Source organism: Hibiscus syriacus, unplaced genomic scaffold (genome assembly GCF_006381635.1).
Source record: "Hibiscus syriacus cultivar Baekdansim isolate YM2019G1 unplaced genomic scaffold, ASM638163v2 tig00110202_pilon, whole genome shotgun sequence".
Lineage (NCBI taxonomy): Eukaryota > Viridiplantae > Streptophyta > Magnoliopsida > Malvales > Malvaceae > Hibiscus > Hibiscus syriacus.
The window spans coordinates 207,812-279,624 of record NW_024062625.1 but is presented as its reverse complement, the minus strand read 5'-3'; the positions used below and the strand labels follow the sequence as shown (position 1 = coordinate 279,624).

The following is a 71,813-nucleotide window of genomic DNA, read 5'->3' as shown; positions in this document are numbered from 1 at the left end:
GCAAGTAATAAACGAACGAATCTACAAAATAATATACACAAGAATATAATCATTTAAATGTGAAATGCATGTAACTAACAAAATGAGTCAACAAAATTATATTGATTTACTAACCGTAGCACCAATGGCGATAAACAGCAACTCAAAGTGTCCATCTCTATCTGTTTTGATATGAGTTACCGACCCAGGATTTTTCAGCTTTAAATTGTGACAATAAGCCGGCAGTTGGGCAAACGATGCTTCTGGCGACCCCCTCAACAATTCCAAGGCATAACATTTGGCTCTCCAAGCTTGAGAATATGATATACTAATCTTGAACCGAGCATTCATGTCAGTCATAATTTCATGTCCCCGATATACCCTGCCATTCAAAAACATTAACTCAGCCAGAAAACCACCCAACACCTTTTTGTTTGCCTGTCTATGGTGAGGAAAAACTTGGGTTCTTGAACATGTATGTTTATCAATAAAAGTCCTAACTTGAAACATTTCGCAATCTTTTATTCTCTTTGCAATCATACGCCACGTACAGTTTTTGTCAATCATACACCTTGTTTCGAAACGATCTTTGCTTGATTTGTTAACTTTTAGTTGATAGCCATCTTCCACACATTTCGTATATAAAGCTATCTTCAAGTCTTCCTTTGTATCAAAACAATCATCTTTCTTGATACGAATAACTTTTGTGTAACAATCAACTGCTTTCTTTACCAACTCTTCTTCTGGTATCTGAAGTAATTCTGGCATATTCCAGTTATACGCCCGTGGCATTTTCTTTTCTTCGGGGACTTTTTCTTCTTCTTTTTCTTCTTCAGGATTATATGAATTACAGAATGGATGTTCAACATGTTCATTCACAGTCGTAACTTCCTCCTCATTATCATCAACAATACATTCTTCGACAACGGCTGTTTCATCATCAAAATTCGGGTATTGACCAATATCAAAATCATTACACGCAGGGTCTGTTTCTTCTTCTGAAACATCATCAAAATCCGTGTATTGACCAATATCAAAGTCCGGATATTGACCAAGACCAAATTTCGAATACTGACTAGTACTCACAATTTTTTCTGTTGGCTCATCATCGTCTAACTGGTCAATACGAAAACCGGAATTTGGTGCTGAAAGTTGATTGGGATTTGGATTAGAGAAAGGTTGTGGGTTTTGAGAAAAACTTAGTTGATTACTACCCGCTACTGACCCAACAATACTACTTCTAGGTTCAACAACATACAATGTAACATCATCTTGTGAAACACTAATGTAAGCAATGAATCGTTCAACATCTTCATTGTCGGTTAACAAATAAACTTTACCATTTCTCTGATAAGATAGCCTAAATCCACTTAGGGGCTCTAAATTCAATTTATTTGAAACACGTAGCATTAGAGTTTCATAAGTTAACTTTTGTAAAGACAATTTTAGTTGAAGATTCATGGGTAAAGACATATATTGTAAAACACCTTGAACATTATCCCATGACCCTCCAAAACACAAATCTATCCAAACATGATCAACATTAGATGATTTCATGGTTGTAAATTAATTTACTAAACAGACGAGCTGCGAAACTAAAACCTGTTGCCGGATTGGGAAGGATGTCGTTGGATATAGGAACGGATGTCGCCGGAGAGAGTGATAGATGGAGATGGAATGAGTTGCGATTTAGGGATTTAGTTTATGATTTGCTGCTGTTGCGTAGTTATATACCCAAAATTTCAGTGTTGTGATTTACAGATTCTCGTTGCGATTTACGGATTATCGTTGCGATTTACAGATTCTCGTTGCGATTTACGGATTATCGTTGCGATTTACGGATACGCGTTGCGATATACGGATACGCATTGCGATTTATGGATACGCGTTGCTATTTACGGATACACGTTGCGGTTTACGGATACGCGTTGCGATTTATGTGTTCGCGTTGCGATTTTCATATTCGCGTTGCGATTCTTGAAAATCGCAATGCGAATTTGTACTATCGCATTGCGATTGTCAAGAATCGCGTTGCGATTTTGGAAACTGATTTGCGATTCTGGGGATCGCGTTGCGATTTTTATTTCGCGTTGCGATTTTGTTGGTCATTTTGGCAAATCCAAAAAAAGTTGGTTAAAATCGTATATTATAAGGCATTTTTGGTCACTGAGGCGATTTTCTCATTATATAATACAAACCATAAACTTTAAACCCTAGCTTTTATAATTATTAAAGTGAAATTTGATTGATTTATTGATAAATTTCTCAATGTAAGGAGCTACCAAAGAAAGTGACAAAAGTGGCACGACGATTTTGGATGACTTTATTTGACTTAATTTTACGTATGCATCTTCGTTGTATGATTTAAATATCGGAACAAGTTTGTATTTAATTATGTATGTGTTTTATTTTGGAGTTTAGAAAAATATTTTGAATTGAGTTTGAATTTGTGATTGTAATTTGAATTGTAAATTATGTAGACTAATTTTCTAATTTTTTGTGATCGTTTTTTTATTTTTATGAAAACTACGGTTACTCGATTTTTCTCGAGATCGGGTCGGGTTCGGGGTAAAAAAAATCTCCGACGGAATACCCAATACTTAATCAGCAAGGGGTCAAAAAGTGAAAACTCAATGCTCAAACAATTCAAAAAAGTAAAGGTTGAGATTTGACCCCATCGAAAAACGAATGGCCGCTAAAACTTCCAAACATGTGGGCTTCCACACCATGCGGAGAAGGAATCAATCATACGACCCTAAAAGCCAACCGCTCAACCACATTCCTCCACTTGTTTCCTTTAATTTATTTCTCATATGTTCTTTAATGTGTAATTTTCAAACCCCAAAATTTCAAGGACCATATTGCAAGTTGAGGCCGTCCAGGCTTTTGCGTGGAACCACAACTATCTTAATTCCCGTACCATATAATACAAAACCTAGCCAGTCATTTTAACTCGAAACTTCCTCACCTGCGTTTAGTCCCAACCAATCCCACAAAGGAACATGAAAGATTTCAAAACAAAAAACATATCTTCGTGAATTCCAATTCTGTGGAAAATTATAAGTAACAAATCCAAGGAAATAAAGAAAACACCCAAATTTAGGTGTACAAATACATTTCTTTAATTCTTTGCCGTGAATGAGCCGTTCAACTACTCACAAATACGATTTGCAGGTCTCTGGTTTAAAACTCCGAAATATATATTCTTCTCTCCCCCTTACTGCATGATTTAGTAAACGTGATGGTAACTCCAAAATACATTTACATTGCTTTAACATTGTTTGCATCTATATTTATTATAAAATTATTCATTGAGTGTATATTATAAATTAGTTAATAATTAATACATTTTTATATTATCCTTATATGTGATAAATTTAATGATCATTTTATAATTTTTAAAATTTTAATTATTAAATATAATTATATAAACATTGTTGAATGAAATTTCAGACTCCTGTTTGTTAATGGAAGGAAAGGAAGGGCGAGGGAGAATCTGAAATGGCTGACCGAATATTTTGTTGACCTTGTGGTGTGCTTTGAAAAATGGTTATATTGAGAACATAAATTGTTGAATTTGGAATGAAAATTTTGAGTCCATCGTGGGTGGCTAGTCGGGAACTGTGACCTCGTTAGCTGCATGGTGTTGGGACTTTACATACATCACTTTTTATTTTATTTTTTTATTCCTTTGAAATATTTTTTTGAATTAATCATTGGTATTTGATCTATTGACCGACTAATTTAAATCAGATACAGCAGAGGCGAGGGCGACCCTCCCAACTCAGTTTGCTCCATTCACAAACGTCAAGATTTAAACTCCTAACCTTGCTTAAGGGACTTAATGACTCATCCCAAAAGACCAACTGATTGTTTGTATTCCTTTGGAATATTAGCACTTCATTAATTTAATATTAGCAGGTCAAGGTCGTTTTCTATATATTTATTAAATACCAACTAGTTTGGAATTAAACCGAAAGTATGGAGGAAGTGGAGCCCTTGTTTTAGCGTATAAATTCGTATGCTAGTAATTGTTTTAGTGTACAAAGACACAACATTAGGATCGTTCTTTCTTGTTAGAACCTACAACAAAGTTGAAAAATAAAAAAAGATGGCTATAAAGAAAAGGAAATATACAACATGCATGGATACACAAATAACCACGTGGATATGAAAGGTGAAAGAAACAAATGAAATGCTTAGTTGTGAAGGAATTTAAGGCGGTGGATTGAAGCAAATTCAAGGAGAGAAATTGAGAAGCATCCAGAGCATAAAATTAGGCGGTTTATTACATATATATATATGTGTGTGTAATTTGTAGCAAATCAAGAGTGAGTAGTGAGCGAAAGAAAAATACGAGTGAGAAAAATAGAGAGAATTGAGAGAGAGAGCTTAGCAAAGCTATAAGGTGATTGTAACTAACCGCAGTTAGTATTGTAATATTGAGATATTGTCGTTGTAACGTATTTTGTTTCATATAAATAATAGTTTGAGTTATAAATTACCGAGTGCCCATCTACGCTACCAACAAGTGGTATCAGAGCTTGGTTCGAGTTTAAAGTGGTGGAGAAAATGACCAACATGATTCAACCTCAAATTCCGAAATTGACAAAGACAATTTGTGGCAATTAGAGCATTCAAATGAAGGTGTTACTAGGCTATCAAGATTGTTGAGATATAATCGAGGATGGTTACACCGAGCCTGAAAATGCAGCAGCAGAAGCAACCCTAGCTAATGAAGAAAACAAGGTATTGAAGGAATCCTGGAAAAAAGATAAAAGAGCGTTGTTCTTTATTTTTCAAGGAATAGACGAATCTACCTTTGAAAAAAATTATGTTGCGAAGACTGCAAAACAAGCGTGAGAGATTTTACAAAAATCTCTACAAGGTGCCGAAAAAGCAAAGAATGCACGCTTACAAACTCTCAGAGCTGAGTTTGAGATGTTAAAAATGAAAAATACAGAAAACATTGATGATTATATTAGCCGTGTGAAAGCGGTCGTAAATGAAATGAAAAGAAATGGTGAATCACTCGACGATGTTAGAGTGATGGAAAAAATTTTGCGGTCATTAACAAGAAAATTCGATTACGTAGTTGTGGCAATCGAAGAATCGAAAGATTTATCCCAAATATCGATCGATGAGCTTGTGGGTTCACTTCAAGCCCATGAGCAGAAAATGAAACAAAATGAAGATTCTGAAAATTTGGAGCAAGCTCTACAAAGCAAGATGAATGTCAATGAAAGAGAAGCTAACATCAGCTACACACGAGGCCGAGGAAATTGGGGTGGTCATTGTGGAAGATACATAGGAGGACGAGGAACTTGTGGACGTGGTGGTCGATCATATGGCACCAATCAAATAAGTGAAAACAATCCAATATCAGGTCATGGACGAGGATTCAGAAGCCGAGGCCTAGGTAGAGATAGATATCAACAAGGAAATAAATCCCATGTACAATGTTATAATTGCAATAAGTATGGTCATTATATTTATGAGTGTAGATCTGCTCCTAAACAAAAAGAAATAAATAACGTAACAGCAGCTGAAGAAGAAAAAATTGAAAAAATTGAAAAATCTCTTGTATTCCTCACTTATAAAGGAAATGAAGAATTCAAGAAAAATATTTGATATCTTGATAATTGTGTCAGTAACCATATATGTGGACAAAAGGAACTGTTTGTGAAATTAGATGAAACAGTCAATGGGCGAGTAATTTTCGGAGATGACTCGCACACAGAACTAAAAGGAAAATGCAAAGTCATGATTACTCAGAGAAATGGAGAAAATAAATACATTTCAGATGTTTATTATGTACCTACTTTGAAAAGCAATATCATCAGTCTTGGTCAACTCATGGAAAATGATATGAAGTGCAGATGAAGAATCGCTAGCTTGCCATAAAAAATAAAGAAGGAGAATTGATAGCCCAAGTTGATATGACTCAAAATCGTCTCTTTATCATTGATATCGAGTCGGGAGAATTCAAGTGCACGAAGACCGCGATCAAAGATGATTCATGGCTATGGCATTTAAGATATGAACATCTTGGATTTTCTGGTTTGAAGTTGTTATAAAAAACAAGCATGGTGAAAGGACTACCAGATATTAACCCTCCAAATCAATTATGTGAGGCTTGCATCAAAGGAAAACAACATATACAAAGCTTTGAAGTTGGTAGATCTTGGCGTGCCTGGAGACCGTTGGAGAGAGTACACACAGATATAGCTGGTCCTTTTGACATACCATCGCTTGACAGTAATAGGTACTACCTAACTTTTATTGATATTTTAGTAGAAAATGTTGGGTTTATATCTTGAAAGAAAAGTCGGAAGCACTGGAAAAATTGAAAGAATTCAAAGCAATGGCAGAAAAACAAAGCGGTCAATATTTGAAGATACTCAGATCATATAGAGGAGGCGAATATATATAAAAGTTATTTGAAGAATTCTGCAAAGAGCATGACATCATCCATCAGCTGACAGTTAGATACACACCACAACAAAATGGAGTTGTAGAAAGAAAGAACCGCACAATCCTGGACATGGCAAGAAGCATGATAAAAGGTAAACAACTACCGAGAAATTTCTGGGCTGAAGCAGTTCGATGTGCAGTTTACCTATTGAACAGATTTCCAACAAAAAAAATGTGAAGTATATGACGCCAAACGAAGCATGGAGTGGACAGAAACCAGGAGTTTGGCACCTTAAGATTTTTTGATGCATCGTATATGCCCACGTTCCTGAACAGACCAGAAAGAAGCTTGATGACAGAGGAGAAAAATGTATTTTCGTTGGCTATGATGAAAGAAGCAAAGCTTACATATTATATAATTATCTTACCAAGAAGGTAATAATTTCAAGAGATGTCGAGTTCGATGAAATAGAATATTGGAGATGGAGCAAAGAAGAAAAGAAAGTTGAAGGACTATTTTTTAATGAAGACAAAGATGATGATCTTATTAATCAAGATGAACAAGCTGATGATCAAAGTCATCAACAAAATGTACCATCATCGTCAAGCAGCAGTAGCGATCATATCAACATAATAGAAAATTCTGAAACACATCCCACAGAAGTTCGAAGATCTATAGAAGAATACCAGAAAAATACAACAATTATGAATTAAATAATATTTCACTATTCAGTCTCTTTGCAAAGAGTGATCTCATAGCAAATAAAGAATAGATTGGAGATGACAAGTGGAGAAAAATCGAAATGGAAAATCAAGTTTGAGGGGAATGTTAGAAATCAAACTTGATAAGGAAAGAATTGTGTAGAACCTACAACAAAGTTGAAAAGTAAAAAAAGATGGCTATAAAGCAAAGGTGTTGAAAACATTTTGATGTTTCGATATAACAAACTAAGTATAAATGAATTTTAAGATTCTATAAAATATTTTTATAAGTATATTCGATTCAATTAATCGAATATCAAATTATTACTCCAAGTCTTTCAAGATCAATTTCAAACCTTACTAAATGTGTAAAATTGTGTTTTATACTTAATATATTTTTGAAACAATTTTCACAAAATATTTTGAACCAAAATCAAGCCTAAAATCAATTTTTCAGAAGGATGCACCGATGCACCAATCCATGCATCGATGCACCATTGACTAAATTGAACATCGAATGCATTTTATGCATCGATACACTCAGGGTTTTATAAAAAACATTAAATGCATTTGATGCATCGATGCACTCAGGCTATTTTGAAACATCGAATGCACTTTATGCATCGATGCACTCTTAGTGCACCGATGCACTAAGGCTCCAACGGTAAAAATATTTGAATTTTACACTTGATGCACCAATGCACCTTGTGTATGCATCGATGCACTGACGCTCCCAACTGATTTTATTAATTGTTTTCACACTCAAACGACTCTATTGACTCCACTAATCATCCCCAACGTTCAAAATCAATTGAAGGAGTATTTAAACAAGCTTAAAAGCCATTGATCAACAAGAAGAAACAAATAGAAACAACAAGAAGCTAGAATCAGGAGAGAATCAAAGAGAAAGCATCAAACTCATTGTTTGAGCACTTCAAGCCTATTTTTCATTCAATATTCATTTTGCTTTCAAGAACACTACTTGTACTGAATTATATTCATTCTTGAGTGTTCTTTTCTTTGTTCTAGAATTGAGCAAACAATCTACCTTATGAGGTTTTTCTTGTAAGTTTGCAAATTTGTGTATTTCTCTTTGAAAAAGAGTGTGCTCAAGAATTTGGGGTATAATTCTTGAGGGAGTTGTAAGGTTACTCTTTGTTCTCAAAAGAAAGAACAATTAGTGAATTTGTTGGAAAATCCTTAGTGTGGATAGCTAAGGTAGTGGACGTAGACTTTGGTTGAGAAAGTCGAACCACTCTAAATCGTTGTGCAACTTCTTTCAATTTTCTGCAAAAGCTTCCACCAACTTTTTAATTGCCAATTCACCCCCTCTTGGTCGATTTTGTCGATCAATTAACTCAACAATTGGTATCAGAGTCTCACTCATTTGAAGGTTTAACCACCTCTTGAGTCGATTTGGGAAGAGTTAAATCGATAAAGATGGCGTCCACTTCCGGTTCATTCTCCATAGAAGAATCCAGACCAATTGGCGTGCCTCCACAATTCAATGAAACAAATTATCGTCGTTGGAAGAGGTTTATGATGATATTTATCCAAGCATTTGATATGGAAGCTTGGATGATAATCGAGAAAGGGTATTCATCTCCTACGAAAAAGGCAAAGAAGTGGAGTGATCAAGAACGAAAGATAGCTTAACAAAACACAAAGGTTATGCACATGTTATGTTGTGCAATTGATCCTAATGTATATAAAGGAGTTTCTTCTTGTTCAAGTGCTAAGGTAATGTGGGATAAGCTTGAGGAGATATGTGGAGACAATGAAGAAGAAGAACCAATAAAGGTGATGTCTTTATTAGCTCTCACAGAGCCAAAAGTATCTTCTAACTCAAATAAATTAAATTCAAAATCTTTTAATGAGTTACAAGATGCTTATGATGAATTATTTTCGGAGTTTGAGACCATGAACTCCAAATATAGGAATTTGATTTCTAAATTTATAGCTAAAAATGATCTTCTTTTGAAAGCTAAAACAGACTTGGAAAAACAAAATGAAATGTTGAAAAAAGAGTTAGAGCTTTCAAAACTAAAATCTGAAAATTTTGAAAAAGAAATTTTCAAATTAAACAAAATTCTTCTAGAAACGAAAATGGATTTTGAAAATCAAAATAAACTCTTGAAGAAGGATTTAGAGCTTTCAAAAATGAAATTTGAAAGTATTGAAAAATAAAATTTTGATTTGAAAGTTAAGCTTGAATGCTTAACAAAAGAAAATGAGATCATTTTAAATAATTCATCTAGTTCAATAATGACAATATGTTCACATTTTCATTATCATGGTCATAAGGAACATACTTGTCCTTTAAAGAAAGGAAAAAGATTTAAAATTAGACAAGTATGGGTTCCAAAAGGAACAAGGGGCATTGAAACTAACATTCACGGATCCAAAGCAATTTGGATACCAAAATCTACTTAAATGTCTCTTGTAGGTGTGTGGGAGCAATGGTGATGAAGATGATGATATTCAATATGCTCTAGCCACACATGAAAAAGGAATGAGTAACCTCTAAACTTAATGTATTTATTTTATTTGGTTGTTCATTTAGTTTATGCATGCATGAGGTTTTAAATGTTCTAAATGATTATGTGTTATCTCATGTATGTTGAAATATATTGTATGATGAACATAGTGATTTTTGGTAATATTTTATAAACTCTAGTTCATTATATTAATTTTTGGTCAAAATTGTTTTAAAAATGTAATTGATATCGATTTTTCAAGAACTTTGGTTTTACAAATTTTTGACCTTAAACTTTTTAATGTTTATGCATAGATTTCAAATTTTCAATGATATCAACTTTTAATGCATAACATCTTTAAAACCTTATGCATATGCACTTAATCTCTATAATCATCATTGCATAATGTTTTGTATGTGAACAGGTTAAAAACATAATCTTTTGAAAAATGAATTTGATAAAAGATACAATGTCTTATTTTAAATGATTGCAAAATTGATTTACATTGCATCTATTTTGATTATGCTTGTTGGTCATAAAATAGGGACATATACATAGTGCATTTAGATTTTATTGATATAACTAATTTATGCCTAGTTGCTAGGGATAAGCATGATAGTTGGTTATGGCATAGGAGACTAGGACATGCTAGTATAAGTGTTTTGCAACGGCTAATTCAAGGAGATTTAGTTCGAGGGTTGCCTAGATTAAAATTTGATAATGATGAAATCTGTGATGCTTGTGCTAAAGGAAAACAAAAACGAATTTCTTTTAAATCCATTAATGACGTATCCACTAGTAGAGTATTACAATTGATCCATTTAGATCTTTTTGGGCCATCTAGAACTATTAGCTTGGGTGGAAAACAATATGCATTTGTTTTGGTAGATGACTATTCTAGATATACTTGGGTTCTATTCTTAAGTACTAAAGATGAAGCATTAGAAAAATTCATCACGTTTTCAAAAGTAATCCAAAATGAAAAATGTTACTCTATAACTAGTGTTAAGAGTGATCATGGAACTGAATTTAAAAATCTTGGATTTACTGAATTTTGTAATTCTAATGATATTAGCCATAATTTTTCAACACCTAGAACCCCTCAACAAAATGGAGTTGTTGAGAGGAAAAATCGAACTTTAGAAGAAATGACTAGAACCATGCTTTGTGAAAACAATTTACCAAAATATTTTTGGGCAGAAGCCACAAATACCGCTTGTTATGTTATTAATCGAGTAATGATTAGGCCTATTTTGAAGAAAACTCCATATGAACTTTTTAAAAATAAAAAGCCTAACATTAGCTATTTTCATCATTTTGGATGTAAATGTTTTGTTTTAAACAACGGTAAAGACAATCTTGGCAAATTTGATGCTAAAAGTGATAAAGGAATTTTTCTGGGTTATTCCTTAAATTCTAAAGTTGATCGAGTATTTAATAAAAAAACTTTAGTTGTAGAAGAGTTTATACATGTTGTTTTCGATGATAATCTCCTTCCGAGGAAGGATTATTGTTTGAATGATGATGTAGGTATTATAAATATAAATGACGTTAGACATGACGTTGGAGAACCATCATCAAAGAAAGAAACGAAAGATGAGGAAGCTCATGATCCTCTCGAGAATCCAATCATTAAAGAAAGGGAAGTATATTATCCAAGAGAGTACAACTATGTCAAAGATGGTGAAATTATAGGTGATCCATCAAAAGGGGTAACAACTCGATCTTCTTTTAGAAATATTTGTAATTATGTTGTATTTATCTCATGCATAGAGCCTAAGAATATTAAAGAAGCATTAAATGATGAACATTGGATTATGACTATGCAAGAAGAAGTAAATCATTAGTTGAAAGGTCTAGTAATAAATCTATTATAGGTACTAGATTCGTATTTAGGAATAAGCTTGATGAAAGTGGTAATATAGTGAGAAACAAGGATAGACTTGTTACTCAAGGTTATACTCAAGAAGATGGCATAGATTATGATGAAACATACGCTCCCGTAGCTAGGATGGAAGCAATTAGAATGTTATTAGCATTTGCATGTTTTCATGAATTTAAATTATATCAAATGGATGTTCAAAGTGTATTTTTAAATGGTTTTATAAAGGAAGAACTTTATGTGGAACAACCTCCTGGTTTTGAAAATTTAAAATTTCTAAATCATGTTCTTAAATTGACAAAAGCGCTTTATGGTTTAAAACAAGCTCCTAGAGCTTGGTATGAAAGATTGTCAAACTTTTTAATTGAAAAAGGTTTTTCAAAAGGAAAGGTTGACACTACATTGTTTTTAAAGCATAAAGGTAAAGATTTATTAGTAGTTCAAATTTATGTTGATGACATAATATTTGGTTCTACTAATGATATTTTTTGCCAAGAATTTTCTAAGCTAATGCAAAGTGAATTCGAGATGAGCATGACGGGGGACCTCTCATTTTTCTTGGGACTCCAAATCAATCAAAGAAAAGATGGCATCTTCATCAATCAAGCTAAGTACATCAAAGATATGCTCAAGAAATTTGGACTGGAAAATGGGAAACCTCATGACACTCCAATGAGCTCATCAACAAAGCTTGACATAGATGAAGGAGGTAAATGCGTGGATGTTAAATTATATAGGTCAATGATTGGCTCTTTGCTCTATCTAACTGCAAGTAGACCGGACATTATGTTTAGTGTTTGCTTATGTGTTAGATTTCAATCATGCCCTAAGGAATCACATTTACTAGCTGTTAAGAGAATCTTTAGATACCTTAAGGACACTCCTAGTTTAGGACTTTGGTATCCTAGAGATTCTAACTTTAGCTTGCATGCCTTCTCTGATGCAGATTATGGAGGATGCAAATTAGATAGGAAAAGCACCTTCGGTACTTGCAAATTCCTTGGAAATATGCTTATTTCTTGGTTTTCAAAGAAACAAAATTGTGTTGCATTATCTACCACTGAAGCGGAATACATTTCAGCTGGTAGTTGTTGTGCACAAGTTTTATGGATGAAACAACAACTTTTTGATTATGGAATTGAAGTAGGTACCATTCCTATCAAGTGTGACAATACTAGTGTTATTTGTCTCACTAAAAATCTCATCCAACACTGTAGAACTAAGCACATTGAAATAAGACATCACTTTATTAGAGACCATGTCGCTAAGGAAGATGTAATTCTAGAATTTGTTGATACTTTGCACCAATTAGCGGATATCTTTACAAAACCTTTAGACAAAGAAAGATTTTGGACACTTAGGAGAGAATTAGGTTTAACTGGCATATCTTCACTTAGTGTTTAAAATAATTTTAGCACTTTTAAAAATAAATGAAAAAAATATTTATAATAGTAATTTTTTATTGCATTCATTGCTATTAGTTAGGGAGAGTTTATGTTCTTTGGTGAAAATTAACTTTATGTTCAAATGTAGTTTAAGGATTAATTTGATTGATTGAACATGATTAATTTTCAAAATATGAGTTGCCAATAGCACTAGAGCTAATTAATTTAGCATTTTGAGTGTTTAAAACAGATTTTTGACATTTTTGTGCTTCATGCATCGATACACTTAACAGTGCATCGATCTATCCCTTTGAATGTACATCGATACACCATGAAGGTGCACTGATGCACACCTGGAATGTGCATCGATGCACAAAGCCATGCATCGATGCACAAGGCCATGCATCGATGCATCCGTCGGGTTTTGGGTTTAAAAAAGCTTATTTTCTTATTTGTTTCAAACCCTAAAACTAAACCCTCTCTAGTCGTATGCCTCTCTTCCTCTCTAAATTCTCTTTTTGCTCAAAATCAACAAAAATTTGTCGGATTCTTCGAGCTTTTCATCTCTATATTCTGCTACTATCATTAAATCGTGCAACACAACATCATATTCCTCTCAAATCCAAAATTTTCAAGGTAATATTTCAAAAACCTCTGTTTTATTGATTTTTGAACTTAGAACTAGTTTTGATTAGTTCTAGGATGAACATTATATCGGGCATTGATTGTTTGATGATTACAATTCTAGGATGAACATTATATCGGGCATTGATTGTTTGATGATTACAAACTAGAGTTTACAACTAATTTCATCAAAAACTTACAAATTTTCAAAGAATCTTTTGAATTTTTGAAAAAAAAAATCAAAATTTTAAATTTAAATTTTAAATTTGATGTCTTTGATTTAATTATGTTACATATTATATTTTTCAAACATTGTTTTCTAAATAGTTTTTCAAACCTATGCCCATTAGGATTTGGTTTAGAGAACCTTGAATTATTACGGACTCAATTGAGTTTTGGGATTGATTAAATTGCATACATGTGTTTCAATATTGCAGGTTACATTCCTTATTCTGATTCCTTAATCATGTCAAACCCTAAATGTCCTAGGACTTAATCAAGTCATTCAAACCGGCCTCCTAATCCCGTTCTTCCTCCACCTTCAAGTCTTATAGGATTGTGTTTTAATATGCCTGAACGTCGTAGAGACGACTTGTACCATAGGTACATAAATTCTTTCCAATCTTATAGAATCTGGGAAGAGTGTATTCCTTCTGTTCAAGCCATGATTGATATTGACTTCGAATACCTTCTGATTCTCAAAACATGGAAGTTTGATAAAATGTTTCACCTCAAACCAATCGTCTATCATCAGTTAGTCCGCATTTTCTACTCTAATGTGGTATGTATTCAAAACCAGACTCAATGTGGAACTATAGCAATCAGATCCTACCTTTTAGGACAATATATTAATATTGACCCGAAAACTATAGCTTCACATTTTGGGCTAGATGAGATGGTCTTTATAATGAGAATGAAACTGTGGAATATCCCTATGTTCCAAATGCTAGTGTTAGTACTCTACAATCTCATCATGATTGTCTTCTTCATTTGATAATCTTTTGGTGGTTTAGACCATCCGGAGGTAGGTACTACACTCTTCGTATTAGGGATTTATGGTGGATGCACTATATCAAGAATAAGAACAAAATAAATTTGCCTCACATCATATTTAGTCAACTAGTGAATATCATAAACATTATTCCTTCAAAACATGTTGAAACATTAGTTTATGGATGTCTTCTTAGTAACCTTTTTATCAAACTCAGTCTAAACGTCTATCTTGACAATCGCATTCCTCTCTAAAACCAAATCAATCTCATATCATTGAAGAAAGGTGATTGGAAACAAGACGAGAAACTGGTCAATGGGTCTTTCGACCCTCTAAGAAAACTCTGGGAGCTAGTTCTTCACGAGCTGCTTGCACGTATGGATGCTCTCTCCCTTGAGATGCAAGCACGATTTCCTCCTCCTCCCGATCCTCCGATGAAGTAGATTTTTCCTTGTTATGCTTTCTTGAAATTAAAACTTGGATTGATTTTGATGTTTCTGGATTGTTTATTTTGGATGTTTGAACTTATTTGATGCTTTATGGATTTTGAACTTATTTATTTAGCTCGATTTGAATTTTCTTATTTTTGCATCATTAGACATATATGACCAATTATGCCATTTCACATTTGATTATGAATATTGATTATGAAACTAATGGTTAATCTCTCTTTTGATTGTGATCTTAGCAGCTTAATCTTATTTACTTATTATCAATTGGCTATGCTTTTCAAAACCTTGTTTAAAACGTTTTAGAGTCTTTTGATTTAACAAAAAGGGGAGAAGTGTAAAAGTGTTAAAGGGAGAAGTGTTAAAGTAAGGGGGAGTAATTTCAATTTTGATTTCAAAATTTATTTTCAAAGAAAATCTTAAAATTACACAAATGTTTTGTTATATAACAAAGGGGGAGATTGTTGAAAACATTTTGATGTTTCGATATAACAAACTAAGTATAAATGAATTTTAAGATTTTACAAAAGATTTTTATAAGTATATTCGATTCAATTAATCGAATATCAAATTATTACTCAAAGTCTTTCAAGATCAATTTCAAACCTTACTAAATGTGTAAAATTGTGTTTTATACTTAATATATTTTTAAAACAATTTTCACAAAATATTTTGAACCAAAATCAAGCCTAAAATCAATTTTTCAGAGGGATGCACCGATGCACCAATCCATGCATCGATGCACCATTGAATAAATTGAACATCGAATGCATTTTATGCATAGATGCACATACCATGCATCGATGCACTCAAGGTTTTATGAAAACATCGAATGCATTTGATGCATCGATGCACAAGACATGCATCGATGCACTCAGACTATTTTGAAACATCAAATGCACTTTATGCATCGGTGCACTCTTAGTGCACCGATGCACTAAGGCTCCAACGGTAAAAATATTTGAATTTTACACTTGATGCACCGATGCACCTTGTGTATGCATCGATGCACTGACGCTCCCAACTGATTTTATTAATTGTTTTCACACTTAAACGGCTCTATTGACTCCACTAATCATCCCCAACGTTCAGAATCAATTGAAGGAGTATTTAAACAAGCTTAAAAGCCATTGATCAACAAGAAGAAACAAATAGAAACAACAAGAAGCTAGAATCAAGAGAGAATCAAAGAGAAAACATCAAACTCATTGTTTGAGCACTTCAAGCCTATTTTTCATTCAATATTCATTTTGCTTTCATGAACACTACTTGTACTCAATTTTATTCATTCTTGAGTGTTATTTTCTTTGTTCTAGAATTAGACAAACAATCTACCTTGTGAGGTTTTTCTTGTAAGTTTGCAAATTTGTGTATTTCTCTTTGAAAAAGAGTGTGCTCAAGAATTTGAGGTATAATTCTTGAGGGAGTTGTAAGGTTACTGTTTATCCTCAAAAGAAAGAACAAATTAGTGAATTTGTTGGAAAATCCTTAGTGTGGATAGCTAAGGTAGTGGACGTAGACTTTGATTGAGAAAGTCGAACCACTCTAAATCGCTGTGCAACTTCTTTCAATTTTCTGCAAAAGCTTCCACCAACTTTTTAATTGCCAATTCACCACCCTCTTGGTCGATTCCGTCGATCGATTAACTCAACAAAAGGAAATATACAAGTTGCATGGATACACAAATAACCACGTGGATATGAAAGGTGAAAGAAACAAATGAAATGCTTAGTTGTGAAGAAATTTAAGGCGGCGGATTGAAGCAAATTGAAGGAGAGAAATTGAGAAGCATCCAGGGCATAAAATTAGGCGGTTTATTACATATATATATATATATATATATATGTGTGTGTGTGTGTGTGTGTGTGTAATTTGTAGCAAAGCAAGTGTGAGTAGTGAGCGAAAGAAAAAGTACGAGCGAGAAAAAAATAGAGAGAATTGAGAGAGAGCTTAGCAAAGCTATAAGGTGATTGTAAACTAGCCGCAGCTAGTATTGTAATATCGATATAGTGTCGTTGTAACATATTTTGTTTCGTATAAATAATAGTTTGAGTTATAAATTACCGAGTGTCCATCTACGCTTCCAACACTTCTCCCATGTCATATACACATCCAATTATAAATAACGAATTATTTGTTTATTTATTCGCTTCTTATTGAAAAAAAAACAGTAATAAATATCAAAAGCAACAACAAAATGAAACTAAAGCAGAAGATATTTGTAAAGATCGGGCCCATAGCACAGGGTTGTTTTTATTTATTCACTCAGTGATTTCTCTAATTTCTATGCATTTAATTCAAGTGTAAAGCTGTTTTCGTTCGCATGGTAATATGTTCCAAAAGTTTGCATTTCTTTTTAGGGCCCTTGATTTGCTTCACAATCCCTTTTAGGCATTAAAGAAAGGAAGATGCATGATGACTAATATTTCAGAAATATGTTCCAAATCTATTATCTCCTCCACTAACAAAGCAATAATGATATTAATTTTAAAATGGAACTCTTTTGAGTCACGATGCAACCAAATAAATAAATCTTCAAAGTAGATCTCACGCTAATGGTGGATTCCCATTCCTCGAACCACAATATGGACTCCACCCAATAATCTACAAAAGAAAGAAAGAAAGAGCATTGGAGAATTGGTGGGTGTGGGAATAATGAAGGTGCATGCGTATATAATAATGGTAGATGATCAATGCTTGTAAGAGGCAGACAAGTTTAGGTGTAACAATGAACCTATGATTAATGATTGTTACTTCCAACGTTAACATGCTGCGTATTTGTTGGATTTCAAACCTCCTCTTTGGACTTTTCCTTCATCTTCCTTAAATTAACATTTGTTTGGTTCCCTGCTTTTCCCTGTTGGATTTCAAACCCCAACGAATGCGGGAGACTCGTTATTGTTTAAGGGTTAGTCTAAATATACCAAATATTTTTCTAAACCTACCAAATTTTTATTAAAGCACTAAAAGATTACTAAACCTACCAATTTTTTTTACTAAAACACCAAAAGATTACTAAACCACCCCATTTTTATTAAAACACCAAAAGATTAATGTAATGATTATGTTTTTTATTAAAGTTTTTAATCATTATGTAATAATATGCTTTTTTCATTATTCATTTTTTTATTAAATTTTATTTATTTATTTCTTCAACATGGTAATAATTATTTATTTTTTAAAATTTTGTTATATTTTTTACTTATTTAATTATATATATATTTATAAAAAAACAAATATTAAAATATTCATTGATAAATAAACTAGAATTACAATAAATTTAACGTTATATAATTACTTCGATATGTCAAAAGTTTCAGGAATATGAAAATAATATTCACGAAACTCTTCCTGACGACTAACATATGGGTCTTCCCATGCAGATGAAATGTCACTTTTATATGTGATTCAAAGTGGATGAGTCATCAGCAAATGAAAACCTTCTCGTAAATCTGCTTTAATATAATGGTTATCATTCACATGTGCAATGACGATTGTCCCATGTGGCTCTGATTGTGGTTGACTAGACCAAAGTGGGAAAATCGTAGTACAACCTCCGACGTTTCCTCCATTAGCTAGACTTATAACAACTCTATTGTATGCAGAAGCAATAATCAATCATGTGTTTGGCATTTCCATCCATTTTCCGGCTAATTGTACGGTTTTATAGATTTTTTTATAACTTGTCGTTCCAAATATATACCTATTCTTTTGATGGTTAACATCTAACTCTCGCACCAAGTCTGACCGAATTCGAGGCCATTGATCTTCAGATAGACAAAGAGCGACATCGACTGATCGAAATCCGCAATTTCCATCACCTATTCCAGGCCTGGCAAACGACTGGCTTACATATGAACTGTGTCTCACGGGTTCTTCGTTTAAATCCGGGAACAAGTCGCGTGCGCTTGTTACATATGAACTGTGTCTCGCCGTTTCAATATTTTTTCGGTTCCAATTTCAAGTATATATCAAAAAATCTGGTGGAATAACTACTTTTACCAAGATCTTGATTTTTCGGTTCAACACACTTGTTCTTTTTTTGTTTCTCCAAGCTTGGCCGTCCGCGAGTATTTTTTTAATTGCGGATTCTCTAATAAGATTTGTGCTTGGATTGAATATATCGCCTAGCTTTCTTAAGAAACTCTTCTTTTCAACGTTGGACTGCCTTTTGAATTCTTCTTTGAAAATGTGCAGTTCATCGTCACAATGAATATCTTCATTTTCCAATGGTGTTGACCATGAAACATCTAGTGTCCTCCAAAAAAAATATCAATTGAATCCAAAGAAATATCCTCACCTGAAAAAACAAGTTTTAGTTTCTAAAAAATCAAGACCTCCAAATAATCAAATGATTTTAGTTAAATAAACTGACCCGAATTTAAGTATACTGAAAGTACGCAAGCACAAGGTAATCCACAACTCTTACGAAGTTGACAATCACATGTTGAGTAATTAAACACGAAAATATATTAAATATTTAAAAGAAATATTATTGATCCCAATTAAACAAACATAATAATTCTAAGAAATATTATTGATCATCATTAGATTCACTATCCCACGAAAATAGATTCACTTTGAATATCCCACGAGTTTTTGATTCCCACTAGTTGATCAATAATAGTATATTAGTTTTCTCTAAATGAGTGGAATGGGTTGGAAGGTATTGCCATCTGTGCGTAAGTGGGATGTTTTGCTATTAAAATAAAGTGGTTTGACTGGTACCTTTAGTAGAATCTGGTAGCTTTAGTAGTGTCCTTGTTTAAAATCAAATTAATCAAGCGAAATCTTTTAATTTAATAGTTAAATCATGGTTCCTAAACGCATTTGCATTCGTTTTATTTAATTTTTAGGGAGGAGGTTAACCTAATTGGAATCTTATTTGACGCTTTCCCATAATTGTTGATTATGCCAATTGGCTATCCACATTTGGATTTTGCTTTAGTGCAACCAAGGAAGAAGATACGCCATCCCCTTTCATTAAATTATTTTATTTCTTTGTTTTGAATTTGATTCTCTTTTCAGGTCATATTTCTACTTTTATTTATATTCTTTGATGCTAAAGGAAAAAGCTATGGAAAGTCAATTAACTTGTAGTCAATTTACCTTGCACTTAAAAGCTAAGCATTTTGTATTGTTTATTAGGTCGGGAAATGCTTTTATTTTTAAACGCACTGACAAATTACCCCTAAATGAGTTAAAAAATAAAAATTAAATTTAGAAAAGAAAATAGACGAGTCTACAATGCATCACACATCGATATGTATCATTAAGGACATGCACCGATATATAGTACTAATATTTTTTATAGGATAAAATTTATAAATGATCATTAAATTTTTTTATAATGATTTTATTTGTCATTGATCTTTTAAAAGTTACAAAATAGACATTGAAATTTAGATTTTGATAAAAAAAATAGGGTTACCGAGCATTAAATCTTGTTAAGTGGGTGAGGTAGCATGTTAATTAATAATAATAAAAATCTTATATGATCCCTCAATTATAATTAAAACATCATTTTTGATATATATTTTATCAATATTTTTAAGTAATAATTCTAAAAAAATAGAAAATTCGTATTTTTTTAAAAATATGATAGCAATTAATTTTTTAATATTAAAAAATTAATATATATATATATATTATTTTATAGTTTATCAAATACATCTAAACTTAAATAAATAATCGAAATAGTCTTTTTATCAAATAATTATACGATACAAACTCAATATCTATAATGTAATAAAAAACAATATTTATTTTATTTGCATTTATTTTTTTTCAATTCAAAGAATTTAATAAAATTATTTTTATTACAATTAAATAATCAAATGAGGTTTATTCATTAATTTAATATATTATGCCATCTGTTTAATGGAATATAGTGATATCATGTTCACTTTGTAATAAAATCTAAAATTCAATGTTCATTATAGAAATTTTAAAAATTAAATATTTAAAATTTATTTTAATATATTTAATGATCATTTGCGTACTTTATTTTATAAAATCAACGATGAAAACACATAACATCCATTGTAAAAGTTTCCAAAGAATTAAATGAGAGGAGAAGAGAGGGATATAAAGTCCCATGCGGGAGCTATCATAGTCAAGAATATAAGATGCAGGTAGAATGTGGATAAGAATTAAACAAAAGAAAAAGAAAGGAGTATTGCTAATAATACCTTCTCGCTCAAGAATTGGTCAAAGGCTATGGAAGGAAAATTATTTCTCCTAGATGTTCTTTAAAGATTAATCTCAATAAAGCTTTCGATACCCTTCACTGGGACTTTATTACTATTGTTTTACAAGTCATCGATCTTCCCCAGACATTCATTAATTGGATTGAGACTTGTTTCTCAGAAGCTAGATTCACAATCTCTTTCAATGGTAGCTTGATTGGATATTTTAAGGAAGCTAGAGGCATTCGTCAAGGTGACCCCCTATCTCTTATCCTCTTTGTCATCTCCATGAATATTCTCTCCAGCTTGCTTAACTTGACTGCCGCTAAAGGTTTGTTTAGCTACCACCCTAAATGCAAAAAATTGGGTTCACTCACTTATCCTTTACTGATGATCTTTTAATTTTTTGTAAAGGAAATGTAGAATCTGTTGTAGGAGTCATTTCTGTTCTTGATCTTTTTATGAAATGTCTGGCCTTAATATAAATGCCGGAAAATGTGTCTTCTTCACTGCTGGTATTTCGAATAGCAACACTGATCTCATAAAAAGAGCAACAGGTTTCCACCATGGTTGTTTACCGGTTAGATACCTGGGGCTTCCTTTAATAACTAGAAAACTATCTCAAAACGATTGTGGACCCCTGATTGATAGTCTTAAATCTAGGCTCAACCTCTGGTCTAGTAAACACTTGAGTTATGCTGGCAGACTTGAGCTCGTAAGAGTTGTTCTGTTCAGCATTGCTAACTTATGGTGCAGGTAATTACTGCTTCCTCAGTCTGTAATCAGCATGATAGAACAGCTCTGCTCCCGCTTCTTCTGGAAAGGCTCAGATAATGCTGCTTCAGGTGCACGAGTCTGCTGGAATAAAATCTGCCATCTGAAATCTGAGGGAGGCCTTGGGTTAAAAGACATTAAATCTTGGAATAGAGACTACATAATAAAACTCATAAAAAACATTCTTGCAGGCGAAGGTTCCCGTTGGGTTGCTTGGATCCATGCCTATGTCATCAAGGATAGGGACTTCTGGAACATGGAAGGATGTGCTAGTCTAAGTTGGAGCTTTAATAGAATTCTTAAACTTCGTAATGTAGCACACCCTGTTCTATCGAATGGAGTTTCCACCATTAGGGAAATTTGGCTCGAGACTAGATGCAAAGAATCTAAAGTTCCTTGGCACACCTTGATTTGGTTCCCTCAACACATTCCTTGTAATATCCTCAATACCAGGTTAGTGACTAAATTGGAAAGTTTCAGATTTTGGTGATTAAAATAGAAAGTTTCAGATTTTGGTGATTAAAATAGAATGAATGAATAGTATAAAGATTTATATGTAAATGATTGTGTAGGATTGAATTGAAAGGAATAAGGAAGGAAAGGGCAAAAGAGTCATTTGTAAGGAAAATTAATTAAAGAAGGGATAAGGATATATATGAGTACAAGTGGGTTGAAAATGAGAAAACAACAAAGGCTTCCAGAGTTCTCTTCTTCTTCTTCTTTCTTCCTTGTGCGTGTGAACCAAAGCCAAGGTAAGATTTCTTATTATTGAGTTTCTTGTTAAATTTAATATTGGGTTTTGATTATTAGATTATAACTAAGCTTAAGGAAAGCTTAAGTTATCTTAACATCAAAGGGATTGAGTTAGGAGAGATTTAAGATTTGAAGTTCTTAAATGAAATATTGGAATAGAGTTCATAAATAGAATTGAAAGTTTAATTTGACTTGTCATCAATCTAGTTAAGATATACGAAGTGTTATAAGTGAAATTCAAACATGTTGAAAATTGATGTAATTATTGAATTACATATGAAGGATAGGATTTGGAGGTTTAAGATGAAATAAATAAGTATAGATTGGTTTAAGTATGTGTACTAGAGTTAAGAATGAAAAAGAGGATTAAACATGAAGGATTTAATCCAAAATGAATGGATTTTTGGGTTTAAAAAAAGGATTCTGGGCAGAGTGCATCGATGCATCAAGGTTAAAACCCAGAAATTGTTTGAATGTGTATCGATGCATTAGTAAATGCATCGATGCACTCTTTTAAAATAAAAACATCGAATGCAATTGGTGCATCGATGCATAAGGAGTGCATCGATGCATCCCAGCAATAATAATACATCGAATACCTTTTATGCACCGATGCATCAGTAGTGCATTGATGCATACCTTCATTAAAAGATGAAATTGACTTTTCTCTTAGTCTAAAGAGTGAACCATTAGAATATATTAGTTATAATACTGATATAAATCCAAGTGTGATTATGTAGATACTAAAAGTAAGCTTATTCCGGAACGATCAAAGGATTAGAATCGAATCAAAGCAAAGCTAAGGTGAGTGCATACTATATGTATATTATAATGGAATAAGACTTGTGATAAGTCTAATCCCTATGTTGATTTTTATAATACAGTAGTTGTGAACATGCATACATGATAATTATTGTGATACATGCATAAGACATATATATGTTCATGTGATGATATGTTATATGACATGTGATATGAGAACATGATATGAAGTGATATGAGATACATGATCACAAGAGAAAGGATATGAGTACATGAACATATGAAATATAAGAATAATGCCCATAGTATATGATATGAGAACTATAGGTGTAATTGGCATGTCAAGAGTCGAGGGTATAATAGTCCTTCGGGATGTAGTCCTTCGGGGATGTAGTGGTCCTACGGGACATAGATAATAGTCCTACGGGACGAATACTGAACTAAGGTTCGGTGCCCCATGAGGGAATTGATTCGAGCTGTGGTGACAACATTAGTGCACAACCTCAATGTACTCACATACCTCTATTCTCAATAATATACATGGGCAACAACAACATCAATTGAAATACCGATTCACAGTGAAAGTGATACAAGAAGGTAAGTTTCGTATGTACATTATATGATTATATATGTTATCGTGTGATAGATACATGCATATTGAAATGTCATGATCCAATGGTAAGTATGAACATTCATAAGTTTATTGTTGCATATTCATTTATTGCCTCACTAAGTCTATGACTTAGCGTGTAAGTGATTTACACGTAGGTACCAAGAATCAGGAAAAGTGGAAATAGAAGTAGCACGGACATCAATACTACTAAGAGATCAGATCAGAAGTAATTGACAAAGTATGTACTTGGTTATGTATAGAGTGTTGGCATGTAATAAGTGTTAATTACGAATACTCTGATCGATTTTGTATTTTATGGTCTTATGTAAATTAATGTATTTCGTTTTAATGAAAGTTTTAAAAATTCCCGGGATTTTCTATCAGAGTCAAAGTTTGAAAAGTCAATGTGACACCTCAGACTTGTATTCGGGTCGAATATGAGTTAAGGGTGTTACATTCCTAAGCATAGTCTGATAGCTTGGATGATGTTATTAGACAGACTTCCTACTTGCGATCGTCTTCTTCGTATGGGAATTACCACTAATGGATTTGTGTTTTGTGTAACGAATGCCGGAAAATCAGAATCACTTGTTTTTTGACTGCCCCATCGCTTCTTGTTTGAGAGGAAAAATTATGCTTCTTATCGGTCTAAACAATAACATTTCTTCTTGGGAAGACATGGTAAATTGGGCTTGTAACTCATGGAAAGGTAAATCTCTCATCTCTACTATTCTTAAACTTGCTTGGTGTGCTAACATTTATATTTTATGGGAGGAACGCAATCGAAGAATCTTCAAAGGATGCTCCAAAACTGTCGATGATCTTCTCAACAGCATCAAAGAATATGTTGGAATCAAGCTTAGGGGAAAAACCATTAACATAATTGACTATGTAAACTCCAACCTCTGTACTTGTTGGGGTATTTATTAAATGATCGCTCTTTTGTATATTATCTGTAATTCTTCAATGTGATTGGTAATTGTTTTGTAGCAAACATTGCTTATTTGGGTAATAAAATTTTATTTATCCAAAAAAAAGAAAGGAAATAAATTATTAGTTCTAAGGGAATGAAAGGCAAAGAAATAGGAATTAGGGCTCAACGTTCGAGTCGAGTAAAAGTTTCGAATTGATGATTCTTATTTTATAACTCAAATATGACTTGAAAAATTTTCAAGTCGAGTCGAGACAAGTTGTTTGAGTTTCTATTTAATTTTAATCGTAAATATTTATAATATTATTTAACTCAAATTTAAACGATTTTCTATAACCATATAATATATATATTAATTTTTTTTCATATGTGATATACTTATATTATATAAAGTCGAGAGACTCAATTTAAACTTAAAAATCAATATACTAATTACTAAACATTTTGAGTTATTTGATTTATTCAAGTTTTATTTGATAACTCGATATGTATTTAATTTTTTTAAAATTAAGTCACATTTATAAAAATAGAACTTGAAATTAACTCGAATTGAATCAAGTTTTGTTCATTTCTAAATAAGAAAGGGAAAGGTTAAAATGGTTAATGTAGAGAAGAGATTTAAAAGAGGGTGGAGTGTCAAAGAGATGACTCCACACGTGGCAATTGGCAGTGACACCGATGCTTTTCTGTGTTTCCAATAACCTTAGCTGTCATTTTTGTTGTTTGGTTGTGTGCGTGTTTCTGTTCAAAAGAAATAAAGAAACGGCAGAGCCCATAGCTTCTACCAGAAAACCGTTGGTTGCTTTATCCCTATCTACTCGAAATTCTAAAACCATCTTCACTCTTTAGTCTTAACCAATAAACGGCATCTAACTAACCCTAACCCTAACCCTAACCCTAACCCCAGCTGCAGTTAGCTCTCCCTCCACTGTTCTTTCTCTTTTGCTTTTTTCCTCCTCCCACTTTGCTCTTTTCTTATTTTTCATCTTGCAAACGTTAACGTCTCCTTCTCCATACTCTTCCTTTTTTCACCCTTCAATTTGGATTCTTATTTCTTAAAAAAAACTTTAAAATGTTTTCCGTAATGAAAAAATTCTAAATTCGACGCCTTTTATAAAATCAATTAATTTCAACATAATGAAATTTAATTAAAATATGTTACTTATAAGAAAATATGTCCAATATCATACTATCAAAATGTATTTAAAATTAGTAAATTTTACATTTTTAAATTAATAATAGTTAATTATTACATAAAGAATAAATGCAATGAAATTATAAAAATAATTTATAAAATCAAAGTAAACTAAGTTATATTAACTAGTCATCTTCGTTAAAACCATCAATATACGCAAACTACTCATTAAATAATAAGAATATAATAATTAAAATTTTCTATCGATAAAGAGAATCAATTCAATAATTTAAAGTAGGAATAGATAAATAATATAAATATATAAATGTTAACGGAATAGATTACACCAAATGTAATTTTGAGAAAATAGAATATACGTTACAACTTATAAGAGTATTCAAAAATTTTCTAAAAAACAAAATATTCCATTTATTATTTTCTTACAAAAATACAAAATATAAAATAATATGAGTTATATATTTAAAAATATATATGATAGAAGTTGATTAAATACAGAATTAGAAAGGTGGAGAAAAATGAAAAAACAACTAAATCTGATATTGTCATCAATAATAGAAATAAAAAAAATAAAACACGAGCAATACAAGAGAGAGAGAGAGAAAAAAGAGAATAACCGTTGGGATTTTATGTTTTTAATAATGCTGCTTATTCATAATAGTTATTCAGAAAAAAAAAGGAGAAATTTTTGGTCATGATAGTTGACCTCTTCAAAACTAGTCGACTTGCCTTGCAATTCAGCTCAAATTATTTGTGATTAGACACTCTTTTCTAAAATGTAGGATTGAAAATTCAGATTATATAGAAATGAAATCCATCAAAAACCAATAAATTAATTTGCGGCTTTATTATTATTATTATTATTATATCGCCAACTTATTCGCTTTTCATGAAAAATTATATTTATACATTGAATGAGTTTGGGAAAATAAAATCATAGACGGGACTTGAATTGGGAATATTATTTGTATTATTAATATTGCAGTAGGTCCATTATTTTAAATGCATTTTAATTCGTTGTAAATTGATTGAAATCACTTGATTCAAACGCAATAAATGATACCAGCTGTAACATTAATTTCCTTGTATAGCATAATGTTTAACCTAATGGCACAAAAGCAAAAAGGAAAAGAAAAAGCAACTCATATAAATGCTAATTCATAAATGTCATTATTGTGTTATGAAAATGTTATTTCCAGCGTCCGAATTACAAGAACACATGAAATACAAACACTGACTTTGAAAATACGCGAAATTTCAGAATGACTGACCCCTCCCCTCATCCTATAAATAGATAGCTGGAGTAAAGCTAGGTTTGCCGAACTGAATAGCCAAACACGGTTAGAAATTTAGAAACAAAAAATTTCTCTTTTTTCTTTTCTTCCGCCCTGCAGCACCCTAAAAAAATGGCGGCATCTCCTAGAAAATCGAGTGGACGGGTTCTCCGTTCCCTTTCACCATCAGGCCGGTTCAGTTCTCACTACGCTTCACAGTCTTCGTCGTCGTCTTCCTCGGCTTTTGCTTATTCGAGTTCAAGTTTCTCCTCACGCTCTTCTACTTTCTTTAATCAACAGAGATCTATTTCTCCGCCTCGTGTTAATCTCTATAACCACTCTCCATCATCACCGTCCGTGCGATTCTCGCTTGATAACCGTCCAATCTCGCCGAACCGTTCGATTTCAGCCGTCAGTAGAAACACCGAGGCTTTAAAGAATTTACAAAGCAAACAGCCAAAGCGAACTTGTATGTGTTCGCCTACGACGCATCCTGGATCTTTCCGTTGCAGTCTTCATAAGGGTTTCAATATTCAGCACGCTTCGTCCAGTTACGCGCCTAGTAATCGGCTTAACGCGCGTAGATCTGCGATGACAAATTCACTAGTTAGAATTGGAGGAGTCGAAGGAGATTTGGTTAGGAGAGCTTTGTCGGCTTTGATTAGGCCTTCATCACATCAGCAGCGTCGTCGTGCAGCGTTTCAGCCTAGGCCAAGCCGCCTCTCCGTGATGTCTAAAGCCGAGGATTGATCAAAAGGCATGTTGTGGTATGTATAAATTTTTTCAAGCTTTTTGGTTAAGTCTCAGAGATTTTCCGGTGATTGGAGATCGATCTGGGGAGCAGCGCCCCAGTTGCTGGCGGTGGAGTTAGGATCCGTGATGAGGTTTGAGATCTGGTTGAGATGGATTTGATTTTTAGTTTTCCCTGGGTGGCAGAAACCGTAGACGCAGAGGCTCAGAGCGTCATATTATCATTTAATTTGTTGGTGTAAATACATATCTTTGCAGCCAATGGCAAATTTACGAGGTTTTGAACAAACAAAAAAAATCTTAACACACTTAGAAAAACTAATCTATTCTAATCTAATTGCACTTAATTAAAATCTAAAAATTGGATCCCATGTCTCTTTTTTGATTGGTTTCAAGTTACTTCTTTCATTCGATTTGTTCTCCAAATACTATTAAATTCCATCCCAGCACAAACTTCTCGTTTTCCGTTTCAAAATTCTGCACCTTCTTCAGTTTGCGCCTTTTCTCTTTCGATTCGTACCGTTAATAGGTCTGTATTTTCTTTTCATTTCTTTCATCTCTCTTCAATTTTTCCATCTTTTTGTTAGTTTTATAAAATCTAAAATTTTATTTTGATTTACTGTTATTAACTTTCATTTTGGTTATTTTGTCAGGCATTGGAATTGGACATGGCGGAATTTACACATCTTGACCCCTTCAAAGGAGAACTGAACATATCGTCGGATTTACTTGGTCAAACTATGAAATAAACTGAACGTTGGATAAGATTGAGATGAGCCTTTGGGAAACTGAAAATTAATTGATATTAATGATTAAAACTCTATAATCTTAAATAGAAACTGGAGTGACGGTATGAACCGTTACTCTTAAGTTCGATGGAAATTAAGGGGGAAATTATTGAACTGGACACACTACAAAATCTGATGAACATATTAATATGAAATTGATAATTTTCAAGGGATAAGAAAAATGAGAAAGGAATAAACGAGATTGAGAACATCAAGTGCCAGACCTCCCCTCTCCCTCCTCCCCTCTCTAACAAAGGGTTCATACTAGAAAAGTTATAAAAACAAAACCTATATAGTCATAGGAGGCACGAGGCACGAACCAAAAAGGTTTTAGATTCGACCACTATGAATATTAAGAATATTGAATTTATCTAAAATTAATAAAAGAAACCTTAAAGATGTTGAATTTATCCCAAATTAATAAAATAAACAACAAAGAAGTTCAGAAAAACGCGTCATTAGCAACCACATAAACTCAAATAGCCCACGGGAACTCATAGCCCATAAAAACACTAAACTACTCTTTAATTTATACATTTGAGAAATTAAGTAGATTATAAGTATTGTATAGAAAAATTAGCTGGCATAATTTTCATTTGAAATAGAAATTAAATAAATTATGCACATTGCATAAATAAAACTAACACGAATATCTTTCATTTGAGTTAGAAATTAATTAAATTATAAACATTGTATAATAAAACATAAATAATTTCCATTTGAGTGAGTTAAACTAAAATTTAAAAAACACATACTCGATTTTGTAAATTTGTATAAAACTAAAAGCCATGTATTTTCTGGAAAAGAAAAAGGAAAGAAGAATAAGCAAACAGCTTGAGGAAACCGCCCAACTTTGTTCTCATTATTTCGGTGGCACCGAATTGGGTCCAGAAAGAGAGTACTAACTGCACAGATAGTATGTCATCTATTACAATATATTAAAAATTATGATAAAATATTATTTTAATATATTAAATTTATTATTTTATATTAGCAAGAGCTGTAACGAATTATATAGAAACTCAAATTAAAAATAATTAACTTAGTTATTTTTTAGAGTATTTTTCTATATTTTTTTTCTTGCATTATCTCGACCGTAGATAATGTATAAGCAGCAGCTACCAGTAACTAGGAGACTATGTGCTTGTATTCTTGTCAAAATGGAATTTTTCTCTAAAAACTAGAATCAGCCGGCAATAAATAGGTAAAGACATGAAAGAGCGACAGCTCTCGAGGAATATGAATCCTTTTGCTTTCTTTAAAAATTATAATATTTTATATTTCTATGTTTCCCCCCTCATTTTCTGTAATTGACATTAGTGTTACATGTGTTTTGATTTTTTTTAATTTTTAGAAGAGTCAAAATACTAAAATTTTGTTATTTTAATTTTATAATTTTCTTTATAATTCATTGATAAGTAAATTTTTATTATTAAAGAAAAGGGACACAAATAATTCAATTGAAGATATTATAACTTTCGGCTTAATGCTTCACACCTCACTTGGTGGGGGATTAATATTTTCTTGAATGCTAATCAACTGAAGGGTGAATATTTCGTTAATTTATGTTTTAATTTTATCATTAAATTCAAAAGTTTTAATTTTATCATTAAATTCAAAAGTTTTAATTTTATCACTAAAATTTTAAAATTAATTTATTTTAATCATTTGATCATTAACATTAATAAAAAGATAAAAATGTTTTTTTTTATTTCATCATGTTATATCGTTTATTTTTCATTTATTTTCTATAATAATAAGAAATCATGAATTTGAGAGGTTTGAAGTTTTTGTTTTAAAATCCGAGTGATGAATAACATTGTTTTAAAATGATGGCCAATGTATCTTAAAACTAATTTTTTCGGACGATCATAGGACGGAAAAATTAAAACATTAAACTTTTAGATAAACTTTATCAATTTTGAGCTGAGTTTCAACAAAAACCTAAACAGAAGAAAAATGAATAAAATGTAAACAATTTTATACTAATTTTATTTCGTATGGATGGATGGTTCAAAAGGCCTAAAAACTACAATCACTGACCAACCCTTTGGTGTTGCTTTAGGCTTTTGAACTGCACCTCACTCTCCGATTTCAAAGCCGCCACGCACGACAATGCTATGGTTTAAGCGAATCTATTGATTTTCGTTTTGTTATTAAGGAACACAGATTGTCTTCACGTTTATTTGAATTCTATTGGAGATCTGGGTTTCCCAAGTGTCTTCCTGGGTTCCGATTGAAATGAAAAGGCCGGATTGTAAGTCAAATAGTCTTTGGTGTAGTAATAAATAATCTACATTGTTTACGTTTTTTGTTTTGTTTTCTTTGGAGAAACCAAGACACACGTTGCCCTATTGGCGTTAATGATGAATTTAAGGCTAAGATCACGGAATTCAAGGTAATCAGATCACTGACCCACGATTAAGAAATTACAAGTGCAGAACCAAATGTCTTCAATTTGCTTTCACAGAAATATATTCGTTACTATGCTCTTTCTTTGTTTGATTCAAGCCACACGGCGCATTCAAAACTGATGCTCCAAGCACGGTTCAATGATTCACACTCTTTTTTCATATTTATCGGATATATATTTTTTAAATAATTATATACTCTTAACTATAAGTTCTTAAATATAAAAGAAACAGTAAGCACGTGATTCACTAATCATTCTGGCAACAGAAATTGAACCAAAACAATATGGAATTATATATTGCAGGCAGAAGGCCCACCGAAATCCCTTTGTGTTGCAAGTAGGGGATGTTTCATGATTCGTGTGACTCAAGTATGTTCCATGTGGGACATGCTCCTCTGTTAAAATGTTAAAGTGGTAGTCTCACCGTCACCTGAAAAATAAATTCTAAAATATTTAAATTTTAAAATTTTCAATGGAAATTAAAAGTATGATGATTAAAAGGATTATATTTATAATTGTCATTAATACGCGTTTTTAGTTGCAAATTAAAAATGTAATGTATGATGTTAATTGATTGGTAAGCAAATGCTTACATGCCGAAAATGTATAATGAAATGTCATTTTCTTATCCCATTTCTTAAAATGCATACCTTTGAGTGCAGATCGACGGATTGTAAGAAAGAATCAGAAGGGGGGGGGGGGGAATGAAAACAGAAGCTCAAATTGACATGGAAATATGACGTGTTACACAGTTGCAACTTCAAAGTTGTCCAAATGCCATGTCATCACATTCTCCGACAAGACTTTACCCCTTCCCTACTTCTCCTTCAAACAAGCTCTTCTCTGTGCCGCTCAAAACTGACTTGTCTCTCTCTCATCAGATTCTACACAAGGAATCCACAATTTCCTGTTGAGTTATCAAAACGCCACAATCATCGATGGCGAACCTCAAAGCAGGCACAAGACCACCATGGCTTGGTCTGGGCGCTGCTGTCTGGGTGCAGATAGCATCTGGGAATGCGTACAACTTCCCTCTCTACTCCCATTCCTTGAAATCTGCTCTGGGGTTCAACCAACATCAGCTGACGATGCTTGGTGTCGCTAATGATATTGGTGAAAACGTTGGTCTCCTCCCTGGTATCGCTTGTAACAAGTTCCCGCCTTGGATTGTTCTTTCCATCGGTTCTTTTGCTTGCTTCTTGGGTTATGGTGTTCTTTGGCTCGCACTTAGCCGAACTGTTCTAAATCTTCCTTATTGGTTGGTAAGTTTAATTCTTTATCTGGATTATTTTTTTATATTGTTTACATCTGCACTTCGAGCTGGAATTTGATTTCATCCTTGATTTAGATGAGTTTGTCTTAGATTTTTAACTGATTTGAATGCTTTTAAATATTAATTTTATCTCATGAAAGCCAGATTCTTTTTGAGAGATAAACCTAAAGCTCTTTTAACCAGGATTGATACAAATTGGTAAAGTTGGTTTGAGGTGGCCTTGTTGCTTTGAAATGTTAGGAAAGTTCTTATTTTTTTCCCCAGTGAAAACATTATGCTTATTGTAAATCCATTGTGAAACTTGAGCTTTATCTTGCGTTGCTTGATACTTAAAGTAGGAAATTTCGTTGAGACCTGATGAAAGTGATGGTCCGAAACATACAAGAAGTGGAATGGTAGCATGTAGTTCAAAACTAGTTTCCTAACAATTTTGTTGCATTAAAAGAGTCCAAAATCTTTGGCCGAAAATGCTTCAATTAGAGAAAACTATTCTTACCTTTCGGTTTCTTTCTAGTACATCTCCCATGTACAGAAACATATAGCTGAGGTGTAGTCGTAATGTTTAATAGGTTTTACATGTGAACCTAGACCGCAAAAGACTCCGTTTGAAGAAGGCAAGCGGTGATGGATTAATGAGGAGTATTATTTGATCCTATGAATTTTGCTTTCTATTCCTCTCTTTTTTTCTTTTCTTTTTTTGCTCCTATTGTCTCCAGATGCTTTTTTTGCAATATTTGTCTCCTAGAAATGTTAATAAAATTCATACTTGATAGGTCTCTAGTTAAATTAGAGTCGGGAGTGAGTGTATCCTATTAGTTTACCTATTGTCTGATCATACCTATACATGCAACTAAAATATTAGTTTAATTAAGATTTTAAAATTCATTCTTTTAGATGGTTTGTCAGTGCATTCTCTTTTAATCTTTGTATTCAAGATTTACAAATTTTATCTAGCATACCCATGTTAGAGCAGGGCATGTTCTTTGTTCATCAATGTTGCTCAGAAACATCAGTTTCACCAATGTAAATGATATGTAAAAATTAAAAAATTAAATGTATTCAGTCTGCTATCTCTTGGTAATTTCAATCAGCAATTGGCTAAATATTACGATTTTCATTTTCTACTGTTCTGCAGCTATGGCTTGCACTTTGTGTAGCTACCAACAGTAGTGCTTGGTTGAGCACTGCAGCGCTTGTCACTAATATGAGAAATTTCCCCGTCAGTCGAGGCACAGTTGCTGGTATCCTCAAGGGCTATTCTGGGCTAAGTGCTGCAGTATTTACAGAAATTTACAGCACCATACTTCGGAAGTCCTCTTCTAACCTTCTGATGTTTCTTTCAGTTGGTGTCCCTATTCTTTGCTTTCTCATGATGTACTTTGTTAGGGCTTGTACTCCCACCTTTGGTGCGGACTCCACGGAGCGTGGCCATTTTCTTTTTATCCAAGTTACTAGTGTGGTTCTTGGCTTGTATGTTTTAACGACCACGATACTAGATCCTATTCTTCATTTTGGTGCTGAGATTTCTTCTGCCATACTTGTCGGAATGGTTGTCCTTCTTTTGGCTCCCCTCGCCATTCCCGTAAAGATGACTATCTGTCCCTCGAGGATCAACCAACCAGAGATGCCTAACCAACCAGTTGCGTCTTCAGATGAAAACCTTCAAGGGGAAGGCAATGCAGATAAAACAGAACCACTGTTGAAGTCATCAGAATCCACGACATACCTGGGAAGTTTTCGTGAAGGTGATGAGGCAACGGAGGTGGCCATGCTTCTAGCTGTGGGTGAGGGGGCATTTAAGAAGAAGAGAAGGCCTAAAAGGGGGGAAGATTTCAAATTTACCGAAGCTGTAGTTAAAGCTGATTTCTGGCTTCTTTTCTTGGTTTTCTTCACTGGTGTTGGTTCCGGTGTGACTGTTCTCAACAATCTGGCTCAGATAGGGATTGCACAAGGCGTACACAACACAACCATACTGTTATCTCTTTTCAGTTTTTGCAACTTTATTGGCCGTCTTGGTGGTGGGGTTGTATCGGAACATTTTGTCAGGTAAAGAGAATACATTTGATTTACAAATTTATTTAAAGTTGCCACTTTTATACTGGTTACTTCGCTTCCAGGATATGAACTCTCCGAGCATAAAGTAAATTTGGCATGCACCAATATAACTTTTGTTACTTGGTGCCAAAAGTAGTTGTTTTTCCTTAAAATGTTTTACGGGAATTTTAGTGCCCATAGCCATTTGTTTATGATTGTTGGTTAGAGTTAATAGGTGCAAAGTTGCATTTTATTCTATGTTTTCCTATGTTCATGCCTAGGTCGCCTAATTATAATATATATATTTGTTATTTGCAGGTCAAAACTGGTTCCCCGCACCGTTTGGATGACATGCACTCAAATAATCATGGTCATTACATACCTTCTTTTTGCGTCAGCTATTGAGGGCACATTATATGCTGCAACCGCATTACTAGGAATATGCTATGGTGTTCAATTCTCCATCATGATCCCCACTGTCTCTGAGCTTTTCGGTTTGAAGCATTTTGGTATATTTTACAATTTCATGTCACTAGGAAATCCTCTCGGAGCATTCCTCTTCTCGGGGCTCCTAGCAGGATATATATACGATACTGAGGCCGCAAAACAGCATGGAGTCAATCTGATTAGCTCAAGCATTTCGTGCATCGGTCCAAACTGCTTTAGGCTTACTTTCCTGGTTCTTGCTGGTCTCTGTGGTGTGGGCTCAGTAGCAAGCATCGTTCTTACTAAGCGGATATGGCCTGTTTACGAAATGCTTTACGGCCGGGGTTCTTTTAGGCTGCCCCAAACTTCTAATCACTGAGTGTGGAAGATTTCAATCATTTAGAGGCCTACTTTGGTGCACATCTTGGACTAGGTATTTCCACTCTACGAAGTATGCAAACTCTAATAAATGCAGTTTCTGCCTGGATGCCTGTTTATTACTCAACACGCGCATCCGGCTCTGATTTTTGCAAACCCTTGCTCGAATTATAAAATCTATCTAGAAGAACATTGATGCATAGTTGATAACTGTAATATCCGATCATATTATTGTTAATGATGTTGCAAGTTTGTGTGTACCATGATAGCAGAGCTGCAAATTTTAGCTGGATGTAAAGGCAGTCATTATGTACTTAGAATTGCAATCAACCTATACTTTTTCTTTATTTGGTTGTTTGTGTGAAGTGATAATCGTAAGGTTTCAAACACGAACTTATTGATAATTATCGTAAAGAATTTGTCGCCTTTGAAGATTAGTTGCTGATATCTTAAATTCTCAGCAGGTTGAGAGTTAAACTCCTTTGTTTTTGTAGACAAGAACTTTAAGGAACCTTAAATGTTACGGGATACAATATTTAAGATAACTTGAATAAGGGAGGCTGGTATTCATTGCAACTATTTAAGACTGTGGCTGGCTGTTGTTAAAGAATTCGACGAAGCCGTAACGGCAATATTGAAATGGCGGATGAAAATCATTGAATTCTTTTAAAATGGCAAATGAATCTTGTGTCGTACTTTTTGAAGCAGGTAGTTAATGTCTACACCTTGAAACATTACACTAGCAAAATCTGGTGTGAGAATTAACATCTTTACAATATTGAAACTATCTTTTCGATCGCCTTAGATCAATCAGTTTTCTCAACTATTTTCTTTCAACACACATATATTAGTGTAGAAACTTTAGGATACATGAATCCAGAAAGAATACAAACAGTCCAGTGCTAGCAAGTACTAACCTTATATCAGATTCACATGCATAAAAAAGGCAGTTGTTACCAGACATATAGGGCCTATCCCTATGATTGGAGAAGAAAACTTTTGAATGAGCATGACTCGACTTAGCCAACAAAAGTAAGAAAGATTCCTCAGACATGATCAAGTGGGTTTCATGTCCTGAAAAAGTTCTGCCCACAATGTTTGATCATCATAGTCCTCACCTGCTTTTTCTTGTTTGTAGTGATCGCCGTAAATCTTTGGGCTTGGAGTTCTTACAAAACAAAGAGGTACAGAGAGTTTTGGGCTCCTACAGCCATTTGTGAGCATCAACCTCTCTTGTGCTGCCATTGCAATATCAGCAGGATCAGAAGTGATGGGGCTTCTGTAATTGAATATCACCTTCTCCTGCATTTTTCTATCAAGAGGTCCTGATAATTTCAAGCTTCTAGGAGGGACCAACAACTTGTCTTGTCCTCTGTAATCCAAGGGACCGGATTTTGCAACCTTCCTTGTTCTCACCACTGGCTGCTCTATCTTCATCAGCTCCTTTTTGTTCTTGGCCTTCCGTGACAACGTCAGTGCCACTCTCCATTGATCTTGATGACAAACCGATTCCGGAAACGGCTTAATCGCGTGATTCTCCTGATGAACCAACTTGTTAACATACTTGTTGACGCACTTTCTTGTCTTGTTGATTGCCAAAATGAGCTTGGCAAGGCTGTTAGGGGCTTCTCCGGTTTCCTTCCTAGCGAGCTTGAGAATCTCCAGCCTATGCTTGGCAACTGAAATTCCCATGCTCTGAAGAAACTCATGGTTGAAGGACGCTAAGTCCTCCTTTTCTAGCTCATTTTGAGAAAAGGCAAGGCTATACTCATAGACAAGCGAGGGCTCAAGAGCAGTTTTTGATAACCAAGAGTACCAGTCCATTGCGATGGTGCTTGCCGAAAACCACAGGGTGCTCAGAAAATGGGAGGTTTATATACAGTTATAAACTGGTTGCATGTGAAAAGTGGTCCGTCTCTTAAAGAAAATCTTCAAATTGCAACCACAAATGCTTTTTAGTTCTGTCGTATTTATTGTGTTTGCGGTCATCGTACTTGATCATTTACTATAAATATTTATAGACACAACAGTAAGTAAATAAAAGAAGGTGAAGAGTAAGTAAATGTGAAAGGGGAGGGTGAACATATCTGTTTTGTGACGTAACTGAAAATTGGTTGGTAGTTGAAAGTGAGAGGGACATGAAGCGAAATTGTGGAGTTTACACTCCCTTTGTGTTTTTCATTGCAAGGTTTCCCACTTGACTTCTGTTTAGGGCATATTATCATATGTTTTCATCAACTTTTGTCTTTATTTTGGGCTGCACATGTGCTTGCTATCAGCAAAATCTTCCAATAAAACAAAAACTATATCCAATTCTGATTATGTGTACTAGTGAGTTACAAAATGAAACATCATCACCTAGGCACATACATGTATACAGACTCGAAATGGATAAAAGATAATTCTTCACTAAACGGATCATAATCAAGTCATATCAATTAAAATTCGAATTAATATCTCTAACAAATGTAATTACTAAATTGGAAAAGTATATAGAAGCATTAATTGTCTGTAGGTGTAAGCAATACTAGTGTTGGGAAATGTCAAAGAAGCAATTGCAAGCTTATGGGATTGGCAAAAGGGATAGAAGTGGTGGTGTGTGTTCCTTTTTGACATCAAGAATGAACATGGTAGGGAAGGGTGGCCCATAACATGCATATTTAATTCTATATCCCATTCAAAGTGTTGAGCCAGTCATGAATAGTAGTTGTTGAATCATAATGTGAGGAAACGCTGTTTTTAGTGGGCAGGCATTTATGAAAACGGTGAAAAAGTTCGGAGAGGTTTGGAAATGGAGGGCTTTATGCGATATGAAACCCCACAAGATATGTGTATCAATTCATCAAAATCAAAGCCTGCCTTTCCTACCCTACCATATGCTGTACCTAAGACAACTAATGCTGTACCTAAGTTAGTTTTTTATTTATAAAAATATACATACATTTATATATGAATTATAAACCAACCTTTTTTAAAGAGACCCCTCCCAACACCAACATAACTTCGTCCCTGTATATTATACGATTGTACTCTGATATGGAAGTTATAATTACATAATATGACACTGCAGCAAGTTAGTGTTTCACAGCTGAATTATGGTTAGCCATCTCTTGGTGGGTCTAGAGAGCTTCCATTTCAAATTGAGGGCTGTTGGATGATTAGTCTGGGACTCCTATTCAAACGTTTTCTGTTTTCTATTCGTAGATAAGCACTTACTAAAATGTTATAGAGTAGTGAACCAACCAAATTTACATATATTTACATCATTGTAATAAGTTTTAGCTTTTATCTTAAATGTCTAATTCAATTCTATCCTATCATGGAGTTTATAGAACAAGTTTCCCCCCTAACCATGTAATACTCGAATTAAATTAATTAGATGGTTTCCATACAATGATCAATTTTAACACTGAGCTGTAGACATTGGGCTCAAGGAAACAATCTATAGTTTAGATCTTAGGCCCACGTTGAATGCATGTTAATAGCCTTTTTTACTTCTTAAAATTAAGTTAAAAGTGATTACTGTAATATCTATTTTAAATGCTCTTAGTTAATATGATTACAAAGTAATATGTTCTAAATTTTTAACCATTTAGTAATAAACATTCAATTATTCTTACATTCACTTATGCTCGAACCTATGACCTTTATTAACGCTTATTAATAGCTTTTTATAGTTGGCTTGACTGTATGCCGAATTATATACATGATAAATACATCAATAAATTCCATCTACAACAGATGACTTATTATAATAATAAGTGTGTAAAAAAATCTATATATAACACTAGCGGAATATGAAAATTAAGTCTATTTTACCATTCAAATCCAGTCCATACGCCCTTATAAATCAGATAAAATTCAGCAGTGCAACATACTTGCAGTGTTGGAAATGAACAGAATTGCCAACTACCGCCGGGAGGGGGGGGGGGTATTAAACAAGTTGGATTTACATCAACAAATCTGTTACAAAGGAAAGAAATGCATACAAAAATAGAAGCTCCAGAAACACGTCTAGAAATTTATGTGAATCAAAAGAAATTTGATTCACTAAACTAAGAATGATGCCAATTCCATTAGCGGCTATTAAGAATCCAATAAAACATCTAAGAACATATAAGGCGTAGAGGAATTATGCTGACATGAGAATCACCACTATCATATCCTGCAAAATATGACAGAAAACAAAATCTACACTCTAGAATTCCATCTTCACAATTCATTCGGAACTCTGTGATACTCCACCATACTGAAGCCAATCCTTTGCGCAGATGAGAGCTTCAAGTGTCACTGGATGTAATGAGCTGTGGTAATTATCCATCTTTTTTCTATCCGTGTCAAAAACAAAATCAGAACCAACAGTAGAAAACGGGATTGACAAAATATCAGAAGCCATCCTCCAAAGAATAGGATACTTTTTCTTGTTTAGTTTCCACCAGCTCAGAATATTGAAATCATGTTCTCTAGGCAAAAGTGACTCTTCTAGATATTGATCCAATTCAGATCTTGTTTGCTGGCTAACACTGATCCCGGAGATATATACCTCAAAATCTGAAAGCCCATCTCCAATAGAAATAAGGGGATCCGAGGAAGGTGCTTCTTGAGAGGCTACTTCTTGATGGGGCATTTCATGACAAGTTACTTCTTGATGCGGCATTTCATGACAAGCTACTTCTTGATGCGGCACTTCATGACAAGCTACTTCTTGATGGGGCATTTCCTGACAAGCAACTTCATGGGGCATTTCACGACAAGCACCTTCTTGAGATGGTCCCTCTTGAAGGTATCCTTCTTCGGATAGTCCTTCTTGAAGGAAGCCATTTTCAGGAAGTTCAGTTTTGGGGATGATGCTCCCATTATCTTCAGGGATACCGCTTTCATTCCGTTCTTCCACAAATGTTTCGCGTGGAGGAACTTCATGTATGGTATATTCATGGTAGAGCTCATGAATCCCATCATCAACAATCTTAATCCACATTCCAGCATCATCACCATATATCCTAGAGAAGCTAAACTCAACGAGTTTCATTTTGAACCTTGGATCCATTACCACAGCAATCGCCAAAACTAAGAAGCAGTCACTCCAGTATCTATCAAACTTCTCCTTCAAAGGCTTGGTCAAGTTGCTGATAAATGGGTCATTGCTCATTGAGGCATGTGTCAACTCTAATTGAACTTTTGACACCTCATGATAGAATGCACTGGCAGTTGGGTATGTTTGGGCAGTTAATATACTGACAGCATCAAAGAAAAGCTTCAAGTATGTGCAGAGAATTTCTATTTGCTTCCAATCGTCCATTGATGGGGCTATATTATAATCAAGAAAGGAGGTCTCCAAGCACAGAAATACCTGCTTTAGTTCGCAGGCAGCCACCAACATGTCATACGTTGTGTTCCATTTTGTTTGATCATCGATAAATATGTCTTTCGTGCTAGGCTCCTTAAGTTGTTCCTTAAGATGGAAAAACGTCTCTTCATGAGTATCTGAACTTTTCACAAACTTCGCACTTTCCCGGATTTTATTCACAGTTGCCCCCACAGACCATAGTGCCTCTCGTGCAAGAAGACTTATAACACGAGCAAAGCAATTTCCAATCAATAACTGACCATGAAGCACATAAGGATTCCTGCCAGAAAACAGAGCTCGTAGGCTTTCATTTATGTTCTCATTTGAGAAGGACTGATCAAGAGTAAGGGTAAATAGCCTATTCTCCAAATGCCATTCAGATAGACAAGAAACAACAGTTTGCTGTAAGGCACCATCTGAATCAGGAAACGGTACTGTGACCACATTAAGCAGGCAGCGATGCAAATTCCACTCAGTATCAACGAATTGTCCTGTTAAAAACATAACCCACAGTTTGATTTGAAATCCACAAATCTAATGCAAGGCTGACCCGACCTGGAATTTCATTGATAAAATTGAGAAGGCTCTGCTTCTCTTTCAAGTACATTGCGACACAATCTCCTTGAATAGTGTTGAAACTCACCATATTGAACTGTGGTTGAAGAGTCCGCACAAAATCATTAAAACCAGGGTGTTCTACAATGTGGAGGGGATACTCATGCATTATTATCATCTTAGCTATCTCATGGTTGCAGTTTTCCTGGTTAAAAGGGATGTTTGCAATTCTCTGAGTTGTTCGTTGTCTTTTCCATGATTCGTCAACAGCATTACCAGTTTTAGGGTCTGGTGTCTGTTGATTTCTCTGACTTACGGGGCAGATACCCAATGCAATGTGTCTTTTGAGGTGGCTAGTTCCAGCTAGCTTTGAACCGGTAATGTAAGCAAATGATTTTTTGCACTGATTACAGAAGGCCCTGATACATCCATCTCCAACAGTCTCCACAGTAAAATAATCCCAGACAATAGACTTCTTCCTCCTCCGTTTATTCGGCTGTACTTCAGAACCAAGTGGCTCACCGTTCTCAGTAGGAGTAATAGGTGTATCAGGCATGTTAACAGGAACAATTGCAGTCTCCATCTCAATGTACAGTCCTGCAAATATCAAAGGCACAGCTAATTATAAGTTCTCATTTAGATTATGTTAAAAAAGTCAATGGAAAAACGTGTGGCAGACCACATGAAGACAACACTATTTAGTAGCCAGATAAGAATGATACAAAGTGATTTGATGACATCCAAAGTTTTGATTTTCACATTAGAGCCTAAACTTATTGAATAAGAAAATTCCCTAAACGTCTGCACTACATTATATCTTATGCGCAGTAGGTTCTCCTTCACAAGACAATTGAGATTCATATTTACAAACTAACAAACCATAAGCCCAAGTGATCAGGATCTGGAGTCCAAACTTAAATGAAAACCCACTGCAACATAAAAACGAAATAACTATCATCTTCTCATAAACTAAATGACCAAAAAAACGAGGGCCACACTAAAAAAAAATCATGTGTAGAGGAAGGGGAACAACTTACTAAAAGATGCACATAAAGAGAGAAAAATAGCCAGGAAAGCAGAAAAGCAATACAAGAACTAGGAAGAAATAGGATTTTGAGCAAAACTCATTAACGCCGATCGCAAAGATCCTCGAACAAAAATCTATAATTCCCAGTAAAGTCCATATATATAAACTCAAAAACAAGGCATCGAAACCTAAAATTACGCTGAAATAAACAAAACCCAGTTCATTGATCAAAGATTTAAGTACCTTGTTTCACCAAAGAGCCCGGAAAGCAGATTCGAAACAAAAGTCGTTGATTTATTTGCTTATTATTGCTTTCCTGAAACTGAAGGAAGTAAAAAAATAATGATATTTTGAATATCGGGTAACGGAGGGAAGCGCAGACAAGGAAGAGAAAGGTTAATTGGGCTGGAAAAGAGGCGAAAGAAAGTTCAGAGCTTTCTTTTTGTCCGGTGAGAGAAAAAAGCCAAAACCCTAAATTAGGGCTAAAATAATATCAGAATTTAGGGCGCTTTTCTTTTTCCTTCGGAATTTAGGCCGCATTTATATATAGCAAAGGAGAAAAAAAGTCATAATTGGTTTTGGACTCTCTCAAAGGCCCATTTTTTATTTATTCTCTGAAGGCGGTTCTATCGTAGCTTTCGTGTCCTATACTCATATTCATCCGTATCCAATTATTAAATTACGGTTATATGCTTATTTGTGTATTATTATTTATTTATTTTTGGGTAAAATGTATGAATTCATAGGAACGATTCATATTATTATTTTATCTGAGGTAATTATAAGTAATATATATTCTAAAGATTCTCAATAATTGATAATGAAAGTTCAAACACTCTTTATAATATTTGGTGTTCGAACCTGAACTTCTAGAAACAACAATCGTCCATTTAAACATTAAAATAACTTTGTTCGTACTTCTCTACTCTAATGTCAAAATAGCATAAAAAAATATTGTCACAAACACGCTCATATTATAAAGAGATTATTTCTATGACTCAAATCCAAATCATTTATACAAATAAATGTCCTTATTAAAGATTGAGGATTGAAGTTTAAGAAAACGTTTAAACAAGAAAAAATGATAAATTGATAATTAATTTTAATATAAATATTTTCAACACAACGATTTTGTATGCTTTTTAAAATTAAATATGATTTTTATAATATCTGATATTAATTAATTAATAATAAACCAAATATTAATTGGTTAAAAAAATTTAAAAATCGACCTAACTATTAAAAAAATATTTTTTTTAAGATTACTTCTCTTTCAGTTGAGTTGACTTGACTCACTATTACCATGCCGAATTGCATTTGTTTTAAGATAATAAAATATTGCTTTAGTGGAGGAAACTATAATTGTCACTTTAGTCTTTGAAATTCACAAATTCCAACTTCTATCACTGTGTTTTTAGTTGAAATTATTGTCTAAACAATTATGATTATCGACTATCGTAAATCTCATATGCATCTTAATTAAATAAATATTTAATAATATTATTAAAAAATATTTTTAAATAAGCGAAATATCTATTTTAAATATAGATTGACATAAATAAAAATTTATAAATTTCAGCCATTAATAAGTAATTTCCAATCCAAATTGAATTATGTAATGAAAAACTATATATATTAAAAATATAAAGAAGATGAACCAATCCCATCCACATAGACTTACTAAGAATAATTGGTTTCATGGTTGACTCGCCATAAACCAATAAGTCAAGGTCAAGCAGCGACTATTGTATCCCAAAAAGCAAAAGGAAGAAGGATCATTTCATCGGCATTTTAGTTCCATTCCAATGAGCTGAGGAGAAAAATAAGATGTTTCCCAGGAAAAATATCAATAAAGAAAGTGGGGAAAACGTATGGTAAGTCAGCGATGAGTGGGGCCTTTAATATTTATGAATGAATTTCTTCGAAGCAGGAAGGGTACTTGTTCCTATTGTTGTAATACTACTATATAAAGCCCAAGGTTGCAGTATTGGGTACAAGTGAGAGGATGGAGTACAAATGGGTAGCAATGCTTCTGTTAGCGTTATTAATGTTGGGAGTTGGGTGGAGTGAGGGGTGCGTGGAAGAAGAAAGACTCGTTCTCTTGCGACTCAAACCTTTCTTCCCTTTCATTGATTATAGAACTAAAGATCTGGGGCTACAGCTAGAGTACTACAAAGTGGAGGGAAGTGTGTTTGAGAGAGTAGAGGAAAAAGAGGGTTCACCAGATTGTTGTGAATGGGAAAGGGTTGAGTGCAACCCAACCACTGGACGAATCACTCATCTTTTCCTCAATTTTACATACGCAGGAGCCTATGATGATTACATTTATACAGAATCCAACACGAAAAAGAGGGTTCTACGGTATCTCAATGCCTCTTTGTTTCTTCCATTCCAGGAATTACAGTGTCTTTCCTTGAGTGGAAATTCCATAACTGGTTGTGTTACCAACCAAGGTTTATTGATTTTCAACTTTACTACCAAATACAAACGTCAAAGATTTTTTGTATGTTTTCAATTTTTTTTGTTCATCTTAATCTAACCGTTTGTAGGTTTTGGAAGCCTGTCATCCAAACTGGAGATCCTCGACTTGAGAAACAATTTATTTAATGATAGCATCTTAACATCCATAAGTGAACTTTCATCGCTCAAGTCTTTGAACCTAGCAGAAAATCTGTTTACAGGAACAAATCCTACAGATGGTAAATTAAATATCTAATTGTATATGAAACTTCCCACCAAAGTCATGGTTTAAAGAAGTTTTTTTCTTCTTCATACTATTGGTGACAGGTATTAAGATGTTATCAAACTGAAGAATTTGGAGACTTTGTATTTATCCAGCAACAGTTTAGGAAACAACATTCTATCGCAGCTAGATGTTTTTATCTCTTTAAAATCATTGCTTTTGGAGAATTGTGGACTGAAAGGAACCCTCAATATGTTAAGTAGGTTTCCTTTTTGAATCTCATGCTAAAATATGATAATCAGATTCATTTACATATATTTTCATTGCATATGAGCAGAACTTAGTAATTTGAGAAACTTGAAGGAGTTGCATGTAGGCGAGAATGAAATCGAGAGCCTCGGGTCTCGATTTCATGGTAACTCGTCTGGCTTTATTAATAGCTCCTTGAGCACAGAAGGACTGTCGAGGTTGAACGAACTTGAGGTGCTTGATTTAAGTGGTAATCTCTTTAACAACAGCATATTCGCATCCCTTGCTGGGTTCTCAAAATTGAAATCTTTGAATTTAAACTACAATAAATTGAAGGGGTCGATTCATATGAAAGGTAACATAACTTGTACTATGCCATCTTTTGGTTTTATATGATGAATTCTCCCCTCACTATTCTGTTGAATTTGAGCAGAATTCTGTAGTTTGATCAACTTAAAGAAGTTGTTTCTAGGCGGTAATGAGATTGAAAGCCTGGAACCTTTATTCCAAGGTAAGAAATTGACTTGGCTTTATTAATTGCTATTAAGTAGTTAAAAATATAAGAAAAATAATTAAATATTTTTTACAGATGAATTTACGTTATCCTTCTACATGAAAAGAACAATTGAGGTTGACTAAACTTGAAGAGCTTGGTTTGAATGGTAATTTGCTCGACAACAGCATATTTTCATCCCTAAGTGCACTTCCAAATTTGAAGTTTTTGGATTTAGGCTATAACCGATTGGGAGGGCCGATAAATATTAAAGGTAAATAAAACTTTCTTTTACCGTCTAGTGTAATGTATATAATAATATTATTAATCTAATATTCTAATTTTGTTGACTCGATTCAAATTGAAAATTATTTTATTAAAAAATTAATCAAATCATATTGATCAACATAATCTGACCTTGAATATTCCAAGTTCTAATCATCGATGTTTTGAATATAGTTTTCTGATTTATTTGTAATGTTTTGTTTAGATTTAAATGCATTAAGATATTTAGAGGAGTTGGTCTTATCAGGAAATGAGGTGACAGAATGATGTATATTATAATTTCTGAATCTTTCTCAGAATTAGATGGTTTGAGCAACTTGGAGGAACTGCATATTGGCTGCCATTCAGGTAATGCTAAAATAAAATTGTGGGTTTATGAATTAATTTGTTAGTATTTCAACAAAATGAATGAAGTAAATAAGAATATATTGTTTCATATAGGTTGCAGCCTTCCACAACAATTACTAAGCTCATTCTCCTCATTGAAGGCTCTATCCTTGAGTGGATTAACAACAATGGCTTTTCGTTCTCACAATAGTAAGTTATGATGTTTCCCACAAGTTAAATTCAGCTTCCTACATACATTTGAGACATGATAAATTGGTAGTCCTTTTCATTGAATGGATTGGGAGATTTCGACAAATTTGGAAGAGCTGACATTATACGATTCATCTCTCCCTCTCAACTTTTTTGGAAAGCTATCTTCTTTAAAGAAATTGCTTTTGCTTTCTTGTTACGTCGATGACAACCTCTTCATACCTGGTAATTACATCGTTTATTTACTGAATTCATTTTTTTTTCTTTAATGATTTTATAAGATTGTTTTGTTTGTCATACCATCTACAGAACGGGAAATTTGACAAGTTTGGAAGAGTTGGAGCTGGTATCATCATCTCTACCGGCCGAATTCATTCAACTTATTGGACCGCTCACTTCTCTTAGAAAATTCTATTTAAGTTTTGACATTAACTGCAATCTCTCTCTGCATGGTAAAAGACTAGTTTAGTTGTGTACTTCTCTGGTGAATGATGGTTGTTTATTTATAATACTACTATTCTCGCAGATTTTTGTGAATCCACCAATCTCCAAGAGTTTATCGTCTCCGGAAATGATCTCAGGGGTAGCTTACCGATGTGCTTCTCCAACCTCGCGTTTCTTGAAACATTAGATCTCTCTCGTAATGAATTTTCTGGACATATATCTGCCCTTCAAGGTCTAGCATCCCTCCAATGGTTGGACCTATCGAACAATGAGTTTCGAATCCCAAGCTCATTAGGACCCTTGTTCAACCTTTCAGAGCTCAAGTACATCCGCGCAGATAACAACATCATATATGCTGCTGATGAGATGCATTCTCCGGCCCCAACATTCCAATTGGTTTACATCAGTTTATCTTGTTGTGGACGCGGTGGAACATTTCCTCAATTCCTATATCATCAACATGACTTGAGGTCTGTTACTCTCTCAGACATATATTTCAAGCTGAACCAATTCCCCTTTTGGTTGCTGGAAAACAACACGAAATTGGAGAGTCTACATCTCGTCAACTGCTCTCTATCCGGACCTTTTCAACTGCCATTCCCTCGGCATTTAGTCTTATCAGATTTAGATGTCTCCACCAATTTCTTCATTGGTAGGATTCCGATACAAATCAGAGCTCATCTACCTTCGTTGAAGACTTTGAATATGTCGAAGAATTATTTTAACAGTAGCATCCCCTCTTCTTTTGGTGGTATGAGCTCACTGCTGTCATTGGACTTATCCAACAACCAATTGACTGGAGGGGTTCCTGAGCACTTGGCCGCAGGCTGCTCCTCATTGGAATTCCTTGCATTATCCAATAACACATTACAAGGAGCAATTTTCTCTGGAAATTTTAGCTTAATGAGTCTGTCCGTACTAAAATTAGATGGAAATAACTTCTCTGGAATGATCCCGGTGTCTTATCTAATTGTTCTAACTTGTATAAGCTTGATCTCAGCAATAACTATCTTTTCGGCAAGATACCAAGTTGGATTGAGAGAATGTCTACTTTGTCAGAATTGATGTAAGTAGAAACCAGCTCTCTGGTAGGATACCACAATGGATGGGAAATAATTCAAGTTTGGAACAAATTGCCATGGCAGATAATCATCTTGAAGGTTCAATACCAAGGGCATTTTGCAATCTCAATCTCCAACTTCAGTTTTTGGACCTTTCCATGAACATCTCTGGGACTCTGCCATCTTGTTTCAAGCCGTCACGTATAAAGGAAGTTCATTTGTTTAAGAATATGCTGCAAGGACCGCTCCCGAATGCTTTTCGTGATTGCTCTTTACTGGTGACATTGGATCTCAGCTATAACCACTTTGGCGGTAACATTCCAAATTGGATTGGCAACCTCTCAGAGTTGAGTTATCTTCTATTGAAGAGAAATCACTTTGAGGGTGAAATTCCAATTCAATTATGCATGTTGGCTCATTTAAGCATGATTGATCTTTCTCAAAATAATCTGTCTGGTAGCATTCCTTCTTGCCTAAAAGTTACTCCGCTCGACTTCGGACCAGACGATTATAGTTGGATTTCTTATAATTACTTTGGGTCAAATAGCTCAATATCCATGGAAGAACCAATAGAATACACAATAAAGAGTAGATCATACACTTACAAGAAAAAACGCTTCAATACATGTCTGGAATTGATCTCTCCTGCAACAAGCTAACTGGTGAGATTCCTAATGTAGTTGAAAACATACAGATGCTCTTTGCTTTAAACCTTTCCCACAATAGCTTGACAGGACCAATCCCGCGGGCGTTTTCTAACCTCAAGGACATGGAAAGTCTAGATCTTTCCTACAACAATTTGTCTGGGAATATCCCTCCTGAGTTTGCGGTGTTACATTTCTTGGAGTACTTCAATGTGTCGTACAACAACTTATCTGGAAAGACGACAGAGAGGGCTGGGCAGTTGGGAGCCTTTGATGAAAGCAGCTATTTGGGTAATCCTTTTCTTTGTGGTTCATTGGTAGGAAGGAACTGCTCGCCCATCGACGTTGCACCACCATTGACACCAAAGGCTTCAACTGGCAATGCAGAAGACCATGGTTTAATTGATATGGATGCCTTCTATGCAAGCTTCTTCGCGTGTTACATAGTGGTGGTGTTGTGTATCGCAGGTGTTCTGTACATAAATCCTTATTGGAGGCAAGCATGGTTCTACCATGTACAAACGATCGCTAATTCTTGCTACTATTTTGTGGTAGACAATCTCCCCAGAAAATTTCGTGGTGGATATATGTAGTTTAGTAGTATTCATTTCCCCCAAAAGAAAGTTTCAACTTTTTAGTTTTTGGATATTCTGTTCAGAATTTAACTTTACTGCAACAATGATCCCGTTTCGAAGAAAGAATCGATCACTGTTAATCAATTTAATTAACTTACAATGTATTTATTTTGTGTTTGTTTACATTGTGTTGGATTGCTCCGCTCTCCAATTTCAAGCACGCGAAATCAAACAAAAGATGCCACAAATAATGGGAAATGAGACAAATTGGAAGAACTGCACAACTTGACTAGCTATGGTTGCTGTGTTTGCAGTTAGAAGAATGAACATGGCCACCACGTGCATTGGGGTTGCTGGAATCAACATTTATAGCAAAGTGGCCATTTCCATTAGCCGGACTATGCAAATCACCATTTTCTGACTTTGAATCGCGTGAATCATCACTAACCTCCACGTCTACATTGTAACCTTTGAAAAGGAAATCTGAGCAGTTCTAGCGGCATCCCTGATCATATGGATTTCTGAATAGACCACCGGCATCCCTGAGGTGGCTATAGCGCATTACGTTTGCCATTTCGTTCGTTGTTATATTGTATGATATCTATAGCAAGAATAGAACAAAATGAGTCGATGAGCTAGATATGAAACAATATCCAGATCCAAAACTACAAGCACCACAAAAGGTACAACAAGCATGGCAATTATGCCATAAAGAAAATGCGTAAGGCTATACATATTGCAGATGGTTGGCTTGCTTTAACCCTTGATTGAGGTGTCTTAAACTGTAAATATCGCTGCTGGAATGGTGTATGTTGATTGTGTAACTGAAATATAGTTGACACATTCAGTCAATCCATAATCATTAATAAGCTCCTATGAGTTAAATTAAAATATAAGCCGCAACTTGCATGTATGGTGTCGACGAACTAATCTAGTTTAGGACGACAAATTAGCCCCAAAAAATATTTTTTTTTCTATTGTGGCCAGCCCACGACCATGAAAAGTATTTCCAGAAAGAGACAAGTAGAGATCACAAAATCTCAAGTCATACCTGAGAAGCCTGTACAGCGGTTAACGCTGCCACACCAAAAAAGTGGAAGATATTCACAGCCAAAAATGATATGGCACTGATATGATGTGTACCAGCATGGTTCATCCATGGTAAAAATGAGGATGGAGCCATTGGATCCATCAAGATTCCTGTATATGACAAGAACACATATTAATAGGGTATTCAAGGTGAGAAAGAATTTGTCAAGCTTTCTTTGGAAATGTTTAAATTTGGAACTGATTAAAAGACATACTTGTAATAGTAACTCCACCAGTAATCAACATTGCAGATACTTCCAAGACAAGGAAAAGGAAAAACTCCCATTTGTTTTTCTGCATCACAAGATAACTAAATGGAATTAGCAAGAGATACATCGACTACCAATCAAATGATGAAAATATCAATCCCTTTCCACACAGGAGAATAACACATGACAATATAGTCACCAACAAGCCCCTTTGGTAGTCTTACATGCAACGAATGCAACATCAAAATAATAATATCAGGGGGAAAAACATTTAACCCATCAGCAACAAAGCACCTTGCCAATACAATTTGATACCCAAGGGCAGTGATGGTCAAATTGTTCAACACAACAATTACAAGTGGAGCAGTGTTTAGCGCGAAGAGGCCTGACAATCTGATTATGTTATCAAATAACAAAGCAAAACAATCAGAATAAATAGAATCAAATGAGTAACATAGAAGCAATACAGGCCATATTAGGGGATCACCTTGCATGTTGCACAAAGCTGAAACCAATATCCAGCAGCAGGATTATTTATTTCAATCTTCAATAAGGGTTCCTACAGAACTTACAGGATACATATGCATATAATGTAGTGAGAAAATACATCAATCATAAAAGAAAAAAAAGCATATACAAGATTGGAAGAAATATATTACATAGGACTGACAACAGTTAACTTTCATGAAGGAAAAGATTAACAAGTCAAACAAAAATCAGTTAGGCTTCATAGGGGAAACTGAACGCACATCATCTACCATATTTTGAGGATCATGGACATTCATCCTGATATAACCGGGATCCTTGCTGCAAAGAAATTCAAAATGCAAAATAACTACATAAGTACACTCTTTACTGAATCCAATGCCTAGTTCAATTTATAATGTATCTCATATTATCTTATAGATTCATATACATGATATACAGCCCTTTTTAAATCTTTCAATGCATGATACACTATTTTTTGAAGAATATAACAACCCCCTGCCACTCTAAGCCACCTCATTCCCACTCCTTCAACATAAGATTTGACTAACATAAATAAACATGAGAAAACAGCAGAATTTAATTGCTATCACAAGAAGGAACAAACATTAAGGGTCTGCTTGGTTGAGTGGAAAAGTGGAGAGAGGGAGTTAAAAAGTGGAAAGAAAATAAATTTTGAGTGAGCTTGGTACGTAAGAAAAGTGAGAGGAAAGAGAAAGAGAAGGATGCTTATTTTCCATCCTCATGTGTAAAACAAATCATTCCAATTTGGAATGATAAGATGAGAGAAAATGAGAGAGAGATGCCAGTTAGTCAAAACTGATGTATCTTTAAAAGCTTACGTCAATGAGGTTTCTTTAAAAGCAACATGTGTTATCTGCATCAAATTACAAAACTAAGTATGCACCATATGGAGTTTGAAATAAAAGCAAGAAGCACAACAATTCAGTTATTATCCTGTAAATGCACAATTAAATTGCAAAAGTAAAACGCCACTAGGACAAGGCTTCAGGATATAGAAACCTACCTACCCTCATGGTCTTTTCGTCTAGGAAAATAAAATTTTCCAAAAAAAAAAAAGTGAAGAACAATTCCATTATTTTACGTGATACCATAATGGGGAAAAATGATTAGTGGGCTAAAGTAAACAACAAAGCGAAGAATGAAAGATGCTTTCAGACTGTATAAGGGAATGAATATCATTTCAAGCTACATACATAGCCTTAACTAAAATGCATGACCAAAACATGCCTTTTCTGTTCCTGAAAATAGAAATATGATTCAATTGTTTTATAGAAACCATATATTGCTGAGTTCAGTTGCTCCTCTCCATGTGCCTAAAAAGATGAGGCATATGAAAATATAAACCCACTTCAAGCAGAGAAGAATGTTTAAAACAGCTACTATTGTTTAAACAGTAACTTACTTTACTGATCCCTCATGTCCATATTGAGGAAACATCACTAATTTATTGAATTCAGGAATATGGCACAAGGCACCATAACGAAGACAATCCAACCTGGTAGCCATTATTGTCAGCGGCATCCACTGCAGTACCCTCTTGGAGTAAAACCTCAGCAACCTGTATTGCACCCCGGACTGCACTCCAATGCAAGGCCGTCTGTCCATTATGATCTGCTGCATTTACATCTCCACTATGCTACAAAAACGAGACAACCAAAAACTACTCAGGTTAAACTGAATTTAGCCCAATGACAGCTTCAAGGTCAATGATATAACTAAGCCTGAAACCTAAACAATTCCAATCCAAAATTCAAAATGCATGAGTGTCTAAATCCAGTAAACCCATTAAAAATCCCAACTCTGACGAGAACGCCAGCAGAGCAAAATCATCAAAATAACCACCAAAAGAAAAGAGAAAACCTCGATGATGTAATGAGCAGCGGCTGTTCTATTATTCAAAGCTGTCCACTGGATGGCATAGTAACCAAGGCCATCAGGCTCGGCAAGAGAGCAACCTTCGTATTCAACCAACCTCATGGAGCTTCTCCAAATCCCCATAAGCAGCAGCCGCGTAGACATCGTTCCTCAAGCTCTCATCATTAGCAACCTCATTATTCCTTCCATTATACCCATTTCCATTCGCTACATCATCACCGGATTGCTTCGAGGACAGAACTTCTTGCACCACCTCGATCTCCGACGACATTTCTCAACAGGCTAGCAAAAAAAGCACAATTTTATTCCTTTTTAATGATCCGGGTTCACTTTTTTTCTTTAAAAAAATGAAATCTGGTTTGGCTTTGTTTCGCAATAAATATTTCGGTTGTCGTTTATAGTTTTCGGGAAATAACGTGAGTTTGGGGATCGTTGCGCTTGGCGTCCTCTGCCGTGCTGACTGATGAGGCCGCCCAAGCGAAGCCGACCCTACTTTGCCTAAGTTAATCGATTGTCTTGTCTGTAGGAATTTAACTCATATATTCGACGAGGTGCTCTTCCTGTTTCATGGGGAATTTTAGCTTACAGAAATTTTCAATATTTTCACATAACCCCTTTTAAGTTTACCTTTTTTCCAGCATTGCGCATTTGGATTCAGATGTAGTTAAATTTAATCATGTTTTTCGTTCTAATGACAATTTAGATTTTTATAAATTAAAATATTTAAAATAAATATCAATAATTTCTAAAGTATATAGTTAAAAATTATTAGTTGACACATATCTCTCTTCTAGATTGAACTAAAAAAATTCTCCTCTCCTTGTCTAGGTAAGATTTATTTAAAAAATATATAATTAGATAAATATATAATAAGCTCTTGTATTTTTTAAATTTGATAATTCAACTCCTCTTGATATTTCATCCTTGCTTTATTGTCATTTAGTGACGAAACTAGACATTTTATTTTATAGGGGTCAATTATTAAAAATAATTTTAATAATAGCTTTATCTATTAAATCTTGTATATTTATATGTGATTTCATTAAACAAATATAGATCTATTATATATTTTTTATATAAATTATCCACTAAGATCTTCTCGGAAAGAAAAAAAATGAAATTATAGTAGTTTGTGTTGACACTTAAATTATAGATGAAACACCAAAAATATTAAGAAAACTAAAAGGAATTTACCTTTATTTATAGAATAAGGTAAAAGTCTATAAGTGTTTAAAATATTATTTGAGATTGTTGAAATTTTTTATTTTTCATCCATTAAAATTTTGAAGAAAAAACAAATATTGACCTCTTCTAATGTAATTTTTCTTATTTTATTTTATTTGAAAGTACTATAAAAATAGAGAAAAAGAATAAAATCATGGTTTGATAGATAAAAAATAATATTGAAATAAAAATAAAAATAATTATATTTATAGGTATACTAATTATATATTATTAATATTTTTTTAGTTAAGTAAAAATAATAATATTTCAATAAATAATTTTAAATTCATATATTTATGATTTTTATTTATGAGATTTTAAATTGTATATATAAATTTTATATTTTGATAATATCAATTTAATTTCATTTATAAACATATAAGTATTTATGTATATTAATATGAAATTTTAACAATTTTAAGATAACGACACATTTTTTTTCAAATATTCTAAGCGAGGTAAATAGATTTTATAAACTTTGAAATATATTATAACGATTTCCCAGATTTTGAGGGGTCATGATCCCCGTATAGTTCCGCCTCTGCTGTCACTGACCGAACTAAAATCAAATTAAAATTTTATTAATTTAATTAATGATTTTTTTGGTTTAATGATAAAAATTGAATCGATCTTATAATTTAGTTATCAATAGAATCGTTTATTCTATTTAGTATCATTAATTAGAGTAAGTTTATCTTATAAGGTAACGAGATGAGGATGGATGATTTTTGTTATCCCGATCTTAATTTAAAAAATCAACATCTTTAATTGATTTCGACTTTTGATAATATTTTCTCATCTCGAATCTTAAAAGTAAAAATTAAATATAATTTAATTTGATATGATTTTTTCACTAATCAAATAACTATTTTCAAATCTCTTCAAATTTTCCCAATTAATATCAATTTCTCAGTAACTAAATAAAATTGAGTTAATTGCATTAAATGTCCTAGAAGTATGACCTTCATATTAAATTGGTCCTTAATTTTTTTAAATATTTCAATTTCATCCCTAAACTATGTCTATCATTCTAAATCAGTCATCAAACTTTTGAATATTTTAATTTCATCCCCAAACTATGACCTTCATTCTAAATTGGTTCCAAACTCGTTGAACATTCCAATTTCATCCCGAACTATATGCATATAGTAATCACATCCCTTGTTAATAAAATCGTTAAGCCAAGTTATATTATATATGTTTGAAAAAAAAGGCTAAATTGTGATTGAAACTAATTACATATTCAGATGAATTTGGAATATTCAAAATTTTGGGGGACCAATTTAGAAAGAGATACATAGTTTAGGGATAAAATTAGAATATTCAAAAGTTTGGGGACTAATTTAGAATGAGAATTATAGTTTAGGGATATATGTTGTAATTATCTTAATAAAATCTTATGAACTAAAATTAAATTTTTTGACCTCAACCCCCTAAAAAGAACCATTGATTCAGTATTAAGATGAAAAACATTATTTTAAAAAATAGAGAACTGGAACATGTAAATCCAAAACTAAAATAAAAATATTAATGAATTATAAATTAAAAACGTATAATAAATCATAGCATAAATTAGAATGAAAAATAAAAATATGAAAATAACATAAAACGAAAGTTAAATATAAAAATAAGAAACATGTAAAGGAAAAGTATAGAATGAAAATGAAACATAGAAAAACAAAAATAATGAAAATTAAAAAAGGATAAATTAGAAGGAAACAAGAGAATTAAGCAACAAATGAAAATAAAAAATTAAATTCTAAAAGTGTTTATATAAAATAATATTTTTACAAATATAATAAATATATAATTAAAATCATTTTAAATTAGTACGAACCAAACAACTTTTATTGTTAAAAGTTTTTTTTTAATAATTTTGTAAGGTTTTATTGTCAAATAATTATTGAGGGTGTTTGAGCAAATATTATCTTATATTTAATCTAAATTTATTAAAAAATAATATTTTAAATTAAACGAGATTAAAATATTTTTATTAATTAGAGATTAAATAATATCTATTCAAAGATAACTCTAAAATTTTTGACACTGAATACTTACAAATATGGCATTCATAGTATTTGAATCCAAAACTTCAAAAAATAACTATAATTTTTTACTACCGGGATCATTGCATTAAAATTTTATCTTCTTTTCTTAAAAAATGTTATTATTCACTTTAAAATTTAAATTTTAAAAAGTATATAAATAAAATATAAAATCAATCAAATCCTAATGTTTTCTCATCTGCCATCATGGAATTCCATAGCCTCACGGGTGAAACCGTGAAAGGACAAAAACAATTTAACCAAAATGGCAAAATTCGGTGATTCCAGGATGGCGTCAAGTCAAATTTAATGTACTGTATAAATACTATTTCTAAACCAATTTCTTCTACTTCCATTTCACTTACCTCCTCTCATCCAAATTTGGTAAATATCAAATTTTGAAAACCAAAAGAGAAAATAATTTCAGTGACAAAAAATGCCTTATAATATATGATTTTAATCAATTTTTTTTGAATTTGTCAAAAAGACCAACTAAATCGTAATGCGATCGATAATTCGCAACGCGATCTCCGGTATCGCAAATCAGTTTCCAGATTCGCAACGCGAACTTCGACTATCGCATTGCGATTTACATATTCGCATTGCGATAGTCCAAGTTCGCGTTGTGATAGTCGAAGTTCGTGTTACGATTTTCCAAATTCGTTGCGATAGTCCAAGTTCGCGTTGCGATTTATTCCAAATTTGTTGCGATAGTCCAAGTTCGTGTTGCGATTTATTACAAATTCGTTGCGATAGTCCAAGTTCGTTGTGATAGTCCAAGTTCGTTGCGATAGTCGAAGTTCGCGTTGCGATAAACCAAAATCGCGTTGCGATAGTCAAAGTTCGCGTTGCGATTTTCCAAATTCGTTGCGATAGTCCAAGTTCACGTTGCGATTTATTTCAAATTTGTTGCGATAGTCGAAGTTCGCGTTGCGATTTATTCCAAATTCGTTGCGATAGTCCAAAATCGCAACGACTGGTGGTATTGCATTTGTTTCTTAAGAATTTTCTCTAAAAAGATAGTATTCGCGCGGACGTGTCGAAGATACGTATTACCACGACCACGACCACGAGACGAACGGCGGCGGCGGCGGCGGCGACGCGCGAGAGTCCCCCTTGTTCTCTATCACTCAACAAGGAAGTAGGAAAGCCAAGCCTTAAATACCATTCCCAATAGTGTTTCCAATACTATGTGGGATTGAACATTACCAACACTTGTCTCCAATACTATGTGATTATTCAGGAAACAATTAACAATCATGCACCTTAAAACAACTGAATTAGCAACCAATTGCATTAGTATTATACGATTAAATATGTCATAATTAAAAGTCAATCTACAATCAATCACGATTATTGCAATTTTAAGCAAAACATTAAAAAAAATTGCATCACTCGCGAGAATAAAAAAAATTGTTATCATGAAATTACAATCAATTGAAAATAAATTAGAAATACATGAAAACTAAACGAACTAAAAATACTTTTCATACAAATACTAAAGTCATTAACTATAATTCACAAATAATATCACTATTTAAGGCTCAATCCCACATAATATTAGGAACAAGTGTTGGTAATGCTCAATCCCACATAGTATTGGAAACACTATTGGGAATGGTATTTAAGGCTTGGCTTTCTCACTTCCTTGTTGAGTGATAGAGAACAAGGAGGACTCTCGCGCGCCGCCGCCTCTGCCGCCATCCGTCTCGTCTCGTGGTCGTGGTCGTGGTAATACGTGTCTTCGACACGTCCTCGCGAATACTATCTTTTTAGAGAAAATTCTTAAGAAACAAATGCAATACCACCAGTTGTTGCGATTTTGGACTATCGCAACGAATTTGGAATAAATCGCAACGCGAACTTCGACTATCGCAACGAACTTGGAATAAATCGCAATGCGAACTTCGACTATCGCAACGCGAACTTGGACTATCGCAACAAACTTGGAATAAATCGCAACGCGAACTTCGACTATCGCAATGCGAACTTGGACTATCGCAACGAATTTGGAATAATCGCAACGCGAACTTCGACTATCGCAACGAACTTGGAATAAATCGCAACGCGAACTTCGACTATCGCAACGAACTTGAAATAAATCGCAACGCGAACTTCGACTATCGCAACGAACTTGGAATAAATCGCAACGCGAACTTCGACTATCTTAACGCGAACTTGGACTATCGTAACGAATTTGAAATAAATCGCAACGCGAACTTCGACTATCGCAACGAACTTGGACTATTGCAACGAATTTGGAATAAATCGCAACGCGAGCTTGGACTATCGCAACGAATTTGGAAAATCACATTGCGATAGTCGAAGTTCGCGTTGCGAATCTGGAAACTGATTTGCGATACCGGAGATCGCGTTGCGAATTATCGATCGCATTGCGATTTAGTTGGTCATTTTGGTAAATCCAAAAAAAAATTAGTTAAAATCGTATATTATAAGACATTTTTGGTCACTGAGGTTATTTTCTCAAACCAAAAACCCTATGGTTTACCCTAATCGGACCCAGACCCAGACTGTGCTCAGGTTTTTCTTTTTATCCTTCTTTCTTTGTATTTTCACTATTTTTCAATGTATTTTGCTTTTTGTTAAATGATTTCATTTTTTCCTTTAGGAGTGCTTCTGTTTTTAGAACAGTTAAGTCAGCAATGGACGTGGGTAGTTTCAGTCCATTTGAAAAGAGCATCTGGGTTTGTTCTGTAATGGACGCTTTGTTGGCTGAGACTTTAGTTCTGGCCGGAAAGTCTGTTGCTTGCCTTCTCATGCTGGTATATTTACTCTATTATTTCTAAAGTTTTTCCCCACTTTTAAACTTGTGTTGTTTGCTTCATTTGCTATTTTCTACTTTTTGGGGTTTGCCCCCAAAAAATTACATTTGTTTATTTTTAAGGTTATGCTGCTTGTAGTGTGTTCTCCCCCAACACATTTACTGAATTTGGTGGTTGACTTCACTCTCTTTTTGTCTTCATTGAGTCCTAGAATTATTACATTTCTGTTATGAATTTGTACATTGGTTGTTGTTAAGGGCAAGCTTTTCTTTCAGCTATTGAAACTGTGTGGACCACCTATTGGGGGTCATAAGTTTTCCTCTTATTTTTAGAATAGGCGTTTGTGGAAGCTTCACTTGTTTGCACCTTTTCTTTCTCTTTTAATTGATTTCATTACGTTTTATAGCTTCTCGATTACTGAAATTTTTACTTACCTGAAATGGTGATTTTTAACATATTAGTTTAAGCTTTGGTACGATAATAAATATGATATTGCTACTAGAAAAGAATATGCTTTTTATTGTATTGTTGTCTGCAATTGAACAATTCCATATTCTTTAATGTCTAGCGATGGACATTGTCGTCTGTGGGCCCTGCAAATTTTTATTTTTAGTTAGATTCAGTATGAGATACTGGAATCCTTCTATACCACATCTAATGGTTTCCAACCGTTAACGGACATTTCCCCTGCACCTTGCAGTACTTGGGATCTATCTCTCTGTGTTACAGTGCATCCCAAAACCATAACGTTTATATTGAGTTTCATTGTGTGCTACCATTTATGAATAAGATGGGTAAGATTGCTTTCGTTATCATTTCATACAGGACTGAGTTTGGGAACCCTGGGGCAAACATGAAAGTGTATCTAGATAGCTTATACCCCACCAAATTGATATTAAAGATTTTAGTTTATGATTCTTGATTTGTGGCATTGAAGTTATTTCTGACTCATTTTGGGAAGTCTGAATTTATCTTTGTTTGATGATGAACATGATTATTTTAATCATTTGAATAAGTTGCTAACATGTCAATATAAAAAAATGTTGGCTTGCAAATAATCTCATACCGTGTTGGTTACTGTTGCACCCCTATGTCAATGGACCATTTTTCCTTTTCCTTTTTCTTTGATCTTATGTTCTGGGCGGTAATATTCTTATAATGTCGATCTGCATCATTTAATGTGCGTAGAAGCTTGTTGCCTATGATAAGCCTAAATCATTTATTTGCTTATTTATAGCATTTTGCTCAGTATACTTTCTGACATGATTGAAGATGTTCCAGACAGGAACGGTGTTGAATGATATGAATGCATCACTTAATTTGACTGCAGTGGATCAGAGGTAATGGAATTTCTTCCCTTTTTTATCTTAATTTACCATCCATCAATCATTGGTGAGGAAATCTGACAACTGGTTGGATTGACTTCTTTTTCAGGTTTCCGTTTGACGAACTTCTAAAAAGAGAACAGCCTGGTCCAGAAAACAAAGATGGCAGTGATACAGAGGATGATGACGAAGATGAAGAGGACAAGGTAGATGATGACGATTTCTTAGCCGAAGAAGGTGAGGAAGGGGATCCTGAGGATGACCCTGAAGCCAATGGGAATGGAGGAAGCAGTGACGAGGATGATGACAATGAGGACGATGACGATGCTGATGATGAAGAAGAGGAGGATGAAGAAGACGAGGATGATGAGGTTCCTCAGCCACCTTCTAAGAAGAGGAAATGAAACTAATCATCGGCCTTCAGATATTCTACTATTTCCTGCATTTTTCCTCTGATGAGGAAATTTTAGTAGGGAGGGAGAATTCGTTTCGTTTGTTTTCTTAGAGTAGAAGATTCACTTTTCCGGACAAACCTTATTTCCGGCATTTTTCATGTAGTCATGTTACAGGTGGTTATGATATATATCATTGCATCTCGAACTAACAGTCGGGCCTATTTGTTTAGCAGACCTTGGTATCCTTGCTTGCATGTAGTAGTAGGATTGATGGATTATGTCTTGGGTTTGATCAAGCAATCGACTGTAAGTTGGAAACTGAAGTTTATTCAGTTATGACAAAATTAGCTGGATGGAAATCACTGATCTTGCACGTCAAGACCTGTGGTTTCCAGATCTCGAGATCATGTCTTTCTAAGCTACCTAGCAGTTTTTGCATGTGATGGTACTCGTGTCTGGACTTGATTTCGATACAGAGAAATATGTCAGGAACATATTGGAGTTTGATCTGAAACGAGTGTTGAAAATAGGAGGAATAAGCAACTTTCAGTAGGCGTTACGCTTTTCAAAGATTATTACTGATTACTACCCCCAACAAGCAACTGCACAAAAATTGACAACTGTATTATTTCGAGCACAATATGAGGCCAAGACTGTTACCTGGACACACAAATTATATCAAGAAAATTTAACGATACATGTATTTTTTTTCAAGGTAGGTATATGAGCAACTACAAACTATAATCATCAACCGTGGTGGACTTGTACGAACTGCACAATGGAAAGGTATACCTAGAACACTATTGGTTTGGATGGAGAAAACGATGGAAGGCTCAGAAACAAAGTCAATCACCCGGAAAAGTTTTGTTGTTATCAACATCGAGCAATCGGCACTGTCAACATATGGAATGCATTGATAATTTTCACTAGTTCAGATTGAATGAATTATTTGTTGGAGTTGTCAGCAAGGAAATATAGTTTTACAACTGTAGATAGAACCTTCGACTTCATCAAGTAACCCTAACCTAAGTCAATTCTTAATGATGCTCAAATGTAAGGGTTAATAAAAACATCTCCACTTCTGTGAGCCCCATATTTTAATCATTCTCATCACTATGCACAACCACGTTTTTAGTCTCAGATTCCGAGCTGGCTCGTAGATCAACCAAGCATCAACCCATGATTGTCGGCCACCCACGCGCAGCCCCATCCTATGCCCATGCCTCCACCGAGCAGCCCCATGCATTTGCCCATACACTGCTGCTCCAACACATCTACCAACAACAATTGTTTTTTATTTTTTTATATGTAATGGATTCATAACCCAACGAAAAAGGAAGGTAAATGGGGGTCATTTTGACAGTGTAAAATGGGGGAGTTTCATTTTTTGGAGGGGGAAGATAACCCGAAAGAAAAAAAAAGAATGTAAAAACACTTTTTTCACTGGGAATAAAAAGCACAGAACCAGGCCACTCTGGTAATAAAACTCCCAAGGTTTCTCCAGTGCATGTTAGTTGGCCTAACGGATCTGAGGATCCCCATCGCGTTCAGCGCCTTCATTCTTCTTCCGTATTTTGATTTTCTCCTGTTTATTTCGGTCCCAAATCACTTTCTTGAGCGAACACCCAATGAATTGGAGAGATCTTTTTGGGCGCACAGTGGGTCAAGGCTTAGATTTCTTCCCTCCTTCTGCTCGCGATGGTTCCCCAGTGGTCCATCCTCCCCAGAGGTCCTTCAATATGGGATTTCTGAATGGAACCTCTCGCTCGTGGGTCAATTTCTTGGAGCAGCACCCAGATTCGCATCTATGCAGCGGATTGTGGTGAACCTTTAGAAGAAAGCTTTAGCGGGAAATCACGTAAAGGTTAGCTACGTTGGAAACAATCTTTATGTTTTATCATTTTCTACTGAATCTGATAGAAATTGGGTATTAGAGAACGAACCATGGCACATACTTAACAAGCCCTTGATTCTTAGGAAATGGGAACCAAAACTGTATAGACTGAGCTTTGATATGTCTAGGTTACCTGTTTGGGTACACCTCTATAATGTGCCCCTTGAACTCTTCAACCGTGCTGGCTTAAGTTACATTGCGAGTGCCATTGGAATTCCCCTTTCCATGGACTCTATTACAGCTGCTAAACACACCTGGAATATGCTAAAATTTGCATAGAGATAGGGGTAATTGATGAAATTCCTAAATTCATAGAGGTGATGGTTAATGAAGAAACAAATGTTTCGGTTGCTATAGAGGTGCCTTGGCTTCCACCTCGATGCAAATTCTGTTGTATCTTTGTACATTCAGATAAAAGTTGTAAAAATTCAAAAATTCAAGCTCCAGTCAAGACTCAAATTTGGAGGAAAAAAGAAGAACAACCTCAAATTATTGAGGTTGAGTCTGCTGTTGGGGGAATCGAGTTCTTACAAGAAAATCAGCTTCCCTCTATTCAGGATTCTAAAGAGCAAAACCATAATGATGAAGTCCCTGATCCTGCTAGCAAAGAACTTGATAAGGATCCTAATCTCACTGTGGAGGAACCAGTAGAGGTTCCACAAAACTCTGAACTATTTGCTCCTCCATATACTAATGAGGGTGATAGCTCTCGGACTGTTACTAAGAAAGGCAGGGGTAGGCAAACCAAAGACAAGTTAAATCCATCCCTAGCTGCTTCCTCTAATAGAATTGATGTTCTTAACGGGGTCGATGATTCTAATCTTGTAGCAGCAGTACCTAACCGAAAAACCAGAAAGTCTGCTTTAGGTGTAGCCATCTTAGTAAATGATCTAAAATCAAAGAAGAAAGATAAAATAGTGATGGCTAAGTCCAATGTTGAAGATGGCAATGAGGTTGACATTCCCAAACTTTCTCAATTATTGTTGCTTTTTGGAACGTTAGAAGACTAAATTGTCCTCTAAAACAAGAAAAAGTTCTTAAAAGAGCTATCCAGAATAAAGTTGAAGTTCTTGGTCTTTTAGAAACCAGAGTTAAAGCTGACAAGGCTGGAAATATACTACAAAACAAATTTAGAAATTGGACTACTGCTATAAATTATGATTTTGCTGTAAATGAAAAATTTGGCTTCTTTGGAAAAACTGGTCTGGATTTTTCTGTTATTCATACTTCTGACCAATGTGTGTCTATCAAAGGCTCTCATCTTTGTACATATCTCACTATTACTGCTGTCTATGGGAGTAGAAGATCCCTCTGGCAACAACTTCGACTCATAAATTCCTCCGCTGGTCAATTCCCTTGGATTCTTAGAGGTGATTTTAATGTCACTCTTCACCCCAATGAGAGTTATGACTCTGTTTTTCTAGGTCCTATAATTTCTTCATGTATGCAAGAATTTCAAGATATGATTTCTGACCTCGATCTCCTAGATCACTCTTTTTTGGTCCAACCTTCACCTGGAGTAACAAGCATCAAAATTTTTTTCTTGCTAGGAAGCTTGACAGAGTCTTAGTTAATCCTATCTGGACGTGTAGTTTTAAAAGTTCTTATGTTGAATTCCTTCCTCCAGGAATTTCTGATCATTGCTTATCTTTAGTTTGGCTCTCCAAATATGTTCAAGCTAATAGACCTAAACCTTTAAAGTTCTTCAATTTATAGGCTCATCACCCTAACTTCTTGAATATTGTTCAACAATCTTGGACCATTCCTACTCAAGGAAATCCAATGATGTCCCTTTTTTTTCTAAACTCAAGCGTCTGAAAGTCAGGCTTAGAGAACTCAATCATTCTAATTATAATGATATATCTATAAGGGTTCTTCACAAGAAATATGAATTGGAGTTCCAACAACTTAAAACTCTTAGGGGTGAGGATTCTATTGAAAAGGAAATTCAGCTGCAAAATGATCTTAAATCTCTCGAATCAGCTGAAACTCTATTTTTAAAGAAAAAATCAAAGATACAATGGCTTAAAGAGGGCGATAAATGTTCCAAATTATTTCATTCTACTCTTGCTCTAAAGCATAAAAGGGATACCATTCGAATCCTTGTTGATGACTATGGTAATAGGTTGGAATCTTTTGATTCTATGTCAGTAGAGGTGATTAATTTTTTTACTAAATTGATTGCACTATTGACTATAAGGTGAAAGCTATCGATCATTCCTTGTTGAAAGACATTCAGCACTCCACTATTACTGAGGACAATGCTCATGGTCTTATTAAGGAAATCACTAATGATGAAATTAAGACTGCCTTCTTTTGTCAAGGAAATGACAAGTCTCCTAGGCCAGATGGCTACACTCCTTTCTTTTTCAAAAAAGCTTGGCACATTATAGAAAAAGATGTCGCTGCTGCTGTTAAGTATTTCTTTCTTGAGTCTTCTCTTCTCCCAGATTTTAATGCTACAATAGTAGCATTGGTTCCTAAAATCCCTAACCCAAGCAAAGTTAAGGATTTCAGACCAATTTCATGTTGTTCAGTTTTTTACAAGGCTATATCAAAAATTCTGTTTAGCAGACTACAAAAGCTCATTCCAGATTTAGTCTCCCTAAACCAGACGACTTTTGTTAAAGGAAGAAACATTGTGGATAATACTCTTCTTGCTCAAGAATTGGTCAAAGGTTATAATAGAAAAAATATATCTCTTTGATGCTCTCTTAAGATCGATCTCTATAAAGCCTTTGATGCTCTTCACTGGAATTTCATCTCTGCCATTCTTAAAGCTATTGGTCTGCCTCCAATCTTCATCAAATGGATTGGAATTTGCTTCTCTACTCCAAGATATTCCATAGCCTTCAATGTGACCTTAATTGGTTTCTTTAAAGGAACCAAAGGAATTAGACAAGCAGATCCCCTTTCTCATTTGTTATTTGTTCTTTCAATGAATGTCCTCTCTAGACTTCTTAATCTAGCAGCTGACAGAGGTGTTTTTGGGTACCATCCTAAATGCAAAAGAATAGGCCTCACTCACATATCCTTTGTTGATGACCTCTTAATTTTCTGTAAGGGTTCGATTGATTATATCATTGGGGTCACTAGTGTCTTAGATTTTTTTATGAGATATCTGGCCTAAAGCTTAATGCCTCAAAATGCGACTTTTATGATGTTGGTTTACACTCTTCAATTCTTAAGGAAATTCATCTAGTCACTGGTTTTAATAATGACAGTTTACTTGTGCGTTATTTAGGTATTCCATTAGTCTCTAGAAAAATCTCTGATAAGGACTGCACTACTCTCATTGAAAATATTAGAGCAAGACTTAATCACTAGACTACTATATCTTTAAGCTATACTGGTAGACTAGAGCTTATCAAAACTTTTTTATTTAGCATCACAAACTACTGGTGTAGGCAAATCTTTCTGCCTCAATCGATTTTAAGGAAAGTCGAGCAACTCTGTTCGCGTTTCTTCTGGAGAGGGGCTGATAAATCGGAAACCGGAGCAAGGGTGAGTTGGCAGTAAAATTTTCACCTAAAATCAGAAGGGGGCCTAGGAATTAAAGACTTGAAAACATGGAATAAAGCTTCTATGGTTTTCCTCATCAAAAAAATTTTGGCTGGTGAAGGGTCATTATGGGTGGCTTGGATAATAATATGTTCTCAAAAGCAATGCTTTTAGAGTGTTGATATTTGTTCTTCCTTTAGCTGGAGTCTAAGGCGTATCTTCAAGCTTCGAGCTATGGCTTATCCCATCCTTACTGCTGGAACAGAGAAAATTACTGATATATGAGATACTTTTCGTGATAGAAGACCTCAAGTACCATGTTAAAAAATTATATGGTTCCCTCTTCACATTCCTAAATTTAGTTTAATCACTTTGATGGCTTTACTTGATCGTCTCCCAACTAGAGAAAGACTCTACCATATGGGGCTTATCAGTGACGAAAATGCCTTCTTTGTGATGATCCTTGTGAAACAAGAGAACAGTCCTATGGCTAACCAACTATGGAATGTTGTTTTCTCCTCCTCTGGCCTGCAATTCAATATTTGCTCTTGGGATCTTATCTTGTGGGCAAGCACCAAATGGAAAGGAAACTCCCTTCTAACTTTGATCATTAAAATTGCTCTAACAGCTCTTATCTATACTCTTTGGGATGAAACGCAACAAACGCTTGTTTCAAGCTCGATCCGAAACATCCAGGATTTCCTAATCATTAAGGATACTGTTAGAATTTAATTGAGTGATAGAAATATTAATAGGAATGATAGTGTTAATAATTCTCTTGTACTCATTGGGGTATAGAATGATCTGATTCTTTTGTATATGTTGATCATGTTTTCTGGATTCTGTTGCTTTCTTTTGTATCTGATTATGTTCTTGGATAAATAAAATTACGAATTATCCAAAAAAAAGCACAGAACCATAAATTCTATAAGGTATTTTAGTGTATACTATTTTAATTTATTCTTTCATTTCAGGGAATACTAGGAAATAGAATTTAGTTTTTTTCTCTTCGATTGATGCTAGTTCGAAGCTAAAAAAATAGAGTTAGGGATGTAGAGATACCTTGCTGCCAGGGTGTTCGTCGAAGTAGCCATGTGTGGGTCTCGACGGGAGGAGAATGGCCACCCATACAGGGTGGCCGAGACGTTGCTTGCGCCGGCTCGTCCGAGTGTCGGTTGCCATGGCCACCGCGTACGTAAAAGGGGAAGGGAATAGTGATTGAAGGCTAGGATTTGGTTCACCATCGGGCAGAAATGAATTTTGAAAATGGGAGAGAAGTTGTTATATTAAGTTTTGGGCAAATCACGTTAATGTCCCTATACCTTTAGCGTGTTTTACATTCTGGTCACTAGTTTTAGGTTAAATCACTCTTTTGGTCCTTTCTATTTAAGGTGATTCACATTTTAATAATTTTTAGGGTTAATCGTACCTTAGTCCCTTGAAGTTTAGCATTTTTTGTGATTTGGTCACCATTTATTTTTATTTTATATGATTTGCGAATTGGATACATGGTTTTCTATTATTTTATTTAGTCATATGATGAATGTGTTTTTTTCTTTTCGAGATTGGCTATTGATATTTATGATCTTCCATTTCGGTCCTATATGTATGGTTATTTACGATTCTAGTGCTCCTGTTATGCGATTTTCTTGTTTCATGCCATCATATTTATTTTATTAATGTTTATGATCTCAAATTTACTTTAAACTTATTTTGTGACTATGTTACGAATGAATGCATATAGATATTGTTTTATGTTGTACCATTAAGTATGTTTATGTATTACATTTATTTTTCGTATATATTATATATTACTTTATTATATTTATATAATACTATATGTAATATATATTGTGTAAATGTCATATTTATCTCTTAGTACATTTAAATAAATGTTATGTTCTATGCTAAATGTTATGAAAAAATATATGTATAGATTTTATTAAGTAAAATAAAATTAAATGCTTTTTTTGCTATATTGTATTTTGTCCTTATGTTATGGTATGATTTTATTTTATTTAATCACTATATTGTGTGATAATTATTTTGGTCTTTTTTTTGTGTTTATATTTTTACCATTCTTGTTTAAACTTTCTCATCTAGCATGATTAATATAATTTGGATAAATTAGTTTTTTTTATTTGGTTGAATCAAATTATTTTAATATTGAATTCTTAGGAAAAATTATTATATTCCTTTCATTTCAGCTGGAAAGAGAAATATTCGTAACTTAAATTGGAATATTTTAGGGATTATTTTCTTCGATTAAAATATTGGAATATTTTCTATTTATCTTAGAATTTTTCGTTCAATAAATTGCATTGTTGAATTGGAATAAAGGGATCGTAACTTAAATTTGTATTCAAATTATTAGATTTCCACTATTAGAGACAACTTATAATCGATGGGTACCAATTTTGGGCGTTGTGGGTGCTTATCATCCTCACCCATTTTTTATTTCAAAAGAATGAATCTCTAGTTATACGTAGACTAGTAAATCTTTTAAAATGATGTTTTCTTAAAATCTCTTTTAAAAGAAAATTTTTAGGTATTTGATATAATTGAACAAATAATCAACTAATGAAGAAACTTACTTTGCCCTTGCTCTACGGGAGGGGAAAGAGAAAGGAAGAAGAAGATGAATGCTTTCATCTTCTCATGTTTTTATCTCTTAATAAAGGGATAAAAATATCTTTCATGACAAATTACCATTTTGCCCTTTAATTCTTTAGATAATTACTAACAACTTTCAGGAAATATCCTCAAATAAATCATTGAACTATTCAAGTATTCTACTTTTATTATCAAATTCTGAAATTTACGATTTAGTCACTAACCCGTAGTTTGGGATGTTACACCAACATCAAGGACAATTCGAGTACCTTTTCCTCATAGAGCCGAAACCATGCATATAGTGAACCGTAGAACGGTCACCGTAGGTATAGTCATATCGAACTTCTGTTCGTCAGTAGGTACCTAAATTAAGTGTACACAAAGGAGGAGTGTTTCTTAACCTTTTATCTTTTTGCTTTATGTTCGTAGAATATATTTGTTTTTTTTTCGAATAACAACATGTGAACTAGATACCGTGCGGTTAGGATAAATTTCTTGAATAATTATTGTGGGTAGAAAGCATGTCCGGGTAGGAATGTTATTTAATTAAAGTATGTTCGGGTAGATATCATGATTGGGTAGGTGTTTTATTCATTTTTGAATAACATTTTTATCTGTATCGATTATCTTACATGTACTAACTAATTTCTTTTCTTTTGTTTGTGTATACTAACTTATTTCTTTTGTTTGTGTCATTTTTTTCATCTTCATTTGCATTGCATTGCATCAACATAACATAATGCAAAAGTGTTGATTCACAAGTGGAAATTTTACACAAGAAGAGATAAAAAATTTCAATAAAGCATTCGCATACACAAACATGCACCGAGGGATAAGAGAAGTCCAGAATACCAGAATGAGACTTGTTCGAAGATCGTGCAACATTTGAGATTGGAAAGCTGATCCTTTGATCCAAGAAGTAATCCAACAGTAGATTCTTATCTACAATCATCTCATAACTAGCCTTCAAGGAGCGATGTACTGACTTCAGCACCGCCGAGACAGTAATAGAGTTAGTTTACAAAGTATTGAGGGGCATCAATTCCAAAGACGAAGAAGTGAGCTCGAAGATCGTGCAACATTCGAGACTAAAATAACGATCTATCGATCCGAGGAGTAACCAGTAGTAGATTCTCATCTACGATCATATTGTAATACCCCAGCCTGTACCCGACTCGAATACGAGTCTGAGATGTCACATTGACTTTTTAAAACGATATTTTTATAAAATATCAAAACATTTGAACTTGTTTTAAGAAAATAAAATAATATTATATTAAATTATACTTCATTATAATTATCTGAAAAAAAATATGTATCTATGAACAGTACTATATGGTATGAACAGTCATGAACAGTACCATGAACAATGAAAACTTTCGAATATCAATTGTTCTTGGAACCTACGTGTGAAACAATCACACACTAAGTCTATGAATTAGTGAGGCATATAAAACATATAATAAAAATAATGCATTTCATATCCATATTAACATATCTTATATTCATTCAATCATGTCACATATGATTCCATGTAAATAATAATAACATGATAACATGTAATAATGCAAACATTTTTATACCTTTTTGTAAGCCCATGTACATTACTGAGAAGTCAAGGTATTCAAGTACATTGAGGTTGTGCACTATTGCTGTCACCACAGCTCGTACGGGGTCCTATTAGGGGTTATGAAATTTTGTCCCGAAGGACCTATGTACTGTATTTGTCCCGAATGACCACTCCTTAAGAACCATATACATATTCCAATTGATCAAATATGTCTCAAAAGACCATGTAAATATTCCAAATGATACATATACGTCCCGAAGGACCACGTAGAACCCTCGACTCTTGGCATGCCAACTATACCACTAGCTCTCATATCATATAACATGGGCATTATTTTATACATTTCATATCACTTGTTCTTTCTTTTCTGTCACATACCACATGTATGTGTAACCATATATTTCATATCATATCACATGTATCATGTATTACATATTCATCTGTCACATACCACATGTATGTGTAACCATATATTTCATATCATATCACATGTATCATGTATTGCATGTTCATATGTCACATAACTCACATGTAGAAATGCACTTACTCTATAGACATGTGCATGTATTCATTTTATTGCTCTTGCACATATAATAACATACACATATTTCTATGTACTAATGCACAAATCATAATTACATAACATGTTAGAAGTTACTTCTTACCATAGTAACTCCGTCACTGGCTTATCGCAAGCCAATGTCTATTCTATAAGCACAAATGAAATTGCACTCACCTTAGCCTTGCTTTGATTCGATCCTAATTCTTTGATTGTTCCGGAACTTGTTTAGGCTCAATACATACATAAACATAATTTCTGAGACGATTTTCAGAAGCTTAAACCTTATAACTTGATATTACTAACTTAAGCTAATTAATGAACCAAAAATTCACTTTTCCTTTAGGAGTATATCGATGCACTATGGGTGCATCGTTACACAAAATAGCTTCAAAATATCCATGCATCGATGCACCCCTTAATGCATCGATGCACCTTCAAAATTTATCTTAGTGTATCGATACATACTCATAGTGCATCGATGCACCTGCCCAGAATAGGCCATTTCATCCAAAAATCCTCAACACTTCATCCAAATTTTCATGTATAAAATCCTTATATGCTACTAAATTCATCTATAACAACTTAACAAATTCCTATCATTCCAACACCTTAAAATCTTCCATATTTCATCCAAATTCTTAAGGCTAAGAATCATACCAAATTTTCCATGTTATCCAAACTTAATTCTAACACTTCTAACTTCTTATTCTCATAGATGACAAGTCAAAATCATCATCCAAATTCACTTAAACATTCTTATTCAAAATTCCACCTAAAAACCCATTTTCTTTAATCTTTCATAACTTCTTCATCTTTTGATTTTAAGACAAATTAAGTTTTCCTTAAGCTTAATTATCATCTAAGGATCAAAACCCAAACTTTAAATCAACAAATAATCAACTAAT

At 33.9% G+C, this 71,813-nt stretch overlaps 7 protein-coding genes, 1 long non-coding RNA gene and 1 pseudogene across 10 annotated transcripts; 6 read left to right on the top strand and 3 right to left on the bottom strand.

Moving 5' to 3' along the window:
- Positions 1-27,391: 27,391 nt before the first annotated feature.
- LOC120218996 lies at positions 27,392-28,793 on the top strand. Its single transcript, XM_039215861.1, has 2 exons — positions 27,392-28,118; positions 28,755-28,793. The coding sequence occupies exon 1, from the start codon at positions 27,484-27,486 to the stop codon at positions 28,099-28,101; it is 618 nt and encodes a 205-aa protein (XP_039071792.1). The 5' UTR covers positions 27,392-27,483; the 3' UTR covers positions 28,102-28,118; positions 28,755-28,793.
- Positions 28,794-32,008: 3,215 nt separating this feature from the next.
- On the top strand, positions 32,009-35,673 carry LOC120218995 (protein NUCLEAR FUSION DEFECTIVE 4-like). Its single transcript, XM_039215860.1, has 3 exons — positions 32,009-32,564; positions 33,711-34,621; positions 34,928-35,673. Exons 1-3 carry the CDS (start codon positions 32,241-32,243, stop codon positions 35,412-35,414), a joined length of 1,722 nt encoding a protein of 573 aa, XP_039071791.1. The 5' UTR covers positions 32,009-32,240; the 3' UTR covers positions 35,415-35,673.
- Positions 35,674-36,266: 593 nt separating this feature from the next.
- On the bottom strand, positions 36,267-37,366 carry LOC120218994. Its single transcript, XM_039215859.1, has 2 exons — positions 36,412-37,366; positions 36,267-36,371 (listed from the first exon to the last, which is right to left on the bottom strand). The coding sequence occupies exon 1, from the start codon at positions 37,235-37,237 to the stop codon at positions 36,470-36,472; it is 768 nt and encodes a 255-aa protein (XP_039071790.1). The 5' UTR covers positions 37,238-37,366; the 3' UTR covers positions 36,267-36,371; positions 36,412-36,469.
- Positions 37,367-39,434: 2,068 nt separating this feature from the next.
- Positions 39,435-42,827, bottom strand: LOC120218993 (zinc finger BED domain-containing protein DAYSLEEPER-like). 3 transcript variants are annotated; one of them, XM_039215857.1, is made up of 3 exons: positions 42,586-42,827; positions 40,172-41,912; positions 39,435-40,114 (listed from the first exon to the last, which is right to left on the bottom strand). In XM_039215857.1, the coding sequence occupies exons 2-3, from the start codon at positions 41,262-41,264 to the stop codon at positions 39,633-39,635; spliced, it is 1,575 nt and encodes a 524-aa protein (XP_039071788.1). In that variant the 5' UTR covers positions 41,265-41,912; positions 42,586-42,827; the 3' UTR covers positions 39,435-39,632. The 3 variants fall into 3 exon arrangements, with proteins under 3 accessions (XP_039071788.1, XP_039071789.1, XP_039071787.1); XM_039215858.1 differs by having other exon boundaries at positions 39,435-40,054; XM_039215856.1 differs by having other exon boundaries at positions 39,435-41,912; positions 42,586-42,826.
- Positions 42,828-44,319: 1,492 nt separating this feature from the next.
- Positions 44,320-48,779, top strand: LOC120218950 (receptor-like protein 13). Its single transcript, XM_039215824.1, has 9 exons — positions 44,320-44,795; positions 44,892-45,041; positions 45,363-45,629; positions 45,708-45,785; positions 45,895-46,041; positions 46,350-46,400; positions 46,494-46,589; positions 47,116-47,990; positions 48,076-48,779. The coding sequence occupies exons 1-9, from the start codon at positions 44,348-44,350 to the stop codon at positions 48,751-48,753; spliced, it is 2,790 nt and encodes a 929-aa protein (XP_039071755.1). The 5' UTR covers positions 44,320-44,347; the 3' UTR covers positions 48,754-48,779.
- On the top strand, positions 45,872-46,595 carry LOC120218992. Its single transcript, XR_005525274.1, has 3 exons — positions 45,872-46,041; positions 46,350-46,400; positions 46,494-46,595. It is a non-coding gene; the product is annotated as an uncharacterized LOC120218992 (long non-coding RNA).
- Positions 48,780-48,788: 9 nt separating the features above from the next.
- On the top strand, positions 48,789-49,331 carry LOC120218948 (receptor-like protein 9a). The gene has a single exon (XM_039215823.1). It carries the CDS (start codon positions 48,789-48,791, stop codon positions 49,329-49,331), a length of 543 nt encoding a protein of 180 aa, XP_039071754.1.
- Positions 49,332-49,560: 229 nt separating this feature from the next.
- LOC120218947 lies at positions 49,561-53,267 on the bottom strand (annotated as a pseudogene).
- A 5,646-nt stretch (positions 53,268-58,913) lies between these two features.
- On the top strand, positions 58,914-60,941 carry LOC120218968 (nucleolin-like). Its single transcript, XM_039215831.1, has 3 exons — positions 58,914-59,048; positions 60,330-60,388; positions 60,483-60,941. Exons 1-3 carry the CDS (start codon positions 58,929-58,931, stop codon positions 60,775-60,777), a joined length of 474 nt encoding a protein of 157 aa, XP_039071762.1. The 5' UTR covers positions 58,914-58,928; the 3' UTR covers positions 60,778-60,941.
- The last annotated feature ends 10,872 nt before the right edge of the window (positions 60,942-71,813 follow it).

Bases quoted from the DNA above. Each gene is read 5' to 3' on its own strand.
- LOC120218996 (XM_039215861.1), top strand. From the start codon at position 27,484: ATGGCGGCATCTCCTAGAAAATCGAGTGGACGGGTTCTCCGTTCCCTT.
- LOC120218995 (XM_039215860.1), top strand. From the start codon at position 32,241: ATGGCGAACCTCAAAGCAGGCACAAGACCACCATGGCTTGGTCTGGGC. The intron at 32,565-33,710 runs GTAAGTTTAATT...ACTGTTCTGCAG, and splicing joins TAAATCTTCCTTATTGGTTG to CTATGGCTTGCACTTTGTGT. The intron at 34,622-34,927 runs GTAAAGAGAATA...TGTTATTTGCAG, and splicing joins GTATCGGAACATTTTGTCAG to GTCAAAACTGGTTCCCCGCA.
- LOC120218994 (XM_039215859.1), bottom strand. From the start codon at position 37,237: ATGGACTGGTACTCTTGGTTATCAAAAACTGCTCTTGAGCCCTCGCTT.
- LOC120218993 (XM_039215856.1), bottom strand. From the start codon at position 41,264: ATGTTTTTAACAGGACAATTCGTTGATACTGAGTGGAATTTGCATCGC.
- LOC120218950 (XM_039215824.1), top strand. From the start codon at position 44,348: ATGGAGTACAAATGGGTAGCAATGCTTCTGTTAGCGTTATTAATGTTG. The intron at 46,042-46,349 runs GTAAATAAAACT...AATCTTTCTCAG, and splicing joins AGGGCCGATAAATATTAAAG to AATTAGATGGTTTGAGCAAC. The intron at 47,991-48,075 runs GTGTCTTATCTA...TTGGATTGAGAG, and splicing joins ACTTCTCTGGAATGATCCCG to AATGTCTACTTTGTCAGAAT.
- LOC120218948 (XM_039215823.1), top strand. From the start codon at position 48,789: ATGCTCTTTGCTTTAAACCTTTCCCACAATAGCTTGACAGGACCAATC.
- LOC120218968 (XM_039215831.1), top strand. From the start codon at position 58,929: ATGGACGTGGGTAGTTTCAGTCCATTTGAAAAGAGCATCTGGGTTTGT. The intron at 59,049-60,329 runs GTATATTTACTC...AAGATGTTCCAG, and splicing joins TTGCTTGCCTTCTCATGCTG to ACAGGAACGGTGTTGAATGA. The intron at 60,389-60,482 runs GTAATGGAATTT...CTTCTTTTTCAG, and splicing joins TTGACTGCAGTGGATCAGAG to GTTTCCGTTTGACGAACTTC.